Source organism: Mus caroli, unplaced genomic scaffold (assembly GCF_978045245.1).
Source record: "Mus caroli unplaced genomic scaffold, Mus_caroli_1 scaffold_7, whole genome shotgun sequence".
Classification (NCBI taxonomy): domain Eukaryota; kingdom Metazoa; phylum Chordata; class Mammalia; order Rodentia; family Muridae; genus Mus; species Mus caroli.
The window spans coordinates 118,969,142-119,032,445 of NW_028227262.1; the positions used below are offsets into that span (position 1 = coordinate 118,969,142).

The 63,304-nt window shown below is 46.5% G+C and overlaps 3 protein-coding genes across 4 annotated transcripts in view; all 3 read right to left on the bottom strand.

Moving 5' to 3' along the window:
- Nucleotides 1-4,073: 4,073 nt before the first annotated feature.
- On the bottom strand, nt 4,074-9,892 carry Cpa1 (carboxypeptidase A1). The gene is made up of 10 exons (XM_021165501.2): nt 9,828-9,892; nt 9,292-9,373; nt 8,614-8,847; nt 8,361-8,462; nt 7,756-7,857; nt 7,475-7,585; nt 6,961-7,051; nt 6,293-6,492; nt 5,725-5,809; nt 4,074-4,261 (listed from the first exon to the last, which is right to left on the bottom strand). Exons 1-10 carry the CDS (start codon nt 9,890-9,892, stop codon nt 4,074-4,076), a joined length of 1,260 nt encoding a protein of 419 aa, XP_021021160.1.
- Nucleotides 9,893-17,533: 7,641 nt separating this feature from the next.
- On the bottom strand, nt 17,534-37,687 carry Cpa5 (carboxypeptidase A5). 2 transcript variants are annotated; one of them, XM_021164746.2, is made up of 12 exons: nt 37,268-37,687; nt 36,015-36,226; nt 34,671-34,752; nt 33,509-33,643; nt 25,485-25,583; nt 24,048-24,149; nt 22,835-22,936; nt 22,366-22,476; nt 21,845-21,935; nt 18,611-18,810; nt 18,234-18,318; nt 17,534-17,888 (listed from the first exon to the last, which is right to left on the bottom strand). In XM_021164746.2, exons 2-12 carry the CDS (start codon nt 36,128-36,130, stop codon nt 17,701-17,703), a joined length of 1,311 nt encoding a protein of 436 aa, XP_021020405.1. In that variant the 5' UTR covers nt 36,131-36,226; nt 37,268-37,687; the 3' UTR covers nt 17,534-17,700. The 2 variants fall into 2 exon arrangements, with proteins under 2 accessions (XP_021020405.1, XP_021020406.1); XM_021164747.2 differs by having other exon boundaries at nt 36,360-37,687.
- A 20,518-nt stretch (nt 37,688-58,205) lies between these two features.
- Cpa4 (carboxypeptidase A4) overlaps nt 58,206-63,304 on the bottom strand; it is a 22,559-nt gene continuing 17,460 nt past the window's right edge. The window contains exons 10-11 of the mRNA XM_021165038.2: nt 63,139-63,223; nt 58,206-58,393 (exon numbers count right to left, since the gene is read on the bottom strand). Coding sequence (XP_021020697.1) covers nt 58,206-58,393; nt 63,139-63,223 — 273 coding nt within the window. The remainder of the gene's footprint in view (nt 58,394-63,138; nt 63,224-63,304) is intronic.

Below are 63,304 nucleotides of genomic sequence, written 5' to 3' on the forward strand. Positions count from 1 at the left end.
GACTCAGCTTCAGCACAGTACATCCCCACAGCTGCAGTAGGAACTGAATGTGAGCAGAAAGGGCTCCTGGGAGTCTCCACTGGAGTTACAGCAGAGGATTTAAAGTATGTCCCAACTGGGAACCTGTGCGGTCCCAGCCTTGTTACTACCACAGAATATACATTTTTCTAAGTATAAACCATGGGAAAGTAAGTGAAGTGAGATGCTGGAACAGGAGTCTGGAGTTTAAACAAATTATTAAAAGAGCGAGCTGAACAGAGACTAAGATGGCCGTGAGATGCTTGAGGCTGGTGAATAACTGCTAAGTAATTTTACACAGGTTTCAGATAGCCCTCCCCATCCCAAAGCTGACTGTGAGCGCCCGTGTAAACAGCAAAACCACTGCCTATGATTGTGTCTTGTGTGTCCGTGCATGCATGCATGTGGGCGTGTGCACTTTTGTATGTCTGTGTGTGTCTTATATGTGTCTGGTTGCATCTGTATATCTGTATGTGTGTGTGTGGACTGTGTGTGCGTCTGTGTATCTGTTCATGTTTCTTTATGTGTCTGTGTGTCTCTATGTGTCTGTGCATGTGGGTGACTGTGTGTTTGTGTCTCTCTGTATCTGTGTGTGTATATGTGTGTGTCTGTGTGTGGGTTTGTGTGTTCACATGTGTGCGTGCATCTGTATGTGTATATCTGGCAAGTGTGTATGCATCTGTGTATCTATGTGTGTGTGATACATCTCTGTGTGTCCTTCTGTGCATGTGGGTATCTCTGTGTTTGTGTCTGTGTGTGTGTATATCTGTGTGTGGGTTTGTGTGTTCACATGTGTGTGTACATCTCTGTGTGTATATCTGGGGGCCATTGGCAAGTGTGTATGCATCTGTGTGTGGCTTTGTGTGTGTGTTGGACAAAATGATGTTCATAACATTCTGTTTTATAGCTAACTTTTTACAGAAACAGCTATTGGTGTGCAAACCAGCTACCCTGCATCTCAGCTATTTGAAGAATGCAATGATTTTAGTAAATTTGCAGAACTGTTCTACCATCAGCACAATCCGGTTCTAGAACATTCCCATCTTATAGCCAACATCTTTCACTTAATATGCTGTGGTAAACACAGGCCTGGGTGGTTTTATGATCTGCTTCTGTGTGGCTGTGTCACACTAGGGACAATACTGGTCCCTGTGAAGAAGGTTCCCTGTGATGTACTGTGCTCCTTTGCCATTCCAATCTTTCATTACAGCCCAAATATTTTCATAATAAATTCCTTCAAATGGGTTTGCTGAGTCAAAGAAGTACTATATTTAATTTTTAAAGTCAAATTGCCAAATGTACAGAAAGCTATCCTCATACCCGCAGCACAAGGCTGCATTTACTTCTTCGTGCCCTCTATAACCCTGTGTGGCCAATCTTATGTTGTCCTCTATCTGATGAAAGAAAAATGTTTAATATCCAAGAGTTCACTGAAGCTCACATCTTTCATGTTTTATTGGCTTTTCCTTTCTCATGTTTTTGGGAAATAGCTGCTTTTCTTTTGAAATGTTTCTATTTATTTAGTTAGTTAGTTTTGGAGACAGGGTCTCTCTCAGTCTATTTTGTTTACTTTTACCCATTCAAGGTTATTCGTACTTACTTTCATTTAAGTTGTAGTATTTCCTAAAATTATTATCTTTTATTTGTTATATTTATGACTGTCTACAAATTGTACCTATGGATTTCTACCTCTGAGAATTGCATAGAGCTCTTCTCACAGCTGAAATGTATATCAGTATGAGCAAGCTCCCTATCACTAATGTTCATTTGTTATCAAAATTGCTGTTAACATAAATATCACTCTTGCTCTTGGCCTAGCAGTGGAGAGCAAGTGAAGCGACCCAGTGCAGCCTCTGTCTTCATGGAATTCACGTTGCTCCCTTCCTTTCCTTTTCTTTTCTTTCTTTCTTCCTTTCTCTCTCTCTCTTTCTCTCTCTCTCTCCCTCTCTCCCTCTCTCCCTTCCTTTTCTTTTTTTTCCTTTCTTTTCTTTTTGAGACAGATTCTCATGTATCCTAAGCTGGCCAAAGATGGCCTTGAACAAACTGCAAATCCTCCTGCCTCCACCTCCCAAGTACTAGGATTATAGGCATGCAAGTGACACATGGCTTCATGCCTACTACGTAAGCTGTCTGCCAATTAAGGTACATCTTGTCTCTCTCTCTCTCTCTCTCTCTCTCTCTCTCTCAGAACCTTATTTTTTTGAACCACAATTCTGAGAATTCATAGTAATTTGCACATGGACTATTTTAAGGAACCTAAATGACATGCAAATCATAAAAAGAATTGATTCAATGTAGTCATGGCGACCACACACCTTTAATACAGCACTCATGAGGCAGAGGCAGGAGGATCTCTGTGAGTTCCAAGGCCAGTCTTGTCTACAGAGTGAGTTCCTGACCAGCTAAGGCGATGCTTTGAGTCAGTGTCTATCTGTCCCTCCCTTCTTCCTCCTCTTCCTCCTCCTCCTCCTCCCAACACCTCTGTAAAGGTAGAATTGTTTCAACAATTACTAGGCACTTGTATTCCAAAACATGTTAATGTTGGAGATGGAATGGCAAGGTGATCCTTAATAGGAAGGAGAGCATGGTTTATTTTAAATTAAAGAGTTCTACCATCTGTTATTTGTAAAATAATGTCCTCATATTAACTTAATTTTTTTTTCTTACCAGTCTTTATTTAGAAGGCGACCAGCTAGAGCAGTTAAGACACAGCTTTGGCTGACCTACAGCCTCTTGTACCATGGCTTAAAGGGAAATATTTTCCCCAAAATAAAGGAGTCTTACCAAATCTTCAGTTAAAAATACCTGTTTGTTTGTTTGTTTGTTTGTTTGTTTGTAACAGGGTCTTTCCAAGTAGCCTAAGGCTGGGTCCAAACTCACAATGTCCCTCATGCTAGAACCACAGGGCCATACCATCAGCCTAGCTGGAAAGACCTTTCTCTTGGTCTCCTAATCTTAGTATGCAGACATTTATGTATAATCAGCCTTGGTCTAATTTTTTAAATATTTGGTAGGAAAAACTATTAACGTAGAACCCACAATGAAAAACTTTTTAACCTCCAAACCATTTTCTATGAAAAAGAAAAGACTTATGTCCTAGTGCTGGAAGCATCTTGAAATGCAAGTGGCAGAGAGAAGCCCCCAGCCATCCCAGCCTAGCTACGTGCATCCTTGTGTGGCTGTACCTCTAGAGCCACGCTCACATCTGAGGGGTACAAAGGTAACCAGTGTCAGTTCTTGCTTTAAGGAAGGCGGAGGATTCATGCATTATGATGATCACTGGTAAGTGTGCTATCACAGACCGAGAGGGTCACCATGCCAAGGGAGGTGAGCTTTCCCGAGAAGGGTATGGACAGGAATATGGGAAAGTGGACAGAAACAAGAGGCAGCAGAGGTCATACACTGGGAACTTCATGGAGGATTTGGCAAACAAAATGTAAGCTCTTCCCACCATTCCCATTCCAGGGGAAGCATCCCCAATACACTATAGTTAATATCCCTGGCTGGGCATCCATCCCTTATCTTCAAATGATTTCATTCCACCTCAATGTTTTCTTCCAACTTATTCAGGGGTGGGGGGGTCACATTTTGCTTCATGGTAATCTGTTTGACTCACCTGCAATATCGCCTTTGGACAGCAGTGGCTGGCAGGATTTTTATATTACATACTCCGGGTTACTGCTTTTACAGATGAATGGATACTATCAGCTAGCCTGCTGTCCATGCCGAATTCCTCCTCACCACGGGGTGCCGCACATTTGGTTAACAGCTGTGGCTGTTGCCTACTACTAAGATATGAACAAACCAACCCCCTGCCTCTTAGATGCAGCTTCACGGGACCCTGGAATGCAGGAGAATTTAGGGGTCATGTAGTTCAACCACCCGCACATTTCCATCGAGACCCTCGGGAGCTTAATCACTTCTGCCCCCACTAAAAAGGTAGACATTCCATGTGCATTCCCTACAAAATCCCAAGATCCTAGTATACAATCAGGCTTTATTGGGTTGCCTAAATGGGGCTAAGGAGAAGAAAGGGGCAGGGAATAAAGGCTGCTTCAGTAGGGGTGTTTGACAGTGTGGTCCATGATGGTCAAAAGGGCCAACCATGTCTCCTCCGCTGTGGGGATGATCTGGGAGGCAGGCAGCAGGAAACCTCTGAGCCCAGTGTCCCTCAGCTCAAAAGTGAAGGAATACTTGATACCCTGGCTGTAGGTCCAGTCAATAGTGCTCCCACTGGCTTGATCTGGGGCAAAGACAAGGAGAAGGGAAGGGTTGATCACTAGAAATATCTACATGGACTGACTTAACACCCAGAGCCCAAAGCCTTGTGTAATTTCCAATAGAGTCAATGTCTTCTAGGGGCTGCTATTGACACACAGTGGGGCTTCCAGGAAACTTCTGGGTCTAAGCCCAAGAGGCCCAAGTAGGGGACCGGCAACCAGTAATGGCCGTCGTATTCATTAGCAGGATGCCAAAAAGTCTGTGTAATTGCAAAAGCCTGTCTGAAAACTGTCTCCACCCAACAGTCACCTCAGTGACACCTCTAAATATGCCAGAGCCCCCTGCTTGGGTAACCAGCAATTGATCTCTGGGGACTCTGGTCTGCAGAGGAAAGTGCAAAGATTCATAGTCAAAGCAAAGCCAGCCTGCCTGTCTGTGGGAGGGAAAACCTCACGGGCTTGCGGCACACACTGGCTGACAAAGCTGCTTTTGTTGAACAGGGCAGTAGGAGAGAGAGGGAGGTGGGCTTCACATTAGAATTTCACTTCAGGGCACAAAATACAGCAAAATCATCAGGCTCGGGTTGGAAACCATTTCCAAAGAGAGCCTAGAATCCCAAACAAGTTCCTTCTTGGGTAAGACTACAGTCCACTCCCCGCCTAAAATCGGAGGCTGCCGTCGAGGGAGCGTGTGAAATGGGTGTGTAGTTCTCCCACCCTGGTACCCATATCCTGCTTTTGCCTGCCAGGCAAAATTTTTGAGGCAAAAAAATTCCCCCAAACACCCCATACCACATCACACAGCCTTTACTCTAGAAAGTTCTTCTGCCTGGAGGCCTATTACCTAGACAGATGGTCTCTCCTGGCTCCCTTCACTTCCTTCACCACTAGCCCAAATTCTTCTCGGTCTGGAAGCCTGCCTCTTAGCCTGGTATTCAACCTCCACCCTAGTACTCCTGGTGCCCCTGGCCAGCTCTGTTATTTCCCCTACATCTATCACCTGATCCACTGTGGTTTCTAAGCACACAGTCAATCCTCCTGCCTAGACTATACATTTACTCTCTTTACACACAGCTCAATTCTAGGCACACAGGGCAAGGCCCGGTGCAGAGCAGGCAGGCGGTAAACACCCCTGCCGACTGCCTTCCATGTGTGTGTATCAGTGGTCCTCCCAAGGGCATCTCATGTATCCTGTGAGGAAGGGAGTGGAAAGGCGTATCTTAAACAGAATTTTATGGAGACCTATAAATCCCATCAGAGTTCCAACTCATTGGTGCAGGAGTCCAGATGTAGCCATAAGATAAGGGGACAGATACGCTTAGAGGACAGATAAGAGACCCTTTGAACAGTGTCTGAGAAGTCAGGATTCAATATCAGGAAGAGGCACTGCCCGCCCTTCAAATAGTTCAGTTAGCAACTCCCAGATCTGAGCACCCAAGGCAAGAAGAGCCAGCTAATGCCAGTTTCCAGGCCACCAGTAACTTACAGATCGTATCAATGATACTGCCATACTTGAACTTGGTCCCGTGTAGAGATGTCAAGGCTGTCACAGCAGATTTAGCTAGCTGATCCTGGGGAAACCATTGAACAGTGCCATGGTTAGGGCCAGAGTAACCCAAGGACTGTCAGGGTGGCCCATGAGTGGGCAGCAGCATAGTCAGGACCCCGTGCCCTCTGCCAGGGTCAGCCCTACACTGTGACAGCTTCATGTTCCCTCCGTCTCCACAGGATGGGTGGATGGATGGGGTACCCCTTCTCTCCAGAGCCCACAGCTTCAGAGTCTAGCCTTGCCTCTTGCTCTGTCATGTGAGAGAAGTGACTCAGCCACACACTATGCTTCTGTTTCCCAGCAAATGAAGCAGGTCTACCTTGTTGGTTGACACAAATCACCCTGCCAGACTTCCCAAATCATCAGGAGACTGGGGGAAAGGTGGGCACTGGGTCCACTGGTAGATTCTAAGCCCTTAATCAGCTCTGAGGGGGTGAAACCCAGTTTCCTTAAGATGGGAAAACAGAAGGAGCCCGGACAGAGGGCAATCCGGGTCATCACCCACCAGCTCCTCCTTGTCAGGAGCTGGTTCTGATGTGTAGCCATAGGGGTAGAGAAGGAGCTGGGAGTAGCTGTGGATGGAGATGAAGGCCTTGATGTTCCCGTGGCTCGTCACAAAATCCACGATGGACTTGACCTCTACTTCAGAGTTGGGAAACTTGCCACGGTAAGTTTCTGAGCAGGGGTTGCTACTAGCTCCGGGCACTGTGGAAAGACAGAAGACACATCTATGACTTCTTAACCCAAGATGTCCATGGCTTCCAGTATATTTCATGGACTTAGTGGGAAGTGGCCTGCAGGGAGGCCTCACCCCCTCCCTCCAGTTAGGGAGCAGCCAGCCATCACACTAACTGGATGGAGCCCTGCCTCCTTTTCCAGCCAGGCTTGGGTAGTGCAGAAACAAGTTTACACAGAGTCATGACCAAGGATGGCAAGAATTGATGGTAAGCTAGGCATCCCCAAGAGAAGCTCTCAGACCCAAGTTGCATCTAAGAGGAACTTTCTTTATACAAACAAGGGCCCAAGTCCCTGAGTGTCACCTCTCACCCAGAGAAGCCTCCAGCAGAGCTAAAGCCCACATTCTCCCTCACTGCTGGGTCAAGGAAGGGGTAGGCAACCAAAACAAAGACAAGAAGCCATGTTGTCCCATCCCTGCCCCATGGGAAGTCTTACTCCCAAAGGCAGCATCCCAGTTCCTGTTGGGGTCCACCCCGACGCAGAGGGAGCCCTCGGTGTGTGATCGAGTTTTGCGCCACATGCGATTCTGAGGGAGGAAAAAGGGTAAGCCAGGGGCCAGAACAGCTGGTCTTCTAACTTGCTGTATTTGCCACAGAATAAAAGCGTCTATGGAAATCGGACTGAAGTAGAGGTCTCATCTGAAGACAATGTCAGCTCCCCTAAGACATTTTACAGTGTCTAGAGATGCCTTGTGTTACTGTAACAGTGAAGAGTTGCTAACAGAATCTAGTAAGTCAAGAAGCTTACTAGACTTACTAGACTAGTAACCTATCAACACCTATCATGCACAGACAGCCCCCAATAGCAAAGAATCGTCCACTTAAGATAGCAAGATAGTGCCTAGGCTGAGAGTCCCAGTTCTACAAGGACAGACCTACTTGCCCCTTCCTCCACTTGTGGGGCTCAAAGGTACATCCCGCTGTCCCAGGGAACAAGAGGCAGTCCATACCGTTTTGTGGGTGTAGACAAAACCATCAGGGTTAGTTACAATCTCCAGGAAGATGTCCATGTTGTCAAGAACGGCCGTGAGGGTGGGGTCCTGGCCATAGTCCTTCGTGATCTGGTAGGTGGAGGAGGAAAGATAGAGGGTTAGTCAGGTTGGTACAATGGACACACCCCCTGGTCTCCCTTTGTGGGCATTGCTTCTAGGAAGGGAAGGGCCAGCCTCCATGGTCTGTGAATACCAGTTCCCCAGCAAGCAAGAGCCCTCCTTTATCACCCCAGCTTTACCTTTTTTGCAAACCAGACCCCACTGGCCTGAGTAACCCACTCCCTGGAATGGATGCCAGTGTCAATCCAGATTGCTGGGCGATTGGTCCCTCCAGTGCTGAACTGGAAAAGAGGCAGGGAAATGGTTTGGGGGCAACTTTCCGGCCAGGCCTGAGTTTATCCCCTGCAAGGGAGCACACCTTGGTCAGAAGCCCCCTGTTCTCCATACATCTAAAGTTGAGAGGCCTGTTTGTGGGCCCATCCTTTGGGGAGCTATGGGGTCAGGGGTCAGAGAGGGACTCTATAGAGCTTAGACTCTTGACTTCCAGACTCTGACCCAGTTCTGATGCTCAGATGCACTGTGGAAGGTCACCAGGAAAACATTTTATCTGAATGCCAGACTCATATTGCAGCACCAGCTGGTAACACTGGGGTCACCTTAGACTTTGTGAACACGTGTATAGCCACCTAGGCAGGAATGCTCAAACCTTCCCAAATATCTGCACAGAAACTGTGTAGAACAGTACAGTCCATTACTCATTTATGAGCCCATAGCCTATATGGAGGTCCACATGGGAACCCGTTTTTGCACGTTGTGCCCTTGCCTCCGTGTTGGCTTCATTTACCTTCAGCACATTGATGGGACGACCTTCAAAGGTGCTACCGATCTGGATCTTGCTTACAAGCTGTGGGTGCTCTGTAACCAGCAGGTCCATGAATTCATAGATCTGAGATCAGAAGAAGAAAAGGGATTGATGGCTTCTGCTAATACAGGTGTCTCCTACCCACAGCCAGACCAGCCGTGGCCCCGGTCTGTATTCTGCCAAGCATGGAGACAAGTATGGTGTTGTGGGAAGAATCTTCTGGGATGGTCCTCACCTCATCCAGAGTATGGTAGGTGGCATAATTGAAAGCATCGGTGGACAGGGCCCTGGCCTGGAAGGCGGACATCTGCTGCTTCTCCTCGTCGAGCAGAGACTGCACATCTTCGATCATGATCTCATAGCTAATATCATGATATTCCAAGAATGCTTTCACGGACTGGATGGTGGGGAAGGGCACTCGAACATCAATGGGGAGACCAGCCCGGGCAGGGTCCCGCCAGAAGTCCAACTAGGAAACACAGAAGCCAGAACTGTTTCAGTGGGCTAGAGGCACCAACCAGGACAGCAGAGTGGGAGGGCCGGGGAAGCAGTGTCGGCACTAGAAGCTCCCACGTGGCTGGAGTTGAGGAGTGGGTGCTGGAAGCAGAGGAAGAGTGGGGGAGCTTGGGAACTGGACAAAGTCCAGGATGGGCAGGAAATGGCCAGAATGGAGAGGGTTGGAGGAGCAAGGCAGACAGGAAACGGGAAAGGGTCCTGGTATGTCATCGGATTCTCAGGGGTACTAAGATCTGAGTCTGGGGTCTGAAGTCATTTCCCAGCCACTCTGTCTCATGGCTCTTTGCCAGGAGGCTGGGCCAGAGCCTAGGGACCAACTAGGTGGTTATGGGAGTTGGTCCCAGATGGCCTAGGAAGTCTCCCAGATCGTCAGGGAACCCTGCACGGAGTCTCTAACCTTCAAGTGCTCCAACTCCTCCAGCTCCCTCACTTTCTGCACCTGGGCTTCGTCGGTGGCAGTGATTCGGAGAACCTGGTGCCTGGGCAGAGGGGTAGGGGCTCTGAGAACCTGCGGTACCCCCCCCCCCCCGACACTATCCAGGCTTCTTACAGGTCTACTGAACCCGTAAAGGCACAAGGAGGGTCTAAGCAATGAGAGACCTGAACTTCATCTCCTTGTTTTTGGAAGATTCTAGACTTTCATGCTGTCCCCACCGCAGTTTAGACTGAGTTATTCCCAAGCCAACCAAACCTCCTCTTTCTCCTTCTAAAAATTTCTTCTCAGAGTTTAGTTCTCTCAGTATCCAAAAGAAGCTGGACCCTTCCAAGCCCTGCCCTGCCCTGCCTGCCTTCCCCCAGGTTGCTGTCCCAGGGTGGTATCCGTCTGTCTTCTCTGGCTGTGTTTCCATGTGTCTGTCTGTCTCTTCCAGACACCAACTTGGGGAGGGCCATTTCATCCCCCCTCCAGATACCCACTCCTCTCCACAGCCCTACCCCACAAAGTTCTCATTGCCAAAGACTGCTGCCAGCAGCACACTCAGAATCAGCAACCTCTTCATGGCGAGAAGGTCAGGCTGAGACCAAGACTGAGGTCTGAGGCCTTTTTAAACACTGATGAGGGTCCCTGGTGACAGTTCCCCTCACATCTGGATCAAGTCTCATGGGGAGGGAGAGGCAGGAGTTCCAAACTGTGGCACCTTTCCTCTCTTCCTGATAAAGTATCAGGGAACAAGGCAGGTGGAGAGATAAGCAGGCTTTCACCCTTGACCATGGGGTCAGCTGTCCCTGAGGTCTCCCAGCTGGGACTACTCATTTGGTTTCCCACAGCCCCAGATACATTTGTTGTTAGTTCACTATGTCAGAAACAAGGACGGACATATTTGTGTTTTTACAGTGTAAGGATTCATTGGACAACAATAAATGCACACATTACATCAATTCCAATGGCTTTAGTTCACCAACTATGAACTTCGCTTGCCATCCATGGCTGTTGGCAAACACAGTTTCTCCCTAATTACTGGTATTAACTCTTTGGCCACACATTATGTTTTACAAATACTAGAGAAGATTCCCCCCAAAGAGTTAACGTAGCTGCTGGGTTCAGAGGGACCTTAGTAAAGGCAGGATCGGGTGCAGGTGGTGAGATAAGATATTGATGTAGCCAACCCTGTGACAGAGCTGTTCAGGCACAGGGCTGCCAAGTGCTAAGCTCGCTCAAGGTCCTGAGCTGGCTCGAGGCTTTCTGCATCTGAATGAGGATGGAGGTTGACCATGTCAAGCAAGGAGATCTTGCTGAACAGAAAATCCAGGAAGAGTCTTGATAGCTTATTGCCTGCCCAAATCTTAACAGCTGTACCTGATGGTCTGATGATGGGTACCATTAGCACCCACCCCACCCAGTATTTGGTGACCCAAGTGACAGAGTTGCATCATTCACTGTTTTTAAGCTCACAGGCCTTTCTTTTTCTTTCCTAATAGCCTTGAAATGCCCCTGAGGCCCAGTGTTCCTGATTTAAGTTGGTAAGTTTCCAGGTAGTGATATCTTGTGTAAATAAGTTATTTTTCATCCTGTGCCTCATGGCCTGGGCCAGGTAGCTGATGGCTGCATACAGACGTGAACAAGATGCAGAATCATTCTGCCTCAGCGTCTGCTCTCATAATGGGGCACACTGCTGGGTTTGGTCTGCTCGTGCATTTGTGCAGATGGAGGCCAGAGCATCATCTCAGGCGTTGTTCATTAGGAGACATCGCTTGGTTGTTATTTTTTTAATTTGTTTGTATTCTCATTCCTCATGCAAAAGCCACAACTCAGGTGTGCCTCGTTAGGGGTAGGACCAACAAATTCCACTGGTTTTTTCCTTACAAGTTTTTTTTTTTTTAATCAAGTTGCTCTTCTGATACATGTGGCAAAAAAAAAAAAAAAAAGCCTACAAGCCTACAAAGATGTTCGTTCTCTAACCTCAGAACAGAATAGGATGGGGAGGTGTCTGCCGTTGAGTAGACAACCATGACCATCTCTGTGGGGGCCCTCCAGCTGTGACACATTAAAACCCCAGGACACTTAGATTTCTCCTTTACTTTAAAAATCAAGCCATGGAAGCACATCTCAGTAGGACGCCGAGAGCTTCATCAGGTCTGTAGGGCAGTCAGAAGCCACTGTGGGTATGGGACTGGCAAGGGGTGGGGTAGCCAGGACAGTGTAAGTTGAAGTTAGCCATATTTTGCTGAGGCTTTAGTGTGACAAAGTCGCCAGGCTTGAGCTTGGGTTGAAGTTTGGGAGGACGAGGGCCCATCTGCACCCTCCTTCAGTTTTGCCTTCTATCTGCTCCGTGAGACCCACTGGCTACTTTAAAGATGCAAAGTTGTCACTGTACAATGGCTACCGGCATATGTTTCCAGAAATGGCAGAACTTAGACTTGGAATAAGGGCCCTCTAAAGAGAGAGACTTTCCAGTGACAAGCGTCTTTGGGGAATGTCACATCAAAGCCCAAATCTTTGCCTAAGACAAAGAAATAAGCAGGCATACACTGCCATGACAGATGGTGGGGACAGAGTGCCTCTGCTGAGCTGAGGGAGGGTCCGGGAAGCTTGTCCCATCAACAGAGCAGATTTAATGGTTTCCTCATGAAGAACATGAGCGTCACCAGCCCATCCGGCTTTCCTGTTTTCTATAGTGTATTTCCCGTTTGCATCCCAAGTACAGTTTTATGAACATCTCCTCTGTGGTCTTCCCTCTGCTTCAGGAAGTTGAGGGAGGTGGACTGGGGAATCAGGGACAGATGAGAACCACAAGGCTTTGTTAAGCTAACTTGGAAGAACAAAAGGAAGGTTGAAGATCCCAGAAGAATCCCAGAGAAGAAGCTAGCAAGAGGCTAGCCCACTATGAGGGTTTTGAGCCTATGTCATTATCTTTACGGGCTGTTCCTAATAATGTGTGTGTAGGGGGGAATTGGAAGGATAAATAAGTTGGAGTTGCCTCTCTCTCATGCTGAAAATAGGGCAGGCCTTGCCCAATTCAGTCATCTGGAGGGGTAAAGGGTAAGAGGAGGCTGGCAGTGTGGCCTATGAAAAACAGGGACAGTTGACAGAACTTCTGGCTGTAGCCTAGGAACTCTTTATAGGTTCTACCTTCCTCAGCCCCTGTTCCAACGTGCTTGGGACCACGCTTTGAGTAGAAGCATCCCAGGCGTAGCTCTCAAACATCAGCATAATAGCAGAGCTCTTCTGGGAAAATGGGGGGTGGGGGGTACTGAAGGACAAATTTGGACATCTGTCCTTCCTCTGTGGTTCTCAGAACCCAAGTATTTAAGACAACTTTTGGACAATGGTAACGCATTCCATAGCTCCGTGTGGTCTGGCCTGCCTGTGGCTAGCCTCTCCTCTCATCCTTCAGCAGGGCCCCTGATTTTTCCCAGAGGCCCCTCCTGGCCAGCTTGGAAGCTCTTTGAGGCCCAGTGTTCTTTGGACTCTCCTGCAGCCTGCACCCTCTAACGGCCCCCATCTTCTTGCTTTTCTAAAGGAATGTTTTAAACCATAGCTCTTTTCTGTAGTTTTCTCTGTGTTTCTGTGTCTCGTTGGAGTGGTCAGAGGGGAAAGGAGGAGGCTGGGAATGGAGACAGCACAGGGCAGCCCTCCTGAATAGAGGGCAGTGGCCCTTCACCCTGGGCCTCTGCCTCTGGCTGGCCTCACACAAGCCGCTCACATTCCAAGCTAGCTGGGCGGTTTGTTTTCTTAAGAAAGCAATAACTGTGCACATTCACTGAGGCTCTTATGGCTTTCCATATGTATAATCACTCTTTCTCCTTCAGTTTTTCCAATTTTTTAAGCTTTCAAATAAATGCTCATAAATTTTATGGGTGAAAAGGACCGGAAAAAAAAAAAAGTCATACCTAAAAGGAGCAGCTTGTTGGAAAAGGGAAGAAAAGGGGGGTAAAAATGTAGCAAAACTGAGGTCCCGCTCAGCTTCATGTAGGAGAGAAAATGGGAAGAGGAGATGTTTCAGGTTTATGAAATAATTTTTAAAATTATTTTCGAGCACTAGCCCATCTGAGTCTTGAGCCGTTGGTCAATTCACTTATACACTGGCCAGTCCCTCCCTCATCTTGCTGGGACCTCGTCTCTCAGCCACAAGAGTCCTGTGAGCCTTGTGCAGATCTCAGGATGCCGAGGCCCCATTCTTTCTAACCTCAGGATAAAAGGGTCTGGTTACATCTGGGAACTTCTAGATTAACTAGAACAAGAAACTAGTTCTGCTGCCCTTCCCACGCTCCCTCCCCCCATAGAAGCTGTCACAGACTCCACTGGGTGTCTTTCCAATGTCCGTTCTTCCTTCCTCCTCATCAGCAGAGGAACTCTGCTTTTATTTGAAGCTGTGATGTGAGCAGCTGCAGAGCAAGTTCCCAGCCTCCCTTGTAGCTGACCGGCGCCACATGGCACAGCTCCAAGCCATAAGATAGGAATTTGAGCCCATAGATTGGCCAGCGCGGTAGCTTACCCTTTAACCCCCTGCTCTCCCTGCCTGGAGTTCAGACTTGTGTTAGAAGTAATGGCACCATCTAGAAAACAGAGGTCAAAATCCAACCGTGCTCCTCATAAAGGCACTGACAGTGGTCCCACAAGATGATAATGGAGCTGAAAATTTCTGGTCACCTAATGCCACGGCAGTGATAAAGTCTGTTTCATAAAGTCTCTAGAATGAAATGCATCACTCACACATTTGGGGGCTACCGGCCTAAGCAGATACATTAATGCACTAAAACAAAATATAGGACAGTTAAACACATTACATAATACTGATGAAAGTACAAACCCGTGTCCCTGGTTTCTCTCTGCGCCAGCCTACAGTTTTTATAGCCATTTAGAATCCACTTGCGGTGATCTGAATGAGACATGACCTCCACAGGCTCAAATATTTGAACACTCACTCAGTCACCTTATTGGTGGCGATGTCTAGGCAGACCGCAGAACCTTTAGGAGATGGTGCCTTGCTAGAGGATGAACATTGCTTGGGGGTGGGCCTTAAGAAGCTCTCCCCATTTCTGGTTGGTTCTCTCTGGTTTGTTTCCTGTGCCTCCATTATGGACTCTTCCTCTGGAACCACAAGCCCTACTCTTAAGTTGCCTTTGGTCGTGATATTCTATCACGTCAGCAAGAGGTAGCGAATATAGTACTGTTTCTTAGTGAGCTTCTGTCACTCCAGCAGTGCTTATGTGAGGCTAAGGCTGGCCTTCCATGAGTCTCCAGTGTCTTTCATAGGCCTGGTGCTCCCAGGAGCTAAGGGAGTATAAACAACCCTGATGCAGAGCCTTCCCCTCACGGCTCTCAGAAAGAAACAAAATCAGTTACCAATGATCATTGCTTCCAAGGAGATAAATGAGGCCTTAGAAAGGAGGATTGTGGGAGACAATGATCTATGGCCAATGGACAGTCTGAGGCCTAAGGCTTATAAGGAAATGTTCAAGGGGAAATTGGAAGAAAGAATGTTCCTGAGAGGAGAAACAGCATGCGATAAGATCTCTCATGAGAGGAACTGGGAAGGAGCTGGTGAAGGAGGGCTGAGGGGACAGAAATATGGTGGGAGAGAGGCAGGCTGGTCATGTGACCTTGGGTGAGATTTGGTTGGTTGGTTGGTTGGTTGGTTGGTTGGTTGGTTTGGGTGTTTGGTTTTGTCTTTTGAAAACAGACCACATCCATACAAGAAGAGAGGCAGAGACAGGCAGATCTTGAACTCTCTGAGTTCCAGGACAGCCACTCTTCCCTGCACAGGAGGTCTTGCTAACGGGGCTGTGAAAACAGGTTCCTGACACCTTGTTCTGGGAGACTGAGTGTGAAGCAGCTTCCCGGTTTGAGGCACCTGAGGAACTCAGGGTCCTGAGGGCCAGCCACACCCTCCCTGCCTCATGATAGTCTGTGCCTTTTGCAGCTGACATCTCTATGAGTCTGAGCCTTCTCATCAAAACTAAAGTCACTAACAGTCCCATCTAGGATAGCTAAGAGAAAGCAGTGTGCTGAATCCCATAATGCACTGGGAACTGTGTATGGCCCACAGTAAGAGCTGGATAAGAACTTAAGACCAAATTACCAGTCCTCCTACGTCCGGGACAGCTCTGCTCCAACTCCACGGGAATCATCTCCCCCCCACCCCCCACCCCGAAATGCTGGTTAATTGTGAAGTGACATCCTAATACCTTCCTAAGGAATAGGAAGTTTCCTCAGGCTCTGCTATAGGTAGCCCACTTGGACAAATGGCGACAGAAGTTTCAGACTGTGTGGCCTTGTAAGGCTTTTTAAATACTCTGAAATAGCATTCCTTATCTTAAAAATGAATCTATTGAGCCAGGCATGCTACTTCACAAGAGGTTGAGGCAGGAGGATTGCCATAAGCTCAAGGCCAGCCAAGACCACACCAGTGAGTTCCAGGCCAACTTGAACTACAGTGTGAGATTCTGTCTCAAAAGAATTTTTTAATGTAAAAATGAGTTTATTAATACCAGTAATGTACTTTCCCATGAGGATAAATGAAAATATTTGTGTAGAAGGCATACAAGTTTTAACCATGGCTCTCGTGTGCAGAAGTAGAAGCCATTTTATTTATCTATAGCTTATAGTAACACAGCTCATGACCCTGTATTTCCAGTAACAGAAAACTTCAGGTTGGAAATTCCAGCTTGATTAAACCACATCCAGCTTTAAAAATAAAAACACCTCAGTTTCTTGTGAAATTTTTAAGCAGAATATTCTGACCTCCTCCACTGCTGGCTCATCCTCTAAAAAATAATCCAACTACTTTAGGGGTTAAGTACCCTAACTTCCTTGGGGTTACCACAGCTGGTCTTTTGCATGTCCATATAATGGCCAATGTCAGGATGTTATCCAGGCTGTATTTTCTCTTTCAGCCTCTGCCTCTCTACCTCTCTCTCTCCTCTTTCTGTCCTCTGTCTCTCCTCTCTCTGTCTCTCCTCTCTCTCTCTCTCTCTCTCTCTCTCTCTCTCTCTCTCTCTCTCTCTCTCCCCCCTCTGTCTCTCCTCTCTCCCTCTCTCCCTCTCTCCCCCTCTCCCCCTCTCCCCCTCTCTCCCCTTCTCCCTCTCCCTCTCCCTCTCCCTCTCTCTCTCTCTCTCTCTCTCTCCTCTGTCTCTCCTCTCTCTCCTCTGTCTCTCCTCTCTCCCTCTCCTCTCTCCTCTCTCCCTCTCTCCCTCTCTCCCTCTCTCCCCCTCTCCCCCTCTCTCCCCTTCTCCCTCTCCCTCTCCCTCTCTCTCTCTCTCTCTCTCTCTCTCTCTCTGTGTGTGTGTGTGTGTGAGTGTGTATGTGTGTGTGTCTTACTCAGAGCTCCCAATAGCTGCAGCCCATTCAGTTGCCTCTAACATCAGCGCAGCCCCTCCCTCAGATGCTCAGTGATTTACTGCTTCAGCACTGCGGTGAGTATGGGCCTTGTCTAGGTTTGATCTACTGAATATGGGTTTGATCATCTAAAAATCGCCTCCTTCCAGCAAATGTCTCTCTTTTTTGCAGGCTATTTTGAAGCAAGAGGCTTCTTCCTATATCTTTCTGCTTTCATTCTTCTCCCTGTGGCTCAGGAACTGGCTTGTAGGCATTTAGACACACACACACACACACACACCCCACATACACACACACACACACACACACACATAGCACATGTACTCACAAAGGGCCTGACATTTACAAATAAAAGTCTTGTTCTTAAGCTAGTGTTTCTGCCTCAGACTGCCACAACACGTCCAGCCCTCCTCTGATTTCCTGCTTCTGGGACATAACAGCAGGCCCTCTTCCGGCTCCCCAACAGCAGGTGCTGGAGAACACACCTCACTGGGGTCTCAAAATGTTGCCCTCTTACTCTCTCAGTAAAGTCCAACTCAGTATGTGCCTAACCTTGATGGTCACAAACCAGGGACTTGTTCAGTTTCAGACATGGGGTTAGTACAACCCTTGAGTGAGCCCCTTGAATGTGTCCTTCACCCCGTTCCTAGTCTCCTCTCTCAAGGGGACAGAAAGTCCACCATTTGATATCCTGTTGTTTAAATCAAGCCTGGTCCCCTCTGGATTTATTAAAATATTTTACAAAAACTGCTAGGGCAATGTAGATTTTTGGCCCTTCCCAGGGATTGGAAGCAAAGAGAGAAAGGCAGAGCTTGGGTGGGCCTCATATTTTCCCGAAGGCAGCAAGGGGTGGGGTGGGGGGGTGGGGTGTCCCAAAGAGATGGCAGCCAACACTAGAGGCAGTGAGGCCTGCTCAAATTTGCTTCTATTTGCTAAGGGTCCAACGACGGTTTGGGGAAGGGATACTTAATTCAGGGGGGTTTTCAGGGAAAAGGGTGAACTCCAACTGCTCCGGCCTGAGTAGTGTGGCTAATAGGGGTGATTCAGGGTGTGTTTCATGATGGTCTGTAATGCCATCCATGTCTCCTCGGCTGTGGGGACAATCTGTGAGGCTGGCAGCAGGAAGCCATATTGTCCAGTGTCCCGGAGCTCGAAGCTGAAGGCATACTTGATGCCACTGTCATAAGCCCAGTCCACCGAGATCCCACTGGCTGAATCTAAAAAGAAAAGGGCAAAAATGCCTGGGAAGGAGGAAGAAGGTGGAGTCACAAGGCACAGAGGAATCCTGAGTGGGAAGTGGGTCCTGCAACCCACCCGAACCCGATCACATCAAGCTTCCTAATTTCAGGCCGCATCCAGGGTCCTCCCCTGCCCGCCCCCAGCCAGTTTTCCCCCTGGCAGAATAGGCCGATATACTGAGAACCTTTCCCCTTGGAGGACTTTGTAACAGGGTCTGTGCGCACTGATGCTGCCTGGGTACCACCCATCCACCCAGCCCATGGAGGTCAATGGTACTGCTCATGCTGCACCTGCCCTGCCCCAGGCAGACATGGCTCACTCACAGAGGGTGGTGCTGATGCTGCCAAAAATGTACTGGATCCCGTGAACCTTGTAGAGAGCCTTTACTGCATCGTTGGCAAGATTGAACTGCAAATGACAGCCAGAGAGTAAGAGGCACGGGATGGCCAACCCTTGCATGCTCAGCATCTGGTGAGAAGCTTGGGAGTGGGGACCACTGTATGTAGATAGTACCGTTCTTCCAGCTTTGAACTTGATCACATATGGGAACAACTCTACTGATTCTTCCTACCATGGACTCTTCCTATTACTGGCCCAGACCCTCATATTGGGAACCAAAGGAGCTACCTGCAGATGCACCAGGTGGAGTTCCCCAGAGAGAAGCTTTCTGCTATCCCACACTCTATCCAGACAATCTTACCAGCTCTTCGTGGTTAGGTACAGGCTCCAGAGAATGGCCATAAGGATACATGACCATCTGAGAGTAGCTGTGGATGGAGATCATAGCTTTGAAGTTCCCATGGCCAGTGATGAAGTCCACAATTGCAGCTACCTCTGGCTCTGACTCAGGTGCCGGCCCTCGGTAAGTCTCTGAGCAGGGGTTTTTGTTAGAACCATTTCCTGGAAGCAAAATAAAACCACCCAGTGGATTAAAGTGCCCAGGTGTGGTGAAACAGTATTCAAAAAACACCTTTACCTCTTGCAAGCTCCTTCTGCAAATTGGTTGAGGTCATGTGACTGCTTCCGACCAGTGAAAATTTGCACAGAAACGATGTGTCATTTCTGGTTTGAGGCCATTAAGGGGAAAGGTGGCCAGACCTTGTAAGTGCATGCCTTTAATTTCAGCCAAGTCAGAGGCAGACAGATCTCTATGAGTTCAAGGCCAGCCTGGTCTACAGAGTGAGTCCTGGAGGCCAGCCGAAGCTACATAGAGAGATCTCAGCGAAGAAGAAGGAGAAGAAGAAGAAGGAGGAGGAGGAGGAGGAGGAGGAGGAGGAGGAGGAGGAGGAGGAGGAGGAGGAGGGAAAGAAAAAGGGTGACTGCATTCTCTTTTGTCTGTGTGAAGCAAAATATTCTGGAGAGAAGCCCTTTGTCACCACTGGAAGAGAGGTGCCATTGAGAGCAAGCTGTCCACATGGGACTTTGTGTACAAGATAAACTCTGTGTTAGGCCATGTTTATTGTTGGATTTCTTCTCCTCATACATCAGGACAAAGGAGGGAGCCACACTCTGACTCAGCAACTCTGTGGGCTTACAGGGTTTACCTACCACTCATGCTCTGGGTTAAGTCTTGTCCAAGTTACCATCGGAGAGGCAGGCCTGCCTGGAAAGATGTATCCAGAGGCAACCTGAGCCTAGAAGCCCATGGACTTGTGTACCAGGGAAAACCAAGATGGAGTCCCAGAGTTGCTTCAGGGTGGTCTGAGAACCACAGAAGAGGCTTTTGGGAATTTTTCTCAAGGAACCTACTTGGAGGAGAGTGCAGAGAGGAGGGGTGTGTGGATGTGTGTGTGTGTGTGTGTGTGTGTGCACTCGAGTGTGTGCACTCGAGTGTGTGGTAAGTGCTCTAATGACTCAGCTCTACCACCAAGCCTGTGCCTCCATTTCTTGGTAGTTGAGCCTTTCGCTTCTCTTAGATGCTCTGCCTACTTGCTTCCTTTCCCTGGAACCTTGTCATCTAGCGCTGGTCAAGATCAGTGGGTTAGGAACTCATGGGGAAAGAAAATTCCTACTACTTCTCCCTTCTACCTCCCCAAAATGACTGCATCCAAGTCTTACAGAGACCAGAGAGCTTCCCCAACTTCTGAAGCTTTGAGGGGGTACTCAAGCAGCCCCAGGGTCAACAGCAGACTATTGCAGATGGATCCTCTTTGTAGTTGAGGTGAAGGAGCACAGTGCTCTGAGGGAGGATCTCCAGGCTACCTTCGATCCAGCAATTAAGAAAATATGAAAACCATGAACTAGGTCTTCCCTCCTCGAGTCGCTTGTTATTCTTGCCCCCCCCCGCCCCCGCCCCCGCCCCCGCCCCCACCCCCGGCAGCCCAAGGGCCATTCTGTCAGCAAATAGCAGATCCCCTCTTGATTGGGTGGTCCTTGTCTAAGGTTGGGGACCCTGGCTAGAAGGGGGAGCATGGCAGCCCCTCAGGCTGGCAGAGGCTAAACTCACAGTGGCCCTGTTTGTTGTGTCTGTTGAGTTCCTGCACCTGCCCCACTTGATGAATGACAAATGGCAACAGATGAGCAGAGAGAGGCTGAAAGCTTTGTCTGTGTTTGCAGCCCACGCAGGCAAGAGCCGTTCCCCTGCCAACGACCAGGTGGCTGTGCCCAAATATGGAGAAACACTTCAGGCCATTAGTTCTGGTTTGAGCTAAGCAGAATAAACCAATCTTCCCCTGACCAAATGGGAATTAGCTGCTGCCTCTCTGACGTCCACAGTCAAGGTCCTCTGAGTCTGCCTGCCTCACGAGTACCTGCTAATGGATTCATTAGCTGTTTATTTTTCCTTCCCTAAAAATGTAATTTGTAGCAAGGGGAAATCTCTGAAAGTACATGATGAATTATTAAAGCACTAATCTTTGGGTAGTGGGATTATGGGAGCTTTTCTACCCCTTTGGGCTCCTCTACCCCAATAATTGTTTTTTACGTTGTATATCCACAGATCTAGCTATTCGTTCACAGAGAGACCCACAGATGTTAGTTTCTTTAAGACAGGATTTATCTACCTCTAAACTGGGCTACCTCAGGATTTGTGAGTATTGTCAGGCCTGAGAGCCACCTGGGTTAACCCTGGTCAATTGGGAGGCAGACAGGTCTAATTTTGCACAGTCATGATCTCTTGCCACAGTGGTTCTCACATGGCCCTGACCCTCAGGCCCCCACTACCATGTGACCTGAGGGCTTTGGTCTCCATCCTTTAGAAATTTCCTTATTTTTCATCGTGAACTGCCTCCAAAAAGCCAGATTTACAAAGCCACAGACACCTAGATATAGAATGTTCTACTGATAGCTTGGCCATCGGCTTATGGATCTGTTTGTTAACATCAGGGGTGTGGTTTCCCTTGGAGAGTCAACCCTTGTCTCCACTGTGGAGCATAGATACCACATCTGGGGCTGAGGTTGAGTGTATCCTGTTGATTATACTGACTGGTCCTGGGATCCCACCCATCCCATTGCTGATTTGCTGGGGTCCAGGTTATTTCCTCTGGGTGTTCTAGAAGACTCGGTTTCCCCATTTAATCTCCATGTCTTTGTCATGTGTGTGAAAGAGAGAAAATCAGAAAAGATCACCAAAAAACCAAGCCAGCCATGGATGGTATAACCTTGCCAGAATGAGCTAGCCTCCTTAAGTCTTTTTCTGCTAAAGTCAGGATCTGATCCTTGCAGTGTGTCCACATTTTAACATCTAAGGGTTCCCTTAAATGTCCCCATGAAGGTTTGGCATATAGATCCATGTACCACACGTGCAACCTCACCTACATCCCACACGCGGGTTGTGTGCTCACCTGACCCTGGTCATGGCACACACAGATTAGCCAACGATGATGTCCATGCCTCCCAATGTATGAGTCAACACACTCTGATGGTAGGAAAGGACCTACCGAAGACCAGCCACTCCTCCTCAAGTCCTGCCCCTGGGTGCAACAGGCTGCCATACCTCCGAAGCCTGTCTTCCAGTTCCTGTTGAGGTCCACGCCAATGCAGAAGATGCCGGGTTGACTTGACTTGTTTTTTCGCCACAAGCGGTTCTGAGAAAGCCCAGGTCATGCAGCCTCATTAATTGGGCCCACCCCCAGAGATGAGAAAGCTGAAATCCTGGCCCATGAAAGGGGGAGAGGGGCCTAGTGGGGCAGGAAAGAGCAAAAGGAGGGAGTCCCTGGGGACAGAATGGGCTGACATGGAACTGGGCCTGTGAGCAGATTAGATCTGTGGTTCGAGTAAGGCATGGCAAGACATCTAACCATACTCTGGTAGTAGAAGCTTCCTTGGGCAGTGGGCAGGTTACTGGGCAAGATGACTTTAATCCCATAGCTTTAATACCTCAACAGCCCCCTTTGTGCTAGCCAGGCTCTCTGCAGAGAGCTTTTGAAGAAGCCAGCTCCAGAGGCCACCATGACATTTCTCTGCCCTGACACACACTCTAGATGACTACTGCTGGGGATTCCCAGCTATCCTTACCATGCTATGAGTAAAAGCAAAGCCATCTGGGTTGGTGACAATCTCTATGAAAATGTCCATAGTTCTCAATATCCTCTTCAAGACATGGTCTTTGCCATATGCATCGACAATCTGCAAGAGAGGGTGACAAGAAGAGGCCCTTGCCAGGTATTCTTCAGAAGTACAAGCAGGAGTAGAAAACAGCCCAGTGGCCACAGGAAGGGGTGGCACTGGGTAATCAAATGTATCCCACATAGAACCAAAAGCTTAAGTTTTAAACACCTGGAAAACAGGATAGCCTGAATTCTCTACTTGCAAAAGGTCAGAGCATATGATAATGTTCCCAAGAACAGGAGGGGATAGAGAAACCTGAATTTAAAGCAACTGAGTTGAATTCTTCAACTAGGGGTCCCTTTAATAAATACCCAAGCATCCCTTACCCCTGGTCCCAGTCCCTGAGGCTATTCATCAGCTGCCATTCCCAGCTGACCTTCTGCGAGATCCAGATGCCGGTGGCATGGGTGATCCACTCTCTGGAATGAATCCCAGTGTCAATCCAGATAGCCGGGCGATTTGGACCTCCGGTGCTGAACTGGGGGGAAAAATCAGACCACAAACAAAGGTAGGCTCAAGACGGTGCTGTCCTTCAAAGATGCATCCTTACTGTCTGGAATGAATCTGTATGTCAGAGTACTCAACCTGAGACAAAGGGGACATGCTGGTCTACGTACATATGTACATACACCTACGAAGTTCGAACACATGGGGTGGCCTTTGCCTTATAGTGCTGTTCTTGGAAGGCAAAGTCACCCAAGCAGAAATACAGAATTTCTCAAGACTGAAAGTATCTTAAGACTTGTGCCTCTCAAACTTCGATGGGCACATGTGTCTCACGGAAATATTAAACATTAAGCAGGCTATGGCGCAGTGGATCTAGGGAGGGGGCAGAGTTTGCATTGCTAATGCATGGGCTTTCGGGTGATGAGGGTACTGATGTACAAAGCCACACTTGGAGGAGCAAAGACTTAGTGTGAGACTGGAGTGGTGACTGGTGAGAGATCAAAGGAGAAACAAGTTGAGTCACAGCAAAGTCAGGCAAGGCTACATGACTGTTTAGAAGTACCAGACTCTGCCATGTGGGACCTAGCCTCCTTGACAACTGATGCTGAGTCCCCTGGGGTTCACACGCTGGAGCACAGGCTACAGATTGAGTCTTTTCTGGGACTTGTGCTACTACTCCTCATGCTTCCCTTGTGACCAAGGGCACTCCAGTGACCATATTGAGCCCCATGAAGGGCTGGAAGGTTTCTCCAGAGCTGCATGCCCATCTATGGGGCTGCCTAAGGCAGATGACCTCAGTCATTGTCAACTGAACCCTACATGCGCCTCTGTTCTCACTTAGCAGGTGAAGCAAGTGTGGCAACAGGAAGGGCGCTGACTCACCCACACTCACCGGAGCTGAGGTGATGACTGATGCTCCACAGCCCTGCCTCTTTAGCACCTTCCACTACTTCCTGCCCAGGTTGTCACACTGCCACTTGTCCATACTTACCAGGGTGAGTCCCTGATGACACAAGTCTGTAGCACGGGATACATGCATCTTCCCTAGCCAGACACTGCTGCCCAGCCGCTTACCAGCGAGCTCAGTCTTAGAATAAGGACGCTCACTCTGTAGTCTACAGCCTGATTCAGTGGGCTCTTACCTTCAGCACAAGAATGGACCGGTTTTCAAAGCTCTTGCCAATGTGAATTTTGGAGACAAGATTAGAATGTTCAGCTACAAAGTTGTCGATCCAACTATATATCTGAAAATGATGAAGTCTTCTCAGACTGGGAGTTTAAGTGGGGAGAGGGGTGAGCCCCAAGCATGTCAGGGAATGCGATTCCTTCATCCACCCCACTTTCTTTATTGCTTCCTACCTTCCCTGGGAGTCTAAAGGAACACAGATCAAGAATTACAAATCCTAAAGATACCCTCAGAGCTAAAGGACATCGAGCTGTGACTTTTCAAGAACTCCAGGCTCTTTGTGCAAAGCTATACTTTCACCTCACCTGAGAGAACAGCTTGTATTGAGCTCACTCAAATCCCAGACATGAGCTGCTTGTGATAGCACATATGTGGAATCCCAGTCCTTGGGAGCCAGAGGCAGGAGGACCAGCAATTCAAGCCAGCCTGGGCTACATAAGAAGATCTAAATAAATAAATAAATTCCTAGACATGGCCTACGTGGGTCTCTCTCTGTTGAAAATTCATTCTCTTGCCTTCACCCTGTGGTCTGTTTTATCCATTTAACAGATCTCATGAACTGTGGAGCTGTTTTATGTCATTTTCACTCCTTCTAGACTCAGCAGCTTGAAGAGAAGGGCAGTGTTTTATTTATTGTTGACATCAATAACAGTGACAGTCTATATTAGTTCATTTTCTTGTCCTTTCAATACATATATATCAATGAATAAACATTATAAAGAAAATGGATTCTCCATTACAGGTCTTGAGAAATGAGAAAAATGATAGAGTAGACATTATCAATAATGGCATGTCCTTTAACAGGCAAATGAGGTCTTTTCCTTGGGTTTCTTTCTGAAGTGGAAGTCCCTGCACCCGCCTGTATGTTTTCTCTTAAACACAGTGACCGTCGCTAACATCTAGCTGGATGTCACTACATCATACATTTTTGCCAAGTAAAAGCAACTGCCTATTTCCACGAGCATGACTTCCCAGTGTGCCTGGGTTGCTGCCACTCGTGTCTTCAAGAATCCACCGTTGGGGCCACGGAACACCACGACTGGTCACAAGGACGCCAATGAATCACTTAGTCAGGAGATGGGCTATTAAGGCAGCCTCCACCTATTTTGTTCTGGCCTAGAATAGATCCACACCTTAATGTGTCAACCAACGAATCATTTCGTAGACTCTGAGCCTACCTAGGTGTGCTTCTCAACTGTTATTCCCTCTATCTGATTCTGGATCCCTTTGGGCTATCTACCACCAAACATCCCTTCACCTAATGTCTCTTCTCTGTACTCTCTCACGTTACAGTCTCTATAGTCTCAGAATCCTTCTCAGGCCTCTGCCTGATCCTAGCAATCCCAAGGAATTCAAAAGCCTTAGAGTCTAGAGCTTGCCCAGTTGGACCTACCTCGTCCAGGGTGTGATAAGAGGAATAGCTGAAGCTGTTGGTACTGCGTTCCAGCCTGCGAGACTTCGCCATGGCATCTCTCTCTTCATCCAGCAGCACCTAGCAGATAGGAAAACACACTGGAAAGATAGAAGAGGGCTTTGGACCGCAGCATCAACACCAGGAGGGATGAACCACCATGATCACGTACAACAGAAGAATGTATGTGGTTGAAGGGTGACTCTTCATGTGCTGGCATTCATGCTAAAGTTACCCAAATGAGCACAGGACCCATCAGTGTGGAGAGACAGACTTTAAGTCCAACTCTGCTCCCAACTTATGGTAGAACTTGCTGTAGCCTTGGTTTGTTCAGCCCAAGAATTAGGACAACAGTCTGTGTTGCACTGCCTTGCAGGATAAAATATAGTGGTAGATATGAAGGTGTATTAAGATGAACATAGGTCCATGCCCACGTTGTTTTTGTACCTTAAAAACTGAACCATGGAGCTGACCATCCTGGAGGAGCAGATAATGGCTCTGATTCCCAACATCAATTCCTCTCCCAGGAAGTAGCTTAGACAACTGGTATCCAGGCCATTTCAGAAAGCCAGATATGGACAAAGCCAACCTAAACCATGATGAGTGTGGAGTGTGTCAATGTTCTCAACATGTTAACTGCCTGCCAGAAGCAACAGGCTTGAGAGATGGTTTGCTGTTGGCATTCAGCCTTCTCATAAAGCTTTCCACTGACCACAGGGAGGGAGGGCAGTCAAGTGCCTGAGTTGAGGTGACTACTGACTGCTCTCACTACCCCACCCCACCCCACCCCCGGTGAAACCACTGCTCGGACACTTTTCCCAGCTTAGGTCAGAGTGTGATAGGCAGATTCAGGACTAACACTGATTATGCAGAGCGGAAAGCTCCCAAGCCCTTCTGCCTGAGAATGTCAACCAACATCCTCATGCACTCAAAGGGACCTCTCCTTAAGCTCTGGGTCACAGTTTGGATCTTGCCTTATTTGGGGACCAGTACCCTTTGGTCTATGGTATCTTTATTCTCACGTTCTTCTCTCTCACTCGATCTGGTCAAATGACCAGACTCCAGAGAAGGAATTAACTTGTGGTGTTTTAGAGATGAAACAGATTGGGTAGTGACAGCGCTTCAATGCATAGCTAAGAAGTGGCAGAGATGAGATAAAAAGCAGATCTTCCTGTTCCCAGCCCTGGATTCCTCAAGCCTAGCAATAATAACATATACACACAGATATGCATACTTGTGTGTGGTATAAATAAATATAGATAAAGAGAGGAAACAGAGGCATGCACAATGTTAACAGCTGAAAACTCTATCATACTATTCTTGCAATTAAAAAGTTTCTTCAAGTAATGAAAATCAAGTACCCTCAAGCACAGGAAAACAAGACATTAAAATGCCAAAAATAAATATAACAAAATGCTAATGGCGCCTGTTTGAATAAGATTAGAATTTTGAACATTTCCCCCCGTACTCTTGTCTTAGGTTTTGGCAGCATGCTCATACCACTTGAGCGAGCAAGGGCTTTTAAGAGAATAGATAATACCAGAACCAAGCTTTTCATGGCTAACGTGAAGTGCCAGCTGCAGTGTCTTCAGTCCTTGGGGCTGGGGGAGAGCGCGGGTCCCCACCTGCTGCTATGCATGAGGTGACTCGCCCAGGAACTCATTCTTTCCCGAGGGCCCTGTCCACTTGTCCCCGACTCTCAAGTTCATAGATTCCAGATTTCAAAATGGAACTAGAAATCAATGTCTATGGCTCAAAGGACTTCATGTCTCAGCACCAAGTACATGTTCAGTAATTATAATTGCCATGTTTCTAGCGAGGCTGGCCTAGCTTGGGGCTTTGCATTTGGGCAAAGCCGGAATGCCTGTGTATGTCAGGCACGGCTGGGGGAGGCCTTGTCCTTGTCGGTCACTCTCAAGTACCACCCTGGGAAGCTCTCACAAAAGAAATGCATAGTTTTCCCAGGAAATCCACCTAAGTCCCCCCAGCCCACCATGACCAATGTGTGTCTGTCACTGAGGGCTGGTAAAACCAGCTGTGCTGAGCAGCTGTGAGCAGCCCGGCAACTGGCTGACAACTGGGTCTGGGCAGGCCTAGTCTTGCTCTACACCCAGTAGAATGAAGTTACAAGGGGTCAAATGTCCCAGGATGTAGTAGGGCTTGAGTAGGGGTTGGATGATTTGGGGGAGCAGGGTGAAGGGGAGAACTCAGAAGAAAGCCGTAGACGGCCCAATTCTTGCAACATGGCCAGAGATACCCATAGGAAACAACTTTGAGGAATTGAACAGCCTTTGTTCTAGAAATCAAGTTGGAGGCAAACAGGAGGTTGGCACCAAATTGCAAATGTCTTTCCAAACATCCTCCCAGTCCCATGAATGGATAGGACACCCTCCTAGGAGCTAGGAATCCTCAACCCTCCCAGCTGGACCTCAATTCCAGGAACATTAATCTACCCTGGCCTGAAAACTACACAGATGTTTGCTCCCTTCCGGGGCTGAGGGAAGAGGGTAAGAGCTGAGAATGAGGCCTCGCATGGGTTCAGGATGACAAACAACCCTGTCAGGCTCCTGGGGGGAGGAGGGGGGTGGACGGAGACAAGATGAGAAGCTCAGAAGCCAGCCATTTTCCTTCTTGAAGGCCACTAACTGACCTGAACAGTAAGAGCTGGTTGTGAATTCATTCATTCCAGGGATGCGGGAGGCTGAGAGCTTAGGTGGAAAACAGCACCCCTGTAAGGAAGAGAAGCATCAGCCCAGGACCCCGAAGGTGGAGCTGAGGCCTAAAGAATTTCCAATCTCCTTACAGCCTTGCTCCACCGACTCAGCACACGGTGGGTTGTTGTGTGCTTTTGGCAAGCAGGTCCCTGGCTTTCTTTTCTAGAACTAATGTTTGCTATGTAAGCGCCATTTCTGGAAAGTGCTACCAAGATGATAGTTTCAAAATGGAGCCCCTCACAGTCAGGGCTGAACCCCTGAGCAGTGAGACCCAAGTTCAAACACCACACACCACCAACCATCTTGACTACTGAGGTGATAGATGGTATAAAACACAGTGTGGTCCCTGATGACACACTGATGCGATCACTAACCTGGGCTCTGCCTCAGTTTCCCCTCATGAGACAAGGATCATTTTACCACACACTTCAGCCTATACTCTAAAGTGCTGTCATATGGATCAGCCTGGCGTGCAGTAAATACCAGCTAACTTTAGCTAGGAGGAGGAGGTTAATGACCATGATGGGGGAGAGGACAGATGATACAGTTAAAAGAAGGACACAAGCTGACACAGGAGCAAGACTTTGAAAGCCGTGAGGAAACGGGCCATGCAGATACCTGCTAGGACAGCATTCTAGGACTGACCCCAGAGAGTACAAAGATGTGACCTCAGACGAGGGCCTTGAGGCAGAAACACATCAGGTCAGTTCTAGGAGCATTAAAGACTGCAGACTATAGACACAAAGCAAGGGAGAGTACGAATGAAGGGGAGGGGTGGGGAGTGACTCACTTGGAGCCTTGGTCTTTTCAAGAACTTTGCATTTATAAATGCCTACCTGTGCTCCCTTCTGTATTCTTTTGTTTGTTTGCTTGCTTGCATTTATTACAATCTTACTATCAAGCCAGCCTAGACTTTAACATCTAGCTCCATCTCCAGGGATGTGAGATACTCAGCCCCAACTGTATTTATATATTTTTGTAAAGGACACATCCAGCTGCTGCCTTGAGAATGGATAATAGGGAAGCAAGGATAAGATTGGGGAGAACAGTTGGATAGTTCCTGACAGAGTCTGGCCCTCCTGTGACCCCCAGTTCTCATGAAGGCAGAAGGATGTTGAGTTTTGGCGAGACCCTTTGTGGGACACTGCTAGAATAGTCCCCCAGTTTTAGCTATGCTGACCCACAGTAGCAGTTTAGATGCGTCAGAAGTATTTGAAGAAAGATTCTAGGATTTGCAGTAGGCTGAGTGGCATGTTTGAGTCCAGAATGACTCCCACCTCTGTTCCCTGAAGACACCTGAGCTCCCAGAGGCTGCAGAGGAACAGATGGGGACTTGGGATGCTCCCTTTGTACTGTAGAGTTTGCAAGGACCCTCAGACAGCCAGTGTTGGAGTTCAGAACTTCAGCTGGAGACATAAGGGGGGTCATAAGGAGGTGGGGAGATTTCGCTCTGTTTCCCAGGAGTGTAGAGAACAGTCTTGAGTTTTCCTGCAAACAGGAACACTGTGGTTGACAGAGCAACCAGGGAACCAGGCCAGTGGAGGCCAGTACAGAGTCCTAGGGGGCCAGAGGAGAAACATCACTGAACAGCATCCTGGAAAGACTGTGCAGTTAGAGCTTGAGTGGACCGGGTGTTCCTGTGCTTTGTTCCTGTGCCTGGGCCCTTCTGGGGAAGTTAGGGGCCGACAGCCTGCCAAAGGGGATGATGGGTAAGCCGAAGAAATAAAAAGTCAGTATTTCTAGTTTTGTTCTAGAAGGAAGCAGAGAGATGGATGGTAACTAGAGAGGGGAAAGAGATGGATGGGATCAGAAAGATTTTTTTCAGATGGGCCCAGTAACTGCCTATTTGTATGCAGATGTGGACAAGCCCACAGAGAGAGGAGCTGGTGAGGCGGAATCATACTAAATTGTATTCCTCTCTGGATGGTCAGAGCATGGGTGATTTTTGTTTTCTTCTTGTGCTTTTCTCCTGTTTTTCAAAATTATCTAACATGAATATTTATTAATTTTGTAATCAGAAAAAAGCCATTAAAATCCCAAGCACTGATTGCTCAAGTGAAGCCTTTCCGTAGTGACTCATCCCAGGGAGGGGGAAACACCGAAGGACTGAAAAGAACGAAGAGGTGAAGAGAAATTAAATGCAAATCAAGCACCCTCGGAATCAGATAATTTCTTGCCTGGCCCACTGCAATTTCCCGACCAACCTCCTGCCTGTCAGTCTCCCGGGGCCCTGTCCCCAGCTCAACACAAGCTCAGTAAGGAGGGGGGGTTCAGAAATGCAAATCTGATGGTGTAAAAGACCCTCCTGAGTCTCCCCTCTGCCCACTTCACGGGACAGAAGATACCCTTTACAAGGAGCCTGGTCCCATCATCAAATCCGGGTGGGGGCCTCCTTCCCCGAAAGCCCCCCTTCCCTGCTCCTCAGCCGCACGCAGGCACGGCACGCATGGGTAATTACAGCTTCACAGCACCAGTGACGTGCAGTGCCTCTGGTATTCGCTCCCATAGCAACCTGTGCGCACTCCATCAGGGCACTCACCCACTCCACGGTAATCACGCATCTACCCCCCTTCCCATCCCCCCACCCCATCCCACTCTTTCTAGCTCTCCTGGATACAGCCCCTGAGTTTGCTGGGCTTGGTTTTGTTTTCAGTTTCTGTGTTTCCAAGCTCCCTGCCCAATACTCAGCACACAGTAGGTGTGTGTGTGTGTGTGTGTGTGTGTGTGTGTGTGCAAATACACATGCTCCGTGGGTGCTGTGTATGGAGTACAGCTGTCTTTCTAAGTACTCCCAGATGCAGAGGTAGAAAAGGAAGATACAGGTCCCCTCCTCAAAATTCTTCCTCTGGATAAAACCCCAAACCACCAGCAGAGTTTTCCGTGATTGGCTGTGCCCGGCCCTCACCGCCAAACACATCTCTTTTCTTTGAGTTCTCATATATAGTAATTCAGCTAACATTTATTAAGTCCTAACCAAGGCCAGAAGTGTGCAGATGAGCAAGAGAAAAACAAGGAGAGAGCAATGTATCAATAAGGACTCCCTGCGCATGTCAGTCCTGGACACCTTGACATCCCTCAAGCTGCCATTACTGAAGGCTCACTATTGGGGGGTGGGGCGGACACAGCTAGTACTAGAGCTGAGCCCGTGTGTCTTTAGCTCAAATAAGCTTGCTCCACATCAACCTGGGTGTGCAAAGCCCCTTCTAGTCTTGTCAGTGCTTCTGAGCCTCTCTGACCTGCACCCCTCCCCCGCTGTCACCACAAATCAACCAGGAACAACAGCCTCTCCCCACCCCTGGCGCCCTCAAAGCCACAGCATGACCTCGAGGAGGGCAGCCCGGGCTTAATGCTTTGCAGATTGCACGTTGGAGATTTGCTTGCAGAGGTTAGAGCAGAAAGTTCAGGCATTTTCCTGGGAAGGAGCGACAAGTCCCACAGGAGTTCAGGTTTGGGGACTTCAGGAGAGGCTCTCTCTAAAAGGGGCCAGCGAGGGAAGCTCGAGGGATGTCCCCGACATGCAGTAATCAACCAAGTTTGTTGAGACTTCTGTTTGCCGAATGCTGCTGGGTTCCCAGGACTGGCGCAGGGAAATGGGAACTTCAAAATAGAGGCATGGGCTAAAAAGGAGAACTCAGTTCTGTTCTTTTGATGTGGTAGCCTCTTGTCTGTGTGAGTTTCCCCATTTTTGTTTGTGGGGGATTTAATTAGAGAAACATCCCACCCCCACATGTTGAGCGGGAAAACAGATGTGTCTGTGAAGGATAAAGGACTTTGAATGGACCCAGTGCCCCAGCCCTGTGCTGCCCTGGGAAAGGAATGTTGCCTAATGCGTTGATCCCTTGGCATGCGGTGTCAAGTGTGTGCACATTGGGGGGCTCCCTGTTCCCACACTCTGAGTCCTTAGAGGAGATTAGTATGAGCAGCATGGTTGTTAGGAATGAGTCTCTGTGGAAACGACTCTACAGGTACATAGGCAACCACAGAATCTGCAACGAGGACACAGCCTGGGAGCCTTAACATCTGCATGGTACCCAAAGATTTGTTATGGAAAAAGGTTGTGCTACCAATACCTCTTTCTTTCTCCATTATATGCATGCAATACAAGTGAGCGCCAGAAGTCCATGTTAGATGTTTTATTCAATCACTCTCCACCTTATTTTTTGAGACAAGGCTTCTTGCTGAACCTGTTGCTCTCTGATTATAAACTGGCTAACCAGAAAACCTCAGGATGCCATGTCTCTCTCCTTGCCTCTACCCCCTCCCTATCTGCCCCCCCGCCCCCGCCCCCACCAAGCACTAGGATCATGGGCAGCAGCTGTGCTTGCTCTGGGTGCTGGAGAGAACTGTACCCACCCTGAGCCATCTCCCCAGACCTGCGAGGGTCTTTGGGATGTCCGTGAACACGCGGTAGCTGAAGTAGATTTTCACAGTGCTCAGAAAAGATAGTGCAAGATGTGGGATCGAGAGGGAGCTTAAGATGCTGTTCTCCTGGTCCTGATCTGGGTCTGCCATGTTTCCCAAGCCATTGGAGGACTCTCCTCTGGGGGAGATGCTTAGAGTGCAGAGAGGGAAGGAAAGAATGACAGGGTTGTTGTATGGGGTGTCTTTCCTCCGTGGAGCCCTCTCAGACTGGATGTCTGAGACATAACAAGGGGAAGCCATTAGAGAAGCAAAGGAAGCCACCAGAGGTTCCTAGGAAGGACCTAAACTGTCCCTCCTGCCTCCACTTTCCCCTCTTATTTTTTGCTGGTAGCTGCCAGCTCTTCCAGAGGATTAGTTCACAGTTGCCGTACTCTTCCTGCCTCCATGAGGAAACCCTGTCCAAAACTTAAATGTTCTCTTAGAAATGTACATTTTTTTTCATGGTCTATTTAGTTTGGTTTGGTTTTGCACATGTTCATGTGTGCTGTCTTACTTGCTTGCTTTTTGTTCTGAGACAGGCTGTCAGGTACCCTAGACTGGCCTTGAACTTTGGATTTATGATGCCTTTACTGGAATTACAGATGTGTGTCACTCTGCCCAGTTTTCTGGCTCATCCCATGCAGAGCCAAGCACTGGAGCCCGGGCCTCACGCATGCCAGGTAAATAGTCTAACAGCAGAGCTGCATCCCCAAGCCCAGAAATGTACAATATAATGTCTTCCATAACATGTCCATAAACCGGCAGCTGTGTACCCACGAGCAAGATGTCTGCTCTTAAGCCTGAGGCTGTCCCCACGCTCCCATGGTACAAACCAACCAAAAAGAAATGTGGGAGGTGAGCTCCTTACTGTGAGCCAGGGTAGGCTCTCACCTGGATGTCCTTTATCATGACGCTGTAGGCAAGGCCGTGAGACTTCAAATAAGCTTTAACACTGGGCAGTTCAGAGAAGGGAACTCTCATGTCCACAGGGAGGCTAGGTCTGGCTGGGCCACGCCAGAAGTCCACCTTGTTCACAAAGAAAAAAAGAAAGAAAGAAAGAAAGAAAGAAAGAAAGAAAGAAAGAAAGAAAGAAAGAAAGACAGAAAGACAGACAGACAGACAGCTGTGTTTATCGACTGTCCTTATATACTCAGTAGGCATCGAGAGGACAGGGCTTCTTTTATGCTTCAAAGGGATACAGTTCCATTAAAAAAAACAAAAACAAAAAACCAAACCCATGGTCTACAGACAAGAATAAAGCCCCTCCTCACTAAGGCTCCTTCCTCATTTCCTAGTCTACATCCCAGCTCACTCACTCATTGCAATGTCATCTGGATCCACAGAGCCTAGAGTTCCTACAAATGAGACTGCCACCACTGGACATTAGCCTGGACGGGAGAGGGGACGTTACCTCTTTGAGTCCCGTGAGAAGCAGGAGAGGCAAATCTGGAGCCCTCGCCCTCTATCTGCCTGTACCTTTGTAAAATGAAGGCACTCGGAGAGTGGTGGAACCCCCTCATTGAAGGGGACACTTGTACAAATAGCTGCGAACGCTCTGGGTCCCATCCAGAAAAAGCTGGTTGTTTTACAAGCCCTCAAACAAAAGCCCTCCATTATAATTGTCAAAGAAAATGTTTCCCATTGTGAAAACTTGGAGAGGACAAATGTTCTTGGAAACAGATCCCCAGGCTGACAGACACAGACCCAAATACAACACATTCGCCAAGTGAAGCCATGTGCATGGCACCGCAGCAGGGACATCTGCGCTTTCCTATGGCTTTAGGACATTGCAGCTGTTTTCAGAGTGTGCTCATAATTCCCCCACCCACAACAGAAGGGAAAGCTAAAGGAATCACAGCTTACAAAGGCCACCCAAATTTTTGGGGACATGTCCCTAACATAGCAGAGAAGCCACCTTGGACTTGTCCAGAATCTAGTGGTCCTTTTTGGAGACCTCAGGAAGGAAGGTTCAGGGTTGGAAGATGTCAGGGGTCAAGACAAGGAACTGAAGTGCAAATGTGGTGACAGTGATATCCCCAGGAGCAATCCTCACCTTCTGGGGCTTCTGGATCTCCAGATCCCTGAGAAGTGACAGCTGCTTCTCATTTTTGGCCAGGACTCGAAGAACCTGGTCTCTGGGAAAAGATGGGGAGGGTGAGGAAAGCTGTGGAGTCTAGGGCGATTGACAGAGCCAGTGTGGAAGAGAGGGGACCCTGAAGTGAAGGAGCCCTGGCACATAACAGAAAGGATGAGGGAGTGGGCAGATGGACTAATGGGGACTGGGGAACCAATGACAGTTCCTTGCTAGCCCCGCCCAGGAAAGGGGATATAAGATAACCCCAACCTTTGGGGCAGAGGAGCCATGCTTGCTTCCTTCCATGGGGTAGGTGGAAGATGACAATGTAGAGACATCTCAAGCTCTGAGGTCTGAACCTGGGATGCCTCTGGCTCTCAGCCTATCTGGTTCTGGGTCCTGAGAGATGACACCCTTTCTAAGCTGTGCCTCTTTCTTACTGAAAGTCTACAGACTATCTATCTACTTTTTGGGACATTGGGAGGCCTGGCGTGGATGCTTGAACTTGATGCTTCAAAGACAGATCATAGCACATCTACTTTTGGAGTGAGTATATAGTCTAATAAGGGTTACTAACCTCCTCAAGAATTTTAGGGGAAAGAGAAGCCTTCAGCCCTAAAGAAGGACGTGTATAAAATCTATCACAAGCAATATTCAGAGTTTTTAATTTTTTAACTGGCATATATTAATTATAGTTGGTAATACGTTTTATGCACACATATAATACATTTTGATCCTGTTCACCCCTTCCTCATTTCCCTCTCTTGTCCCCACCCACTTATTTTTGATCTTTTTCCTCTTCCCAACCAGTCTCAATTTTAGAGGATCCTCTTGGAGCACTGAAAACTTAACACAGAGCTTCAGATGTAGAAGAGGCAAATAATAACACAGCCAAAATGTCTGGCCTGGCTTATGAGTAGGAGACCAAGGGATCTGAAGTGGGCTCTGAATGAGAGCTGAAGCTTTTGTCTGGTCCCACCCAAAGAGACAGTTGGGCAGACAGACACATGCAGACATACACAGACACATAATACACATACACACATAGACACACACACACTCCAACATATACAGACACACAGAGACACACACACTCCAACATACACAGACACACAGAGACACACACACTCCAACATACACAGACACATACAGATATACACAGACACACAGAGACACACACACTCCAACATACACAGACACATACAGACATATACAGACACAGAGACACAGACAGACACACATACACACTCCAAAACACACACACAGAACATAGGTCTTCTCCCTCCCAGCCTCCCCTCCTCCCACCAAGAAGCAACCACTCACCCTGTGAAATTCACTTGGCCCCAAGCTACAGCCAAGATAAAGTTGCAGAACAGAAGTGTCCGTCTGTCCACAGGGGACAGCCCAGGGCCTAGTCCTCCTCTTTGGGTGCCCTGCATGCTTCTCCCTCCAGACAATCGTCAAGGGTTTTCCTCCAGCTTGGGCATGGCCTAGGCCTCACGACAGCACATCACCTAAAGGCCAGCAGCCTGGGCCTGAGAATGGACATGAGACTTTAAGGAGGGTCTGGCATGTGGTATCCACATGCGAGGCCTTGGGAGAGCTGGGCCACCCTCCTCCCTCCTTTCCTGGGAAGGGAGTGGAAAGATGGAAAAATGAAGCAAAGACCCTTAGCTTTTCTTTCCTCTGCAGGATGGGTAGGAAATTCCCTGTTCCAACCTCCTCGGGAGCACCAAGTCCTCCATGGCCAGAGAAAGAGAAGTAGCTAGCGGCCCTAGGCTGCTCCTCCACACAGCTGCTCTTCTGTTCCCCTTCTTTCTGTCCTCTCACACTGCCACACTATCCACTGTACCCAGAGCACTGTTAGCACCACCGAAGGGTCACAGGACTGAGAGTCAGGGAACTGGGATGCCCAGTCCCTGTCTAAAAGAACTGGAGCCTTTGAACCTGGTCACAGTGAACCGACTCACCAGTCAGGCGGTGTTGGAAACACCTTCCTTCCCTCCCTACCCCACAGGAGGCCTGGGATATTAGATGAGACAACCTGGATGAATTGGCTTGGTGCAGCCTGTGACATGGAATGGCTTATTATTTCGAAGGCATTAGCCCTTAATCACAGGTCTGTACTCCTGTAGCGATAGGGAAAATGATGGGACAGTATGGCAAAGGGAATATATATTGTACAAGAGAAGAACTTCAGTCAGAATCCCTTGTCTCTGTCAGCAGGCAGTCACCACTCTACTGAGACAGGTGGAGTAAACTGAAGGCCAGGAGTCTTTTGTACAATTTTCAACAAGCAAAAAAAGTCCAATTCTCAGTCCTGCTGAAGCCCCGCTCAGTCTCCTTAGTCTCCATATGGCTTGGGAATAGTACGAATAGAGCAGAGGTCAGTACACAGAGGAGTCGTCTTGAAGGAGGAAAGGAAAAGATGGGGCCTAAACAACCCAGAATGAATCTAACAAAATCCAAAGAGGTAAGAAGACGCTTAGCTAAAATCCAAAGGCCACCTGTCACCCCCACCCCACCACACACACACACATGCACACATACTTTCCCACAATGGCCAATTAGCTGACCGTGTGCGGAGAGGGGGGGTCACTCTTCTATTGATAGCTGGCCCCACTCTCCACCCCGCCTGCCCTACTCCTTTATTTCATGGGTCAGCCGTTCAGGCGCACCAAACTCTCCTAGAACCCCAGCTTTGGAAATGCTCAGAAAGTAACATTAGCAAACGGCTTAAGGACCTAGAAAAGAAAGCAATTGTACAGCTTTAGTAGCCATGAGAATAAAAGAGAGAGCTGGTAAAGAATAGCTCAGAAATTCAGAAGAAAAAAGGTGGGGAATGGTACTAGTCACCGAAAGCACCCAGCATCCTCATGTTCAAAAGCATCATTTTAAGCCACTAACAATGAGACAACTATTCCTGCACTTGGTTTAGAAATGGAAGATGGAAAGAGAGAGAGAGTGGGTGAGAGAGAATTAGAGTGAGAACAAGAGCGAGGAGAAAGAAAGAGGAGCGGTTAGGAATTCTGGAGAATTCTACGGCAGCACTTCCAATAGAACGCTCTACGATAATGGAAGCATTCTATCTCGCATCATCCAACAGGACCATCAACTGGCCCCTTGACATGCCTGAGAAATGCTTGTGTTTCACTTTATGAATTTAAGTAACCCCATGTAGGGAATGTCTACCATTTCAGACGGCAGAGTTCAATGGGAATTTACCCACCCTCAGACTAGCATAGCCAATGGCTGAATTTAGAAGCAAGAGAAACATGTATGTATTTTAGAAAAAATACTTCGTACTAGCTTCTCATTCATAGTTAATGGTTCATTAACCATTCATTCAATAAGCAGTCTACTGGAACACTTATTATGTGCCAAACACTCACTGAGTTCTGAGAGTGAAGCTGTGTGACATAGTCGTGTCCCTTACATTTCTAATAGGTAAATTCACAATGAGGAGCACACAACACTAAGTGTGTTTATGCTACGGAAGAGGAGGGTGCGTGGGGTAGCACCAAAGGAAAGAAAAATGCATTGCTGGAAGTATCCTTAAACGAAATTTTGTTGAAAGACTTTTATTTCCTGCAGATAGGTAGGGTGAAACATCCAAACAACCATGTATAAAATGGAACTACTGGGACGCAGAATCCAATAGCTTCCATCATGTCTTTCTCAATGCGTCACTGGGGTGCCACAAACGTAGGTATTTGCAGATCCATACCGTCCTAAAAAGCCGTCCAGACAATTGAGAGGTGAGAAGCCTTCCCATGTGTTCTCAGGGCCCTGACCTCTCCTCGTAGAAGATGTGCCTCATATCCAGGGAGAGTCTCCATTTGCTTGGAGTCACTCTCCTGAAAATGTTCTTGGTTTTGGTTTGATTTCTTTGGAAACTCTCGGTCCTCTTGTCATTCTTGAAGGTGTTTTAATGGATACAAACTCCACTCCATCACTGTTTTTCTCTCAACACGTTGGAAATAGACCCGGCAGGGCTCTGGCTTCCATTTTGCTCTGTAGTCAGCTGGTCTATCTGCTCTGGGTCCCTTGGTAGGTTTTGTTCATTTCTGGTTGCTTTCAAGCTCTCCTTGCTTTTCATGTTCTGCAGTTTTATTATCATTTATAACGTCAGGGATGGTAATATACCTGAACACAGACTTCTTTGTTCTCTTGTGCTTGAGGCTATTTAAGTTTCCTGCGTTTGGCTAGTAAATGCTATTTTCAAATTTTCTCAGCCATTGTGTTTTTCAAACATTGTCTCCTTTCCAGTCTCTATTACCTCTGTCTGGAGCTTTTGATTAGATGATGGCCTTTTTCTGCCATCCTCTCCGACTTGAAAGCATTTCGTAATATTCTTGTTTCATTGTCTTTCTGGGTTACACATAAGAGAATTAATTTACATCAAATATTTGTACCTTTCTCCTCAACTGAATTTAACGAGTAATTTAATTGATCAGCTGAGTTTTACACTTCAAATGCTTAACACATCAATCCTAAAACAAATTTCCCTCACGTTTCAAAGCCTCTGAAATCAAGAGGCTTTCATTGTACAGTTGGGTCACACCTTCTAATAAATGGCAGTGGCTTTGAGAGAGCATTAAAAATCATGCTGTTTCTTACGATCAGTGCTATTTTATCATCAATAAAACAGAGCATCTACATGTTCATTTGTAATTCTAGTTGATATTTCTTCAAGCTCAACTAACCAAATTCTTGGTCCTTTCCCATTCATGCCAGTCAAGTGCTCTGAGCTATATGTACCTAGGGTTTTTGTCTGTCTGTCTGTCTATCTGTCTGTCTGTTTGTTTGTTTAACAGTTGCATACGTTTATACATACCCATCTCTGTTATCACCCTCTTCTCTCTGAAACTTTTCCTCTTCCCAACAAATCTTTCAGTTGGCTGTACCATTAAAGAAAATGAAATTACCAGACAACCTTTAAATGTGTTATCCTCCTGCCGTGGCTCCCAATAAACTGTTTGCAAGGCCTTAGCCACCAGGACAGCTGTATTTTTGTTTATTTAAACTTAAATATTCCAATATTCAGAGATTCCTTGAAATTCCTTTCATGCCCCCCACCAAGCCTAATAATAGTTATGCAAAACTTAATAGCTGTATTTGTCAAAAACAAAAATTATAAGTCAAGTTAACACTGAAGGGAGAGACATTTTAGTCTATCATGTATGAGACAATAAAATGCTAGAGAGAGTCAAGTAGATCATACAGAGCACAGAACTAAGCCAAGCACATTTGGAAACTTCACCTTTTCAGACATGGCCCAACAGGTCAATGTAGAGCAGACAGACCAAACAATGAATGTGGCTGCAACTCGTATAGATCTGTATGGAGAAATGAAATGAAATCTCTACTGTACCACATACAAAAATCAATTCCAGGGAGATTAAAATTCTTAAATGTAAAGGCAAAACTATAAAGTTTCTAGGAGGCAGTATGAAGGGTATTTTTTTTATAACATTGGAGTATGAAATAATGTTTTAAAATAAACATAACAAGCAAGAGAACATAAAGGTTTGCAAAAAAGGCAAAGATGAGCAAAAATCAACTATATTAAAGTAAGGAACCTCAGGCTAGTTTGTTTGTTTGTTTGTTTGTTTGTTTGTTTTTGAGACAGGGTTTCTCTGTAGTCCTGGCTGTCCTGGAACTCACTTTGTAGACCAGGCTGGCCTCGAACTCAGGAATTCGCCTGCCTCTGCCTCCCAAGTGCTGGGATTAAAGGCATGCGCCACCACGCCCAGCCTCAGGCTAGTTTTAACTAAAGCTTCATTGACTTGGGATACTCGAGCAAGGAGATTAGTTGAAGCCAGAAAAGGTAACGTACCAAGACTCTCAAGAAAGAAAGAGCAAAAAGAAAGAAAAGATTGCCAGGCATGGTGCAGGCTCCTGGGACCCCATCACTGTTGAAGTGAAAGCAGGAGGACCCCAAGTTGGTAGACAGTCTGGCATACATAGTGATAGCTTATCTTTAAATAAAATTAAAATTTAATTTATTCTAATTTTTAAAAAGAAAACTGTCTAAATCTGTCACAGTGGTGCACATTTATAATCCTAGCTACTCAGGAGGTTGATATAGAAGGTCCACAAGTTCAAGGCTAGCCTGAGCTACATAATGTGTTGGAGGCCAGATTGGGCCACTTAACAAGGCTAGATCAGAAAGAAAGAAAGAAAGAAAGAAAGAAAGAAAGAAAGAAAGAAAGAAAGAAAGAAAGAAAGAAAGAAAGAAAGGACATCTTAAAATTTAGAATTTTAAGATTCTAAATTAAGAACTGGGAGGACATATTTGCAACATATAAAACTGATGAAGAATTAATAACCCCATATTATATAAAGAACATTTAAGAATCAATTTCTATAAATTAATGATTTTTTTAATAATAAGGTTATGTTACAGAAGAGGACTCATAAATATTCTATATGCGGACACAGTTCAATCAGATAAAAGCAAAGTTGAGAACACATCGAAAGCACTATCTCATACCACCAAATTAGCAAAAGTTAAAAAATTCAGTCAATGGGAAGAGTTAACAAAACTTGATGTGGAACATACAATCTCTCCTCTACGCCTGGTAGAATTTAAAGTGAAATACTGTCAGAAACTGGTAGAATCAGGCCAGAGAGAGAGCTCAGTAGCAGAGCACCTACCTAGTCATGTCTGAGGCTCTAGGCTGCCTCCCCAGCATATGGGAAATATCCTTGTTGGCATTACATTAGCTAGTAACAGATAATGTACTGCACAGCCTGTGCCCTTGCATCCTACCTACCTGTACCTGCCTGAAGAAAGTGGATGTGCTAAAGCCTGTGCACAGGGCTGGAGAAAGAAATGGAAACAAGGGCCAGGCTTGGTGGCAAACACCTTTAATCCATGTGCTCAGGAGGCAGAGGTAAGCAGATCTCTCTGAGTCCCAGACAGCCAGGATCACGGAGTGAGACCCTGTCTCAAAAGCAAAGACAAAGAAACAGAAACCAATCGATACTGGGAACACATAACCAAGGGGACAAACCTCAGAAATGGAAAGTGGGTGGCAAAGACAGAAAAATGTTTGTTTCCATTTACATGGGCCCGAAAAACAATAGATTGCCTAAAAATATGTACCTATGCGATAATTAAGAGAAAAATCAAAGAAATCAATAGCACAAGTTGGTGAGTTTGTCTGGGGGAAGGGAGAGCGTGCATTTGAGGGGCTGTGAAGCTCTTTGGTAACAATGTCAGTCCTTGTTCTTAGGCCAGATTGAACATGGAATATAAAACCAGCCTGTGTGTGTCTGATATATTTTTAAATGAATGGACGAGTATTTTATAGAAAACACTGCGATGTTAAATGTTATTTATAACTTTTAACGTTACACTCAGGAAAAAGGAGGAGGAGAAGGAGGAGGAAGAGGAGGAGGAGGACAAGGTAAGATAAGAAGGAGTTAAGTAGCCAAGGCCAAGGTAGGAAGGCACGGAGAAACCTGATGCTAGCTAGCCCTGAATCCCTATCATTAAAGGTATTAATTCCCACTTCTGTCAGAGACCACCCTGAGGGTCTCCAAGATCCATAAGGTGCCTCAGTGCTCACAAATAAAACTCCCAGACTAAATTATGTTTAATCTCCACAAGTCCCCTTTGGGTGTTCTACAGAAATAAATACGTCAACTATAATCTTTAAAACAACAGGAAAACGGGAGAGTGCCGTGGTTCACATCGGAATCTTGTGATTAACAAGTTAATTTTCCACAAGTCTTTAAACTAGCAGATTCCTGCCCCCACCCCCACCCCCAGACACTTAAATGTAATTGAATTAGCTGAAAAACAGGTTTATCCTACCTTCCAGAACAACTCCAAAGATGTGCTTTCAGAGGGAACTAAGTATTGGATATCCCAAGAAAATAATGAGCTACCAAAAGGGGGGCTAATATTGCTGGAGACTGGGCTCTCTTAAAAAACAAAAACAACAAAAACAACAACAACAACAAAACCTTCCTCATTTAGAATTCTGCACAGGGTTCACCCTCTAGGGAAACCACAACCTCCCTAACTACACCTCCCTAACTACACCTCCCTAACTACACCTCCCTAGCTACACCTCCCTAACTACACCTCCCTAACTACACCTCCCTAACTACACCTCCCTAACTACACCTCCCTGGCTACACCTCCCTAGCTACACCTCCCTAACTACACCTCCCTAGCTACACCTCCCTAGCTACACCTCCCTAACTACACCTCCCTAACTACACCTCTCTAGCTACACCTCCCTAACTACACCTCTCTGGTTTAGCTGCTCATGTCTTAAGCCTCCTGTTACAATCCACCACACACTTGAATTCTTTCCAGGTAGCTGACAATACTCAGGTAACCCCTCAAAGGCTGGGGCTCGCTCTGTCATCTGTTTGACTTCAGTACTCGTGTGTATAGACCAGACCACGGCCTAAGACCCGTCTGTTGTGTGTTCTGTCCTTTCATTCACTGGAATGATTTCTTCCAATCTTAGAGGGGAAAACTCCCAGTTCCTGGGCCTTTCCCAGTGCCTGCTTCCCTTTCTGCATCCATTGCCCAGATCTCTGAAACCTTTGTATGTCCTACACCTCCGCCTTTAGTTCCTGGACTCCCAGTCTCACTCCAACAGCCAAAGACCCCACCTGATGTCATCCCTAAGTGTAACTTTCCAACGTCACCACCTTGTGCTCTCCCCTTTTCACCCAGACTGCTGTCCTTGCCCCAGTAGTTGATGACAGGCCACATGGCTGCTCCCATGCAGGTACCCAGCTGTTGTCTCTCAACTGTTCTCTATCTACTGCCCTTTCAGCTGGTCCTGATACCCACCAAGAGAGTTCCGGTACTGACCCAGACCATCAATCTCTAGACTGGGGGCTGTACAGAAACATACCCTGAGTCTCTTCCACAGCTCTTGCCACCCTGTGGCTGGGAGTGGGGGAGTCTGGCTACCCAGGATCCAGCTAATGTACACTGTAGAATGTACTAACATTCTTACATGGAAGGCTGTACAACACAAGTAGAAGCAAGGTCAATTCTGCTGGCTATAAGGTGGGTGACCCTCATCCTCTTGCACTTCCGTTTGTCTTTGTGTTTTATAAAATACGAAATATGGACACGTTGATATCTGTGCAGAATTCTGAAGCTATGTAATTATACAGGTTGGGTGTGACATACTAATTTTTTAAATTATAGGAATGCAGCAAGAAGGAAAACTGAAGCGTGGTCTAATCGAGCATCAGTTAATTTTGAAAACCCTCACACTGTCAATCCTTTTGTTTCTAGAAACGTCTCTCACACAGTGCTGGGTGGCAGAATCTGATTTTTAATTACTTTTTTTGTTGTTGTTAAATAAATGTTGATAGACATCGGGGAATTTCACTCTCCTTGAAGTTGCACTATGGAGAAAAAACTGAACAGAGTCATGAACAGGGGCCTGCCTGTAGAGCTTGCCGTCTGGTTGGGATTTCCTTGGCTGTTCCTGTTGTCAGACGCATCTAACCCCAAGGCCTGCCTTTGGGATCAATAATTTTCAAAGCCCTGCTGGGGTCATGTTGGCTCCAGGCTGCGCTGGCCTAACATAAATTACACAGCAATGTTCCCTGTCTGTGCTCAAGTCAGTCTCCTGAACAAAGCCAACTTTTGTACAAGAGTGGAAAGACGGGGGGCTGGGGGGAAAAGGGGCCTGCCAGGTGGACCAAGTCGCCACCTTCCTTGTCTTCACCTACACAGCAGTGTTTCTGTGTGCCTTCTCCAAATTAGTGGAGAATGGAGAATTTATTATTAGCTAAATAGTCTTTGGTAACCTTGATGCAACCAGAATAATGATGAAAGTGACATATTGAAGGCAATATGTATATATTAGCTAATATATATTAGCCCCATTTGACTGTTATTGGATTAACCCAGATAGCTGAGGCTTAATTTGGATAGAAAAAAAAAAAAAAAGTAAAAACTGGGGAAGGTGTATTCAAGGACTGTGAAGGGTGACTGAGAAAATAATGGCTGTCAGCATTTTTATTTTATGTATTTATGTATTTATTTATTTATTTATTTGGCTTTTCAAGACAGGGTTTCACTGTGTAGCCCTGGCTGTCCTGGAACTCACTCTATAGACGAGGCTGGCCTTGAACTCAGAAATCTGCTGGCCTCAGTCGCCCAAGTGCTGAGGTTAAAGGCATGTACTACCTCCACCTGGCTGCTGTCTGTCTGTAAAATGTTTATCTTGCAAACAAGAAGGCCTGAGTTCAATCCTAGACATATTAAAAATGTCCAGGACGGTAGCGTGCCATTGCAACCCAGTGCCGGCGAGACAAGCTCGCTTGCCAGACAGCGTACTTTGCTCAACAAGGCAGTGAGAGACAGTATCCAAAAACGAGGCAGATGGTTTCTAAGGTCCTCTCTGTCTTCCACAAGCACATGCAGAAACTCACACATAGAAATAAATCAAAATAGGGGCTGAGGAAATGTGTCCGTTGATAAAATACCTGCTGTGCAAGATGAGGACTGGGTTTGGATGCCCAGCACCCACATAAACACACAAGCATGGCAGCACAAATGTAACCCCAATTCCCGGAGGACAGAGGTAGAGGGATCCCCGGAGTTAACCGGCTAGCTGGCCTGGCAGAATCCATGAGGTCTAGGTTCACAGAAAAACCCTGCTCCTGTCCCTCACACCCAAGAAGGTGGAAAGCAACTGAGAGAGAGACTCAGCATTAACCTCTGGCCTCTACACACTCACACACGCGTGTGCAACCACACACGTGGAAACACCCACACGAACACATACATATACTATAATACACAAAGTAGAGCTTAGTTTTTAAAAAATAAAAAGAACTGAAGAGTTGGGGACTTTTTTACACTTCTTATAAAATGATCAAGTTAAGTTGGCACAGTTTGACAGATGCCAACAGAAGATACAGCAACCCCGACCCAGGGATGACATCAACACTTGTACTGCCTGTCTGAGCTGGGTTTCTCACAGGCAGCATAAGAGGAGGCCAGGAACACCTGCAAAGCCAGAGGGTTGAATTCCAGAAGAGTCATGAGCCTGAAGAACCTGAAACATTTTATGATTTCCATTCTTATAAACGTTTTGAGATTTATGGCCCAGGATGTGTCTACCATAGTGTGTTTCCCACGGGGTCTTAGGAAGAATGCATACCCAGTTGCTGTCGCATGCTATCAAGCTGGTGGGTGGCACTTTGCAGGTCAACCATATTTTTACTGATTTTCTGCTTGGGTTGTCTATAAATTGCCAAAAGATGAGATTTGAAGACTTTATAAAGTCTTCAACTATCATGGTAGATTTGGGTTTTTCTTGCCAAATCTCACCTCATGTATTGTATCATCCCTTAATCTATAATTGCCTCTCATGTATAAAACTCTTTCAAATGATACTATACTACTCGGCATGTGCCTTGTAACTGGTATCTCTGGTTCCTTCCTCCTGGCCTTTATAGGATGGCTATATTCACTCATTACTCCATATGCTAAATTCACAGCACACAGATGTTTTACCAAGCAGTTATCCATTAGATACATTAAGAATGGGAAAGAGAAAATCATTAGATCTTTTCCCTTCAGCTATGCCTTTCTCCTTTCCTTTCTTCATATAGATCTGAATGTCCAACCTACATCGTTTTCTCTGCCCTGAATCACTTCTTTTAATATTAGTTGCAGAGCAAGTTTGCTGTGATGAATGCCCTCGGATTTTGCTTGTCTGAGGAGGTATTGATCCTTGGCTCTTGAAGGATGATCTCACTGGATATAGGATTCTAAAACAGTGGGCTTTTCTTTCAACACTGCAGATATTTCACTCTGCTCTTCTTGCTTGCGTAGTTTCTAACAAAACGTCTTAGTGATTCTTAGCCTTGATTCTATATAAGGTGGCATCCCCTCTTGACTTCTTTGCTTTTCTGAAGTTAGATTATGATGTGTCTAGTTTCCTGGTGTTTATGATGCTAATTTGTGAAAGTTCTCAGCCACATTAGTTCAAAGTTTTCTTCTGCTCTGTTCTTTCTGTCCCTTCTAGTGTTCTAATTACACATATATTCTACCTTTAACTTTTCCCCCACAGTTCTTAGGTATCATGTTGCTTTCTTTGGAAGGCATTTTCCCCCTCTTTTGAATACTTTTTTTCTAGAAGTTTCTATTGACAATATCGCACTGATTCTTTCTCCTCGCCATGCCAGAAGCAACCTTCAATTTTATTACAGCACTTCAAATTCCCGGAGCTTCCTTTGGGATTTGATTTTCTCTTTGCTGGAATCAAATTAAGAGTTTCCACCACTGTCTCTTGTGAGACGATGCTAGGGCCTAGCAAACACAGGAGTGGATGTTCACAGTCAGCTATTGGATGTATCACAGGGCTCCCAATGGAGAAGCTAGAGAAAGTACCCAAGGAGCTAAAGGGATCTGCAACCCTATTGTTGGAACAACATGATGTACTAACCAGAACCCCGGAGCTCTTGTCTCTAGCTGCATATGTATCGAAAGATGGCCTAGTCAGCCATCAATGGAAAGAGAGGCCCATTGGACTCGCAAACTTTATATGCCCCAATATAGGGGAATGCCAGGGCCAAAAGAATGGGAATGGGTGGGTAGGGAAGTGGGGGGCGCTATGGGGGACTTTTGGGATAGCATTGGAAACGTAATTGAGGAAAATATGTAATAAAAATATTAAATAAATAAATAAATAAATAAAAGTTTAAAAAAAAAAAAAAGAGTTTCCACCATGTTGGGCAAGTGCTGTACCATTGGGCTATATCCCTAGTGCTTTCCATTCATTACCTGAGTCCCATCTCTCTGCTGTGTATATTACCACGTGGTTTTGTATATTTACTCTTTCCATATCGGTTCACTATTGCTTTTTAAAGATGTATTTTATGTTTATCTGTATCTATGTGTGTGGGGACCCTACAAGGCCAGAAATGGATGCCTGAGGCAGAATTTATAAGCAGTTATGAGCCACCCAACGTCAATGCTGGGAACTGAACTCTGGTCCTCTGCAAGAGCAGCAAGTGCTCTTCAGCACTGATCCACCCTCCTAGTCCCAGGTCACTGTTATTCTTAGTTCTCTATGTGATGCTTCCCCAAGATGACTTTGGTCCTGATGCTTGCCTTGACTCCTCAGGGTTTTTTTTTTCCTTGCTCTTTAGTATGCCTTATAACTTCTTGTTGAAAGATGGATACAACATATTGAGTAACCAGAATTGAATTGAAGTAAATAGGCCTTTGGTGTGAGATTTCTACATTAATCTTGACAGGACCTGGACTGTGTTTCATATTGGTCAGAGGTATACAAGACTGGAGCCTTCAGATGCCTCAAGTGTCCTTGATCCATAGTGAGCCCTATTGGTGTAATAATAAGATGTGAATGAGAGCAAGACAATGCTCTATTGCGTTAGGATGAAACAGGAATCTTGATGAGTTCCTGGACTAGCTTTTCTTTTCCCCCTTCTCTCCCTTAGGTGAGAGAGGAAGACTAAAAGGCTTGATAAAGCCAGGCAAGTCTCTCTCACTCAGCACTTAGTGGTAGTCATTGCATCCCTTCATGGGGGTGGGGAGTGATATTTTGACACATGTGCTTTGATCCAATGAGAGTCACCAGCATGTCCATCACCACACCCATCACGTGTATCTAGTCTCCTTCTGGTTTTCCTTCTTTTTTTTTTTTAATGTGTATGAGCCTGCATGTACATCCATGTACTACTTGGTGCCTGTGGAGGCCAAAAGAGGCCATGGATCCCTTAGAAATGGAGTTACAGACAGTTGAGAGCCACCATGTGGGTACTGGGAATCGAATCCAGGGCCTCTGGAAGAGCAGCCAAGGCCCTTAACCACTGAGCCATCTCTCACATCAGCCTTACACATCAGTTCTGTATGTTGGAACATTCAGCATTCTCTCCTCTACAGAGTGAAGCTTGGCTGTGGAGAGCACGCTGGCCATGCTCACAACCGTTGACTTTCTCTTCCCGTCTCAGACAACAGGAAAGGTTTGTTGGTTCGTTTCCAGGAGACCCTAGTGAGTTTCTAGAGAGAAGGCCCACAAAACAAAACAAAATAAAACAAAACAAAACAAAACAAAACGCACAAGGAGGAAGATTGAGATGGCGGGTTCCTGGGGGTCTCACATACTCATGCAAGTCCACACTCAGCCTCCAGACACATCCAAGTCACTGTGGAATTCAAGTCTCCCTATCCAGCATGGCTTCTGCTCTGGGTCAGTAGATCCCATCTGTGACGCTGAAAGGACTGTCTCTCCAGATTGCAGGACATCAGTTTGCCCTCTGACCTCAATTCTCTGGGAAGTCCAAGAAGAGTCATTGCTTTTCAGTGTATTCAGCTTTCGGCTTGTTGATAAAGCAGGAGAGGCGGGTTTCGGAGCTCGTCACATGTCAGAGCTGAAGCTCAGAGACCCTGAACTTTTGTAAAGGGCAGTGAACCCAACCGTCCTTTGCTTCAGAAACAGACATTATTTTTATTATACTGGACAGTAAATAAATCTACCCTTCACTCCGGAGGGAAACATTATCTCCAGCTTCCAGTGCTGTTTATTGCTCTAACGTCCTTGAAAAGACAGTATGGATGTGTAGAGATGTAAAAGATACACAGAGGAGTGTCTCTCACCGGATTTCTAAACACTGGAGATACCACCTGGAAACTGGGTTGAAAACCACTCAACTCCACTTCAGCCATGGACTACCACCAGACGTCCATGGCGCTGGGATACAGAGGTTCTGTTTTACCAACAGGTGTAGAGCCCCAAGCAACATTTTGCTAAGGTCACCCCCATGACTCTAATATAAAGCCTGGGTAAAAATAACCTATCATACATACTGAAAGGTATAATTAGCAACATACGGGAGTGGGGTGGCAGGGGCATGATCAGTGTATCCCAAACCTTGCGACATACCTAAGTCATCTGGGAATTGATAATCCATGCAGGTCTGATTCCTTATGTGGCAGTGGAACTGGGGTTCTTTATTCCTCAGTAGCTCCGCAGCTCCTGGTGTTGCTTCTCAGTGCAACCTGTCCTTCCCTCCAGATTTGAGTTTCACGTTCTCTATAGCTATGTTCAGGAATGGGCTTGCGTGTGAAACAGGAAGACCACCTTGCTGGAAGAAGGCTCTTGTAGTTAGAGTGAGGATATCCTTCATAGACCTACAGCAATCTCGTGGGCATTGAAACCAAGAGACATTTGAAATATATATCAGGGGAGAGAGAGAGAGAGAGAGAGAGAGAGATACAAGCTGACAAGACAATTCAGCAGGGAATAGCACTTGCCACATGAGCCCACCTGGGTTCAGTGGCTACCATCCTCAGTGGAAGGTGAGACCCAACACCTGAAACATCTGTCCTTTCACACACACACACACACACACACACACACACACACAAGAGAGAGAGAGAGAGATAAAGATACTCAGACACACAGAGACACACAGAGAGACACACACAGAGAGACACACACAGAGACTCACACACACAGAGACACATCTATCCACATGTGCACACTCGAGCACATCCGTACACACAGAGTAAAATCTAAAAAGGAAAAAGGAAGTAGAATTTGGGGTATCTTAAGAAAAACACTTGACTCTGGGTCTCGGGTTGTTTAAGTGTCTAGATCCATCTGAGGAAGGATCTAGAAATTTGGATTAAAGAATTAGAAAAATTCAAAGTAACTTGCTGAAGAAAAGGCTTCATCAGACATGTCCAGGAGAAAATGTCTACCTCTGACAAGCAATCAGGTGGCTTTGTGTCCCCTCTCAGCAGTGAGGGGCTCATCTCTGTGATTTTCATCCCCGGTACCAGGCTGGCACCTGGACCTTTCTCCCACTCTGCCGCCTTTCCCAGCTCAGTGCTGCTCTTTGATTCTCTGCCAGGCCTTTCCAGCCCAGGACTCCGTCCCCAACCCTGTATGAGCAAGAGGTGTTCTGACTAGGAAAGTCCTTCTTTCATTCTCCAGTGTAACTGAGGACACCCTGACAGGAGCCACTAGCCCAAGAAAGCCCAAGCACATACAGAGGTCATTTACCCTGTTGATGGCCCTGTAGGACAGAGAAAGACCTGGTGTCTTCTTTGACAGGTCTCCTTAACCAAGTTAATGCTGTCTCCTCACCAGCACTTTAGAAAGATGACTCCACAGTGCTGAGGCAGCTCGTCCTTTCCCACGGGGCCCGGCTTCTCCTGCATTTCCTAAGACACATCTACTGAAATTGAAGGAGGACTGTTTGCTTGCCTGACCTCTGTGTTCTCTCCATCCATCAAAAAGGAATAGAGATGGCTCGGCAGGTAAAGTCTAGTGCTGCAAGCCTGAGTGTGATAGCCATACCCCACATGGTAGAAGGACTGAACTGACTTCTGGAAATTATCCTGATTTCCACTCATATAGCAAATAAATAAATGCTATAAAAAAAATTGTTTAAAGTGCAAAGCCACAAGAGCAAGGAAGGCCGTCGCAGCTAGTTAGCTAAGTGAAAAGACCACACTAGGCTCCTGGTTGTGAAATTGACACAGCTGTTCAAGTCTACACAGTGGGTTTTTTTGTTTGTTTTTTGGGGGTGTTTGCTTGTTTTTTATTTTTTGGGTTTTTGATTGTTTGTTTGTTTGTTTTATGGTGTGCCATTATGTGCTGAAGATCTCAACCAAGCCAAACTGTGGCTTTGCCTTGACTCCTCAGACCCAAGTTAATGGGTTTGTAAAGTCTAGGCCAAATTGTTTAAATATTGAAACAGAGTGTGTCTATTTGCCTGTTGACAGGAGTGGACACTTTAATCATCTAAGGGTAAGAGGCTGATGGTCAAAATGAGGCAGGTGGCTCTCCAGGCTGTGCACACAAAAGCACTTAAGGCCCCCTGAGGGGTGGACATAGTGGCTGTCAACTCACTTTAGATGCTCCATATTCAAACATTGCTCATGGTCTCCCCTGGAAGAAAATCTTGAACATAGGTTCATGGGTTGGGGAGGGCATAAAGAAACACGTCCCCCTGTTGGTCATGTTTCCTCAGCTAGCGACAACAGCCAGTAAGGGAGACCTGACTCCAGCTTCCTCACACATCCCCTCTCTGGACTGCAGACCTGGAGAGACTCAAGTGTCAAAAGGCAGGTAGATAACACAAGGCTGTGACGTCAGTGTGTCCACACACATCAAAGGCATTCGAGTTCACAAAGTTAGAAGTATGCTGCTGGACTCTGCTTTCTCATCGAGGACTCAGAGGATAGCTTCATTTCCCAGCCTGTGTGCTTACACCCACAACCACCCTCTTCATCGACTACTAAAGAGGGCATAATAGCATTCAGCCCGCATACATCACCAGGTGGTTGCAATAATTTAATTATCCAATATCTATAAAGCATTTGACAACTATAAATCACGGGAAAATGGCAAACAACTTAACCAGTATTGAGCCTTCCTTATGGCCTCATGCTTAATTTATGCGGTCTCTTTCGGAACTTAGGGACATGCATTTCAATCTGTTTTCCAGAATTCAACATATCATTTGTGTTGGGAAAATGCCCCTTTTCCCTGCCATCCTAACATGTTGAGTGTATGGCTTATGTGATTGTTGACTGGGTGCCTCTCGCAAGTCAAATCTACAAATATTTACTAGCGGCTGAGTACGGCCTCGCTGAGCATGACCTTGTCAAAGATGGCGGTGGGTTTGGGTGGGTGCGGGTGGGTGTGGTTGGGGAATGGGATGCTGGGGGTTGGGGGACAAGATTCACTTTCTGCACTGAATGAATAAATTGCCCAGCTGCACCACAGTACCCCCAGATATCCTAGAGGAGAGGAAAACACCGGCCTATGTTCCCTTGATGCCCCCCAATACACATGGAACTTTATTTTCAATACACAAAACAGCTGGCGTTCATGATTTAAGGCTCAATGCAAACAGCAGAGGGAATTTATTTTACAAGCTGCCTGGCTTGGCAAAATTCCAGACTTCATCAAACAGAAAGATAAGGATGATGGTGGTGATAATGATGGGAAGACGCTGCCTCCCTGTCTTTGTAAAGAAACATAAGAGAAGCTCGGCTTCCGTAGGAAGTTCCAGGATTGCAACACTTCTTCAACTTGACCCAGAACAGATTTAGAGCAGAGCCTTCCCAGGACCTGTGGAACTCAAGAGATGACCCCATATGCTTGTCAGGGCTGGGCTAGAAGCTGGCCCTCAGAAGCTTCCAGGCAATCGTCCTTGGTTTGAATCTAGAGCTTAGGAGTAGAGCACTTGTGGATTCGGGGCCCTGGATTTATCTCCAGCACCTCGCCCCTAAATATAAGAATGAGAAACTGAGGCTCCCAGAGAGTACATCACGGTGCAAGATCACATAGCTGAAGGAGCAAGGCCATTCTGTTGCTCCTCGTCTTCCATGACCATAAGACTGAAGTAAATAACATGGTACCTACCTAGGTGGCTACAGTTCAGTGGGTGGCTCAATTTCAAGCTAGCAGCACAGGCAGCTGCAAATCGCAGCCCAGCCTCAGACTGCTGTCCTTAATCAGTGATTTCACAAACATCATCTTTTGGTCCCAAGAGAACATGGAACAAAACCTAGATATGATTCAGAGTCCTGACCCCACCGCACGCACGCGCGCGCACACACACACACACAGACTGTGAAGAAAACTCGGGACTGGGAGATGGCTTAGTCTATAGAGTGATTTCCACATAAGTACAAGTAACCAAATTTGGTCTGCAACCCTCGCCCAGCAAGTGTTTACGAGCCCAGCACTGGGGAGGTAGAGGTAAGTGTGTCTCTGGGGATCACTGGTTAGCCAGCCCAGCTGAATTGGCAAGCCTCAGGCCGATGAAGAGGTTCCGTCTCAAAAACCTCGGTGGGCAGAAAGATAGCTTAGCAGGAAAGAACATTTACCCAGGCCCGACAACCTGAGAGCAATGCCAGGTACCCATTCCTGCAAAGTATCCTCTGGCCTACACACACAGACACACACACAAACACACAGACACACACAAACACTGATACACACACACAGAGACACACACAGACACACACACACACACACCTGAGCACTCGAGGTTGTCAGCTAGCCTTGACTCACATGTGTGCACTTGGAACGTGATCACATACCAAGAGAGCCATGGCTGATGAATTAGTCCCTTTCTACTCTTATGGCCACCCTTATGGGTGGAAAACCCCATGGTCATTTGGTTTTCTTAGGTGCAGAGGCCTTTCCAACTTAAATGCTTTTCAGAAATTTTAGCTGTTTCTGTGCAAGTTTATAAGAGTTCAGATTTCCTTTTTTTTCTGTGGGGTTTTCATTTAGAAAACAGAACATATTAATTATTCATCTAAGACAAGAAACGTGCAGCCCTTGAGACATTTCCCTCCATAAACTGTAGAAAATTAAATCTAACGCCCCCCTGTTCATGTGGCTTAGGGAAGGAGACAAAGAATAATGTTAAGAATAATTTAAAACAAATGCCCAAATGCTATCTCCTCTGTTCCTTCAACCCAGAGAGGTCCTTTATCATCCATCACTCCCCTTAAAGCAGCCTGTCTTATTTATTTATTATTGTTTATCCAAATGAACTTCTTAGTTTCACCTTAACAGGGGTCTTCCTGCCTCTTCATCTACAAGTTTCCAGGCAGGAAGAGACTTTTGTTCTCATTTGCTGTTACAATGTAGCATCTGAAACCGTCCCCAGTGCTAATAGAAGTGCAATAAATTCAAGATACATGTGAGCATTTTTTAAATTAAAATTCCTATCTTTATTCATATCTTTTCAAATGGATCCAGGTCTATGGGAATAGATTCATCATACGCCTTGGTGAATGACATTCTCATCAGCGATGGGCTTATCTGAGGCCCTACCCTTCCTGCCGCCTCTCCGACTGTGATAATCATCACTTGGAGTCCTGCGTTCGCTTCCGGTTGTCTTAAGCCATCCCCCTGGAATGAGTCTGAAGCCAGTCTTCTGTGAGAGATACCTCGAGAGGCTGATCCCCAGAGACCAGCATCTGTGAAAGAGGGCTTAGCAAAGATGACTTGCCTGAATCTGTTGCCAACCGGCCTCATCCTGACCCCTCAGAATATTGATGCCCAAATATTGGCCCCACCTTGAAGCAAAGAATCAACTATCTGTACCCTTGAACCAGAGTCATGAACCACATCATAGAGGAGAGATAAAGGCAAAAAGCATAGCTTCCTTACTGAGGCAGACCTTATTTGGTCAACATCAAGTCTTGAGGATTAGAAGGGGGGTAAGACTAGGGCCAGTCAGATGGCTCTGTGGGTAAAGGCACTTGCTACCAAGCCTCAGAACCAGAACCCATATGGTGGAAGGGGAGAACTGACTCCTGAAAGTTGTGCTCTGACCTGCATGAATGGAGGAGGGGGGAGGGAAGGAGGGAGAGGGAGGGAAGGGAGACGGGGAGGAGGAGGAGAGAATAAATAAATGTGGTATTTTGGGGGGTTTTTGGGTTTTTTTTTTTTTAAGAAGAAAGGAAGGAGGTGAGATTTGAACTTTGGACAGTGAACTCCCACAGCAGCTAAGGGGTCAGTGCATTTCACAAGGAAGGAGGGCTCGGAGTAGATGGGCTACATCTTCCTTCCCTTAAATAATTTTATCAAGACATATATGTCTTCCTTATACATGTATACATTGTGCGTGCATGTCCATGTGTTCATGTATATATCCGTGTGGGTATGCAGTTTTAATTCTCAAAAAAAAAATCATAGTAAATTTTGATTGACACACACGACTTCAGCATGTGGCCATGGCACTTTTTATTTACCAGCGCCAACGGTGATGATGCTCTTCCCGTTAGTCCCAGGCCTTCGCTGGAATGAGCAGTGCCTCCATGACTGTTCTTCCTAACTCTCCCATTGGCTCTCTCAGGCTTGCTTCTGGGGTGGAAGTAGCTGGATCATAAGCCGGAAGCTTCAGGAGATGGTGACGGAATGGTTTCCACATTAGCGGTTTTACTAGCTCATCTGTCCACTAAGGATGTATAAAAGAACCTTCCACTCACATCTGTCCCAACGTTTCCATTTCTGTTAACTGAATGAGCAGAGTGGCCTCCTTGCTCTGGATGTCCTCAGTCACCCATCGCCCCTCCTCTTGCACGATATGCTTATATGATTAGATATGCTCAGATGGCTTGCCCAGTTTCCCCCACAGTATTATCTGTGTTCTTACTGACCTGCAGATCTGCATACATTCTTTGTTGTAAAGATTGTGAATGTTGTGAATCTCTTCTTATAACTCATTTTGCTGTGTTTCTTAAAGAACTAATGTCCTAGGTTTTATTCTAGTCACACGTACCATTATTGTTATCATTATTCTCCTTTGGTTCTTCATGCCCCGCTTAAGAAATCCCTGAAGAATCTGAAGGAAAATCTCAGTCTGAGGGGCAGTGGCCAGAAATGGAGCTAGGTCACAGGTGGGTCACAGAGGCAAGCATTGTGGCGACTACAAAGATATCTATTGCATTTGTAGCAGCCCTTACTACCCAACACAAGTGACCAGCTGGCAGGTGTGTTCTGGTTGTAGAAGTAGACATATCATTCTATTAGAGCTGGGTGCCATTAGAAATTCTAATCATAGACTCTAATTAACTTTCCTTGCTCCGACGCCTGCTCACTAAGCAACCTTCTGATTATAATTTGGCTGCCCATGTATCTTGCCTACAGGGAGAGAATGTACTGAGAATATACTGTTTAGCCGACGTGAGGATCCAATCCATTAAACAGTTACATGCCATGATGTAAATTAGTACATTCGTATTCTGATTTTATCATCGGCCTCATCTGGGCTCCAAAGTCGTGAGTCAGCATCCCTGGGTCTAATCATCATGGAAGCCCTGAATATCAAACTTCTGGGGGGAAAACCAAGGAAGTAGAACCAGCCAGATTGAGATCACCAAGGTAACGTTGCCCCAGAGGCCCCCGGGCCTGATGAAATAGGCTTTCGTTCATGTCATGCAAGAGGGACAGGGATTAAAATTTACTTTTGACATTATAAAGAGCTGCATATTCAAGACTGTGGCTCGGTTCTATTCAGGTAAAAGCAAAGAATAAAAGATGATAGGAGACCCATATTGAATATTTATTGGCTTATGAGGACACACCAGATGCTGCCCAAATCCTAGGCAGAAGGTTAAGATTTATAGACATGATTGAAAACAGAAAAAAAAAAACCCACAAGAAAACAAAAACACAAAAACCACAACACAAACAAGGCAGACAGTATGTGCTAAGGAGAGAACAGGAAGTGTCTAGCTGTTGACGAAGTCTTGTTCCAGGTAGGTACTCAGGGTCCAGGATGCAAAATAGAAAGTAACATTAAACACAGGAGGACAGAAACCAGGAGCCTGAAACGCAGGGCGCACTAGAGCCCGAGCCGGAGTGTGCTGAGGCCCTGAGATTATCCAGGCTCTAGGGATGATTTAGGACCTGTGGGGTGAGGTCAAAATCTTTGAAGTGAGTTCAAAAGGCAGAGTGGTGGTGAGGCCAAGGGGACAGATGGTGCTAATCTGTCCCTGCAATCTAGCCCCGTTTCCCCATGACCCCTGAGAGCCTCACCTACAATATAACTAACTGACCCTCTTGGAGGATCCCAGTAACACCACATATAAAGAAAAGACGGTTTAAAAAACAAAGGGCATCATCTGAACACTGAGCCTTATAATGGACAAGAGCTTGACTGTATGCTTGAGCCAACAGAAAAGAATTAAGATGAGCCAGGTATGGTGATAATGCATCTTTAATTCCTTTAATGTATGTTGAAGGCAGAGCCAGGCAGATCTCTGTAAGTTCAAGGCCAGCTTGGTCTATATAGCAAGCTCCAGGACAGTCATGGCTACATAAAGAGATCCTGTCTCCATGATGATGATGATGATGATGATGCTGATGATGATATGGAGTAGGAAGAATACGCAGCTAGGAAGAGCAATGATGATGGTCTAATAGGATTTGTTCCCTCAAAGAAAAGTGTGTTCCTGAGCTACGTACTACTACTGGGAAGATGGAGCGAGGGGGAGGTGGGGAAGAGTATAGTTTGACCCCAGGAGCTTCAGGCTAGCATGGGCAAAATAGTAAGACCCTGTCTAAAAGAAAGAAAAAAAGAAAGAAAGAGAGAACATGTTTGAAGGAGAAATTACAGAGTTCTAAAGACAGGCACTGTCTCCCCCAGCACCTCCCATGGTGCCCTACCTGAGGCTACAGGTAAAGACTAGAGGACCATCAAAGTTCTAAAGGTGAGGTAGCCATAGGCCACCAGGAAGTCATGACCTCAAATGTGGCCAGCCTAACCAGCTGCGTAAGTAGAGAGGTATATATACCAAAGGTCAGTAGAGCAGCAGGACCGACCACTTCATGGAGGAAGTGTCCCTCACGTGCTCACTACCAGGAGGTGTGATCTCTGTGAAGCGATGCTGAAGAGGAGACAGCTGAGTTCTCTGCCGACTCAGAAGGCTCCGACCTATCCGTGAAGACGTGATCTTAAACTGTGGTGGCTTAGAGGTAAAATGTGAGAGTTCTTTGACTAGTAGAGGTGGTCCCGAACATGTTCCATGATGGTCTTCAGCCCTAGCCAGGTCTCCTCCGCGGTGGGGATGATCTGGCTGGCTGGCAAGAGGAAGCCGTAGTACCCAGTATCTCTCAGCTCAAATGTGAAAGCATACTTGATGCCATTGTCGTACGCCCAGTCAACGCTGCTCCCACTAGCTGGATCTGTAAGTCAGAAGAAAACACCATTGAAGCCTACTTCAATTCAAGAATACCTCTAGGTTCCTGTGGAAAAGGATGAGAGCTCTGGCTGGATGGACTTTCTTAGAATCCAGAGTTCTTTCAAAGTCATCAGGTCCTGAGACATCCATTCTAAAGGCACATTGGCCCTGACTGCATCCATATGTCTTAGGTCATCTCATCTCATACTGTGAAGGTCTATTCTAAGCCTCAAACTAAAATTTTAAATCCTCATTCCCAAGGCTGGGGAGATGGTTCAGTGGGCAAACTGCTTGCCATTCAAGCTTGAGTAGTAGAGTTCAGATCCCTAGAATTCACATAATGTTGATTAGCCATGGTGGCCCACTTGTGATTGCAGCGTTCAGGAGGCAGTCAGGGTACCCTTGGAACAAGCTGCCTAACAAGGCTAGCTAGATCGGCAAAGAGAGCCAGCTTCAATAAAGTGGAAAGTGTTAGGAAAAGACAGTAAATTTCTCTGCATCTATGTTCATATACATTAAACATGCATAAATACAAGTAACATGCACACACACACACACTGACATAAGGGGGAAAAAAAAGATTGTGCAGAAAGAAGTTGTCATGAGAGCCTTGCTGATCTGTGGGTCACTGGGTCTGGGGAAAACTAGCTGCTACTGGTGGAAGGGCACCCAGGAAGCCCAGGGAAGAAATGCAACCTCCTGCCAGGAATCAACATTAATGCACCAGGCACCAGAGCAAGCTGCCCCATCAGCAGACCACCCAGCCCTGAGGTCTACTTGATTGCCATCCCGGAATGCAGCTTAACTGTGACCTCCTGTAAGACCCTGGCCCAGACTCATTCCCATAAGATGGTCTTAAATTCCTGACTAACAGAAACAGGGTAAGAAAAGAAATGTTTCTCGTGTTAAGCTGGAGAGGTTTTAGCTTAGTCTTGTTTGTTTTCTTTTTTCCACACAGCATGAGATAACGGACACACGGAGGGAAAGGAAGCACATTCCTTGGGGCAAGTCCCTTTGCCAGAGGACTTAAGAGAGATAGGACATCTATTTTTCTACTTCTTCCCAAACTGCCAGAGCAGGAACTGGCCTCCAACTGTCACTAATAAAATCATGATGATGGCAGATAATCTTTTTGTTGCTGTTGTTCAGCATCTGCCATGAGCTAGTTGTTATATCCAACACTTTACATCCATTGATATCATGATCTTGAAAAATCCAGTGAGGGCCATTACCACCCTTAGTTCCCAGATGGGAAAGTGCAGGCTCAGCCTGGGTAAAGCTGCTAAGGAAATGCAGACTGAAAAGGGTGAAGCTGGAATTTAAGCCCACATTCTTTTAAGTGGTCTATTCAATCTACTTGAGGTCCATCTGGTGGATTAACACATCTGATAAATGTAAGCCTAGGCCCTTCCTTTCCCATTCCTCATGGACGCGCGTGTGTGTATATGTGTGTGTGAGAGACTTTTCTAGAGACACAGCTTCCATGGAGAATGCCTGTTCCCAAGGGAATGGAATGGGCTCTACCCTGTTCTCAGAAGTCTCTGTGTGATCTCTCCCATCATCTTTCTACCCTGAGAAAATGCTCCAGCAAAAACGAAAGAGAAAAAGGAAAAGAAAGAGAAAAAGAAGCCAACCCCAGTGTACCTAGGGTGCCCAGTTGTTCTTTACAGGATAAACTCAAGTACTTCATAACACACTTAAGATACTGGAAGCAGGCAGAAAGGACATTGCTTAGTATTCAAAGTTGATCAAGTTCATTCATAAACTTCATTTTGCCTAATTCCTTGCTCAATGGGCACCAACTTTAGCTTGCATGTATACATATTCACATGGGGTGTGTGTGTACATATGTGTGCACGGATGCATGCATGTACATATATGTGTGAGATGGAAGGTCAGTCTCAGGTACTGGTTCTCAGTGCTGTCTACCTCATATTTAGAGACAGGGTCATCCACTGGCCTGGAACTCAGTTGCTAGGTTAAGCTGCCTCCATCCCCTTAGTGCTGGCTTAAATGTGGACTGGACGGCACAATGCCTGGCTTATGTATATGGATTTGAAGAATGGAACTTAGGTGCTGATGTTTACACAGCAAGGCCTTTCCTAACCAAGCTATCTCCCAGATCTTTTAAAACACACACACACAGAGAGAGAGAGAGAGAGAGAGAGAGAGAGAGAGAGAGAGAGAGAGAGAGAGAGATACACACTACACACACACTACACACACATACACACACACACACACACACACACACAATTAAGGCCATTCCACACATCCTATTTTTCAATTAGTTAAAAAACAGATTGAAGATCATCCCCTGTTAGCATGTATTGATCCACCTTATTCATTTAAGGGGAGCTTGATACTTCCCTCTATGAATGCACCAATTGTATTTTTTCCTAACTCTCTCTTAATGGGAATTTTAGATGCTTACCAGACTTCTGTGGTGATAAATAACATTGTCACAAACATCCTTAAAACCCATGATTTATCCTAGTCAGATGAGCCCAAGAACTAACTAGATCAGAAGCCCCTAGTAAATCAGGAGCAGTAAAGAGAAAAGGGATGAATTGCAAGAAGCAGTTGGCTTGAAGGCAGAACACGCAGCCATGATGGTCTGACAGGAAGAAGAAGCCACAAGATTCTGAAGGGCAGGCAACCCAGTCAGAAGAGGTGGGTGGCAGGGAACAAACACATGAGCATCACAAAGATGCATGAGAACCCTACCATGATGCTCACTATCTTCTACACTAACTTTAAAAAGCATTAGCTTAAAAAAAATAGACACAAGACTTAAAGCAGCAAAATGGGGTGGGGCTAGTTAGCAGAAGGACCTTAGACACATCAGGTCCTTAGGATGTAATAATTCATCTTCAAAAAAAAACCACTCAATTGGGGGGGGGGCACTGTGTGCACTGAACTCTCCTATGCTCTGTTTAAGAAGGTAAGAAAGAAAAAAATAAAAAATAAAAAAATAAAAAAATAAAAAAAGAAGGTAAGAAAGTGTGAACTACATTTTACCTCAAATGGTGACTCCAAGAAAAAGCCAGTGCTCAGAGGGACAGATGTCAACCATGGACAGAGCAAATGCCAGAGAGCCAGCCCCTGGGTAGACAACTTTTAATATCCAAAACTCGACTGCTCTTTCAGAAAGCAATGGCGGCTGAGAAGACCTAAAACAGTTGTAGAATGTTCTTGAAAGGTAGGAAGTTTTATGGCTCTGAGACACTCTTGGGGAGCCTCCCTCCTGAGAGAGCGGTCTGGTGAGTATCCCTTGAATTGGCACAGCTAGTGCGGGGGGGGGGGGGTAGAATGTGTTTGATGTAAGAGAACGAGGCCATTATTTAAACTGATGTTTCACCCAAGAGTGGGGACCCTGGTGACCCACAAAGGCCTTTGGGAAGGCCTCCTCAAGGGATTCCTAGCAAGGCTCCGTTAGTTCTTGCAAGTCTCTCTTAGTCAGTGGTTCACTTCTGACTGATTAAGCAGGGGGTGGAGAAAGTCTGCAGATGCATCCTCTGAAGGGTCCCCATTTAACAACACTAATAGCAATAAACTATGAATAATTAATGGATTGTTGCTGCAATTAGCAAGACAAACACCAGCGTCCTGCTAGACTTTATGTGGCTCTGGAGCAACACAGCCCAGATCTGAGGCAAAGGTACAGTGGTTGCTATAGAGAAGGCACTGTAGAGGGACACACTCCTGGACAAAGGAACAGAATTCTACCTCCCATGTCAACACTCACGTTTCCCATTTTGACAGAGTTGCACAGTATGACATTTCCCAGCACTTGAAGACAGACTCCCAAAATAAGATAACTAGCAAGATGTCAACAGAAATCCAGGAACACGCTCAGTTGAACCAAAACAAATATGTCCTTCAAATGAGGCTATGGGTGACAAGCTTCGAGGCCAGGTTTGGATTTGGATACTTGGTAGAGCTTTGTTTTGTTTTACCTAGATACTAGCCTAGTTAGAGGGCACCCTTCCACTAGGCCACTTCTGACACCCATTATCTCTGCCATCCATCTCCCAACACAAAGCTGGGAGTTTCCTTTGAAAAATGGATAGGTACCTGCAGAAACAACTCAAGCATAAGAGCCTGGATCTGGAGTCCCAGTACACACACACACACACACACACACACACATCAAAGCAGACAGCGGCATGGGGCCGTAACCCTGCAGACATGGTGGCACAGGTCTGTAACTGTTGTGCTGGTGAAGCAGAGATCATCAGATCTCTGGTTCTTGCCATCCAGCCAGTCTAGCCAATCAGTAAGAGTCCGGATCTCAAGAAAAAATAACCTGGAAAACAACAGAGATTAGACAGCCAACGTTGACCTCTGGCTTCCAAGTGCACATACACATATGCATATGCACATATCCACACACACACACACATACAGACAGAAACATACACACATACACACACATGGAGGCAAGGCTTTGATAACATTTCTATAAACCATGTCAGGAGCCTTAATACAAGTGAGGAGCGTCGTCTCCCAGCTGACAGGTCCTAACCCATCAAGGGGACGTCGTGATAAGCTATGAGAGGACTGATGGCGCTGATGGAGACAGTGCCTTCGGCAGCCATTTGTCACAGAGTCTTGACATGAATTTGGTCTGTTACTGACCACAATCAGACAATAACACAGGAAATAAAGCTCCCATCTCTCCTACCCCAGCTCAAGTTCCCTCTCAAGGTACATTTCAAACAGCTCACAGTGCCCAGTGATACTCACAGACGGTGGTGCAAGTTGGGCCCACTCGGTACTTAGTGCCCGAGAGAGAAGCCAGGGCTTTGGCTGCATTCCTTGCCACATCGTCCTGGAAAGGGAGGGTGGAGGTGAACAGAGATCGGGGAGCACTCTGGGGTTCTATGTTCTGTCAGAAAACCCTGAGAGCTGC

Excerpts from the sequence above, each read along its gene's own strand:
- Cpa1 (XM_021165501.2), bottom strand. The coding sequence starts at position 9,892 with ATGAAGAGGTTGCTGATTCTGAGTGTGCTGCTGGCAGCAGTCTTTGGC. Across the intron at positions 8,848-9,291 it reads AGGAGTTGGAGCACTTGAAG|TTGGACTTCTGGCGGGACCC; the intron begins GTTAGAGACTCC and ends TGTGTTTCCTAG. Across the intron at positions 7,858-8,360 it reads GTCCCATCAATGTGCTGAAG|TTCAGCACTGGAGGGACCAA; the intron begins GTAAATGAAGCC and ends CCTCTTTTCCAG.
- Cpa5 (XM_021164746.2), bottom strand. The coding sequence starts at position 36,130 with ATGCAGGGCACCCAAAGAGGAGGACTAGGCCCTGGGCTGTCCCCTGTG. Across the intron at positions 24,150-25,484 it reads CTTATCACACCCTGGACGAG|ATATATAGTTGGATCGACAA; the intron begins GTAGGTCCAACT and ends CATCATTTTCAG. Across the intron at positions 22,937-24,047 it reads GGTCCATTCTTGTGCTGAAG|TTCAGCACCGGAGGTCCAAA; the intron begins GTAAGAGCCCAC and ends TTTTCCCCCCAG.